The sequence below is a fragment of the Toxotes jaculatrix genome, chromosome 9, assembly GCF_017976425.1.
Source record: "Toxotes jaculatrix isolate fToxJac2 chromosome 9, fToxJac2.pri, whole genome shotgun sequence".
NCBI classification, from domain to species: Eukaryota; Metazoa; Chordata; class Actinopteri; family Toxotidae; genus Toxotes; species Toxotes jaculatrix.
Window position 1 is genome coordinate 21,600,568 of NC_054402.1, and position 70,667 is coordinate 21,671,234.

Genomic DNA, 70,667 nt, shown 5'->3' on the forward strand with positions numbered 1-70,667 from the left:
TACGTGACTGTTAGCTGATGTTACCTCAGTAAAAGTCTGTAGGCTATCATTGTCAGTAAAATGTTATTTAACTATAAAAGTAAAAGTAGGCAATGTGTAGGCATCATTTAAATATTTTATTCAGCTGCATAGAACTATTTTTACTCATTTTATATACTGCAAGGTGTTTTGTGTAAATGCTAATAGTTTGTCTGTAGTTTATTTATTTTTATCTATATTAATTTACTCATGAAATACAAATCAAAAATCCTTATAACTCAAATGTCCTCACAACAACAGTAATCTGTTAAAAATGTCGTCTTCGTGTGAGCATACACACATGCACACACACTATTACTGGTAACGATCCTTTGCGGCACTACTAATGCAGGCTGTATCCTCAAAGGTCGGAAATATCACACCAACAATTACATCAGTTCCACAAAACACCCAGTTAATCACCACAATTAAAGCACAAATCAGCCAAATCACGACCTTACGAGAGACACTGGATTCTTTCATTGGCTATCTTAAATTCACATCACATGAATTAAAACAAAGAAGGAGCATTTACAAGTCTTCTTTGCTGAAAGTAGCCGTTGAACACAATAGAAATCACTCAGCCTATACAGATATGATATGCATCAGTGTTGGAAAAAAAGAGCTACAGGTCAGTGTGGTAGAAATACATGTTTTTCTGTATGGTCCAGTCATTATTTCATCTGCCAGCGTTGTTGATATATATATATATATATTATTGAATTAAATTTAACTTTGAACATAACATGAATATTACAACAGCAAACAGGCTAATGGGTTTATTCATGTGTGAAGCACAGACGTAGTCACTTGTAAATGAGAATATTATAGATATGGACAGACCCAGCAAGAGCACTGGTTGAGCTATCCCATGTTCTAACATGTAGTCTCTCTACTCTTCCATCTGTTGACACTTTCCTAGGAGCAGCCAGTAGGAACGTTGTTAATATGCTGAGCATCCCCCACATCCATGTGATGCTGAATCAGGCTGGTGTGTGATGGTGTATCTGAGAAGAGTGACAAGAGAGAATTAAAGAGCTTCACTGGATCTTTCAGCTGAGTATCTGACAGATAATTCAAGAGTCTTTATTGTCATTATGCGAGCATAACGAAATTTTGCAGAGAATCCCGGCTTAAAGGCACACATATAAATAACACAAATACTTAAAAAAGAACACTTATGAAAATATGAACACAAAGTAAATACTCCTCACATGTGCTTGCCATTAAAGGTGGAGGGGTCTTACTGAGGCTGCTTTTTTACGGGCCCAGATTTCTGTGCTACAGAAGTGGTTTGAGGGAACACTTGCCCGTTTTGTCTTCGTGCTTATGTCTCCTTAATGTGTGTCTCAGCCGGGTCAGTTTAGACTCACCTGGTCAATATAAGAGACGCGCATTGGGCGTCACCCTGCGGTGAACAGGAGGAACAACAACAGACTGAAAACGCGGAGCTGCAACGTTTGTCCCTCACGACTTCCTGTAGCAGGAACAGCTATCATGTCGGCCTGCTTGGTGGTAAGTTACCCTTCAAATTTCGACTAATTGCAACACTTAGCAGACTGATTAAATACTGATACTGCATGAAAATTTGACTTGCTCTTTAAATAGCAGGCTACGGGCTGTTACTGGGATGTTAGCCTGATAGCGTGTGCTGTCGTTAGTGTTTTGCTAAATGACTGACTCAGCGTGCTGAATGTAGCTGGTTAGCTAAAATATGAACAACTGTATAACGGTATATTAGTCGTCCCAGTAAAAAGGCCTTTGGGATTTTCATCACGTTTTAGTGTGGCATAAATATATACATGACCTAAGATACCGTTTAGCTCCTCTTTCAGGCCTTTTAACAACAGTATAACATTAGAGTCACTCTTTAAGCTTTAAGGTTTGACTAAATGTCTTTATTCCTCTGCCTGTGAGAAGGGCAGACCAGAGGGTTCAGACAAAAAAAAAAAAACGCTGTTTACATCAGCGCACGAATATTGTTTTACAGACATCTCGTGTCTTTTGTTTCCCATATTCTTTATTTAGACTTCATTTGACAGCAGGGACTGTTTCCTGTCTGTGTCTATGTCTGTTCAGTCTCTAAACAGATACTGCCAGCGGTCAGTCCGCCTCCTTGTTGCTGGGCGACCGTGCAGCTCCAGCTCGGTGTCTCCACGTCCTCTGCACAGGAGACTCCTCCTCTCCCTCACCCAGCGGTATTATGATGTAGAGATGCTCCTGAGCTGGTGGTCTCGGCTGAGCAGGAGGAGGACTGAGAAGAAGAACGCGTAAGAAATATTTTGATTGTCTTCAACCAATAGATGCAGCCACGCCAGAGCTGCTGCTGCTGGTAACTGCTGCTCATTAGACTCCAAATGAAACAGAGGGTTAATGAAATGAATAGCTGATCTTCTCAGGTGTGACTGACTGAGTCACTGAATTAAAAATCAGCATCCTAAAAGCAAAAGTCACCACCACTGAGTGCACCACAAACATGTTCATGTCAATTTTTATTTTAAGCTTTGAGCGTGTCTGTAGCAAATAAAATTATGGAATGGATTAGTATTGGTTATTGTGATATGCATACAGTTCTTTAGGCTTAGTGCTCTGAAACATGACAAGGTGCTTAAAGCCCATTCCAGATGCACCTTGTCAGGTTACCATAACTATTTTAACATCATTTACTTTTCCTTATTGTCCTCACAGTTACTACAGCTACACTCAGAGGTTTCATGGGCCCTACATAGCAGCAGCGTATTTTATCTTGAGTCTAAAGGGAGGATTTAGGTAAGTACCTTTCCTCTACATTGTTTGTACATACATGTGTACCCACACAGTAGATTGAGATTTTTTCTGTATTGGATTTTTTAATTACTCTTCATATCAGTGTACAGACTGCACTTAATAGGAAGTTATGTGACCACACAACTTATTTTATAACTTAATTATAAATTATCATGAGTAAGACGTCTACTGCTGTCTGAACCAGTTGTTTATAGGCTTAAAATTGTGTTTTCCTGTCTGAACAAAGTTCATGTAAGTTGACTGTGATCAAGCATTTTAGTCATGTTGGACTGCAAGTGATGCTTATTTTCATGATGATTGCGTATTAATTTCCTATTGAAAGAGTAATTAATTAATCAATAAATGTTTTTTTTTACATTTATGATATGTTGAAACCAGACTGGTGTTACATGAGCAAACTCACACAGGACTTCAATCAACCAAACTAAGACTCAGAGAGTCTGTGTAGCTGTTTAGTGTCATGCTTCCTTTGAACCAATCCTTTTCTTCTTTCTAACTTTTGGGAACTCAAGCCCCAGCAGAGGGAATGAGCGTATACCATCAGCTGCTCTTCTGACTTTTCATATTTGCATTTGACTTCAAATGACTTCAAATGCTCTTAACATAACCATTAGTTTTTTCCCTGGCAGTTATGAGTTTAACATAACATAAATTATTGAAATGCCGCCTTAGTGTTATAGTCATATCCTAAATGTGCTGCTGTGGTTCAGTTTTCATGTGATCGTCTGCGCCGTGTCCTCAGGTACGTTGGTCAGTCGGACTGGTTTCGTGCTGACCAGAGGGGCAAGTTCAGCTGGGGCTTCTTGAATCACAAAGACACACTCCTAGAGGAAGTAGACATGAGCTACACTGTCGTCAACTTCACAGGACTGGGGAACCTGGGTACTGAGCTCCAACTTGTTCAGTTTTTTTCTCCTCCTTTCTAAATCTCATTTCTTCTGCTGCAAGCTCATTTTCTCTTTCTTATCTTCCCTCAGAGGGGCAGCACTCTTTGAGGACTCTGTCATTACAAGGATGTCCTGAAGTGGACGATTGGTTCCTGGCCAGGCTCCATATGTTCCAGGACTCTCTGGAGGAACTGGACATCTCTCACTGTCCACGCATCACCACAGGGGGCCTGGCTGCTCTGAGGAATCTCAAGTAATTATCCACACATTCATGACATAGTCAAGTTATTGTTAACAAGAAAAACACCTCTGGTTTTGTTAAATAACTCCTTTTTGTGGTGTACTGTGTGTGTTCTGCAGGGGACTGCGGCGTCTGGACATATCGTCCCTCCCCAGGATTTCGAATCCAGGATTAGTCATCATCCTGCTGGAGGAAATGTTACCACAGTGCCAAATCACCGCTACTGGCTACGACTACAGCCTAAATCAGGAGGAGGGAGAGGAGAAGACAGAGCACATGCAAGGGCAGAGGTAGTGAATGGACAGGGACATGAATCAGAGGAATCAGGTGATACAGTCCAGAAAGAGAAGGAGTCCTCTGAAATAGCTGTGCCATCAGTTCACTGTAGTTTAGTAGAGAAGATGCCAGTGGGGCAAAGAGAGGCGGAGAACAGCTGACATAAAGAGAGGAGAGTTGATAAGTCTGACTTTTGCAGAAATACAGCAGTTAAGGCTTATTTTCAGTATTGCACCAAGCCAGTTTAGGTCGGTTACATTAAATAGGTTGAATTAAACAACTGACTTCAGACGTAAACAGTGGGATCAACCAGGTGTGGCCTCAGATTTGATTGAACAGTGACAACATAAAATTAGATATAAAAATGTGGAAAAGAAAAATTCAACATTTGTGGAACAAGAAAGGACTACCTCAAGTCTGTTGGATTATTTGTGTCCCAGGAATATTTTAGAAGTTAAGTGTTTTGTTTTCCCCAAGAATCAAGTTGTTGTCGAGTGTGCATATTTATGATGTACATCTAAATTTATTTAACATCATTTCTCTGTCACAAGCCAGTTGCACTTTGACTGCAAATGTGGTAATGATTTTATTTGTTGTTGGAATGTAGATATGATTGTAAATGTAAAAATAAAGATTCTAATGTTCACTATTATTATTGTTGTAAACTGCCTGTGATTCCATTTTGCAGGAGACAACAAAACAGACCATGTGGCCACACATCATAGTGGGACTGTGCGTATTTATAATCTTCACTGTCCAAGCTTGTGTGAGGAAACTAAAGCCCATAATCCATTGGGAGCCTTGTGCCTGCAGCAGTATTGGACCCCACAGTGGGCCGATGAAGACACCATTTGGACTGGGAGAGGACAGTGAATGAGGAGGAAGAAGTAACTGGTAGCTTTGTACGTAAAGATACAGTATATCCACACTGATTTTAATGGACAGGTTTAAAACGAATAGATCTCCTTTAACGAGCAACTTATACATTTAAGCGCATGTTGAGTGGCTTTGTCTGCTTTAAGGTTGGACACAAATGTCTCTTCATTTATCACGTTACCCATGTTTATTAATTGTGAGTTTGTTGAACATACAAATCTAAGTGACATTTAACAGAACACCATGGTAGATCTGCGGTAGGAACCATAAATGCTGTGGTAACTGGGTCACAGCAAACACGGAGCGTGTTTTTGACGGACAACAACAAGACGGGTCAGCTGAGTGCTAGCTGTGAAGTGGATACCTGCCTCAACTTTGTTAAATATTGGCTATACATTCACTGTCATTCGGACCCTTGTGGTTAAAGGGTCTCAGTAGACGGATAAATGTCTGAAGCATCAGGTAGGATGGTTTTCTGATGTGAAAACTGGCAACTTTGTGTTCCACGGCGCTAGTTAAGCTAGCTTTGTAGCTAACATGGCCGATTACACAAATAAGTACTTGTTCAGGAGCTTGTTTAACGGGGTATTTAATTTTGTTTTTGTAGAACTTCCTAAAAGTAAAGAAGAGGAGGAGGTTACACCTGAACCAGAGGTAAGAAAAACAGTTTATCTGCAGATGCGAGAGTGTAAGCTAGTGAATGCTAGCATTGCAGCTAACCCAGTCGAGGTTGTCGCTGCTCAGCTGGTTGTTAGCTTTGTAAAACTCAAAACAGAGTGATCTGTAACCGTCTGTCTTAGCAGGTGGTATTAACGCAGACCAGCGGGGTTCACTGTGCACTGATGCTGAATTTATTTTGTGTCCGTTGTTTATCTTTCGAAGGAACAATCCGACGACAGCAGTGAGGACGAGGCAGCAGGAGACACAGACAGTATGTGAACACAAGCATAGCACATCTGTAACATACGGTGCTGTCCGGTGTGAAGATATGAATATAAAATAATACTGTGGTACAGCTGTTGTGAAGTCTTTGTATTCTTTGATGTATTCAGGGCAAATCCAAAATCCTTACAGTATAATGTTGCTCTTTGGAGGCCAGATTAACATGTCCTGATTTATATGACTGAAGTTTCTTATTGATCATCTGTGCTGTTGATTATCCTCATCTGATTCTCCCCTGTGTTCTCAGTGGATTTCCTGCGTAACCTCTTCTCCAGCAACCTGGGCCTCGGCTCAGCAGACAAAGTTCTGGATGAGCTGACTCTCAACGGAGTGGCACAATACATGAAGAGCGGCAAATGTGAGTCTTTGCTTCAGTTCAGCCCATCCTTTAAGGCTGACCACTGACAAGTGATTTACATCTTACAAGTTAGTGCAGTTATTATTGATTTATTTTGAAAACTGCTCTGTATCCATACAGGTAAAAACATCATCTGCATGGTTGGAGCTGGAATATCCACATGTGAGTATCTCAGCTTTAGCATCACTGAGTGAAAGTATCATTAAATGTGTAATCATCATAGTTTATTTATATTTATACTATTTATCTCTTACAGTCATGTATTCATATATGTACCTGTATCACCATCTCTCTCCACAGCGGCTGGAATCCCTGATTTCCGTTCACCAGGAACGGGCCTGTATGCAAACCTGCAGAAATATAACCTCCCTTACCCAGAGGCCATCTTCCAGATAGATTACTTTAAGGTGTTTTAATGATTATTTTGCTAAAATTTGAAGCATGGCACAGTATATAACCCAAAATCCTTGGCAGTTTTTTTTATTTTTTTATTTTGAACTATTTTACATTTGAATATTAACACTAGAACATAATTATATCATGAAAAATCCAAAGTTTACCTAAGAAGTGAGAACTACTGAATTCCTGTTTTTCACAAGTTGTTACTTGGCTACAGTGGCTAGCTGCTCATAATGCCCTCCTAATGTTGTCTAATGGCAATTATTTTTCTTCATGACTGGGTATTACTTTTCCCGTCTTCACTGTACAATAAAATTCAATATTTCTCGCCGTCTTGTATCTCAGAAACATCCAGAACCGTTCTTCGCCTTAGCCAAGGAGCTCTACCCCGGACAGTTCAAGGTACAACACATACTTCCTGCTGCCAGTTGATTGCTGATGCTATTTAGAAAACCGTAAACTGCCTCAAACGTGTTTCTTCTTTCCTGTCGTTTGACTTATTTTGATGTTTAGCCGACAATTTGTCACTACTTCATGAAGATGCTGAAGGACAAGGGACTCCTGAGGCGCTGCTACACACAGGTAGGAAAAGTACTCAACTTTACATAAATTAAGTCACTTTTCCTATACTGACATTAATGTGTGTGTTCATTCAGAATATTGACACCCTGGAACGAGTGGCCGGGCTCGAAGGAGAAGATCTAATCGAAGCTCATGGAACGTTTTACACATCCCACTGTGTCAGCTTCTGTTGCCGCAAGGAATACAACCTGGACTGGATGAAAGGTGTCTTTTGCTTTTGTTTATCTGTACATGAAGAACAAGAGCCAAAGATTGTTGAGTTGTTTTTATGCCAATTGGGGATTTGAACTCTTTTTTTTTTTTCTGCCCTGTAGAAAAAATCTTTTCTGATGACATTCCCAGGTGTGACAAGTGCAGTAGTTTGGTCAAGCCAGGTTAGTTGATCTTTGTCTTTGTTTGTTTTGGCTTTTTTTCTTGTTCATTTTAGATCTTTAAGCATTTCTTGTTTATCCTATGTAATTTACATTCCCCTTCCTCAAAGATCACTGTTCTCTTTTTTTACTTAACAAACATGAATATTAGATAACTGTGTCATCATATATATCCGTATCTCTTTGGAACTCTGTGTTCTTTGCTTCTCCTCACCCAGATATCGTATTCTTTGGAGAGAATCTGCCCGTCCGGTTCTTCACTTCAATGAAGATGGTGAGCGCATGGTGGTTGTTCGAAAGTGTGCATGCACGTTTGGAGGGGTGTGATCTAACACCTCTGCAGAAATGAACTCTTTGCACCATCTTTATTCACCTTTTAGGACTTTCCTCGCTGTGATCTTCTCATCATCATGGGGACGTCTCTGCAGGTCCAACCATTTGCAAATCTAGTCAGCAGGTACAACAACTCAAGTTTCCTATTCCTGAAATGTGGTGCTGAACACAGACACTGCTGCAGTAATAATCTGGTGGTACACTGTAGCCCAACAGCCAGTGAGACTGTCCTGTATCATGAAAGATTATGGCTTGAGCCTTGTTTTGATAACCTGTCCCTTGATCCTCTGAAGAAAATGCTAAGGGTCTCCCATAACTTTGGAACTTATTATAGACTGTTCTGGTAAAGAGCTTCAGGTGAATTGCCAGAATTTTGTCTAAGTAATTGTTTGTTTGTCCCTTTTTCTGTGGTGTTGCCTCTTTTTCTGTTATTCAGGGTTTCGAAAAGTTGCCCCAGACTGCTCATCAACATGGAGAAGGCAGGGCAGGTGAGTAACCGCCCCTCCATCAGCTCTCTTCTGCCTTTTTTAATCCTTCTTCTCTCTTTTTGCTGTCATAGATATGTTTCTTGGATTCTCTGTGCAGCATTATTTGTGTGTTTCTCTGTGCAGGCTGATCCTCTCTTCGGTTTGCTTGGTTTTGGAGGAGGCATGGATTTTGACTCAGACAAGGCGTACAGGTGATACAGAGATGCTTCTTCTTCTCTCCAACTCTTTTACTATATTAGCTTTGTCCCTCTGTTGCAGTTTATATCGTATATTTGGGGGCGGCCGTGGCACAGCAAGTTAGGCGTGCGACTTTGGACCGCCCAGGGATCGGAGGGTCGCTGGTTCGATTCCTTGACCAAAAACAACGAATACACACAATGGATATGGGTGGTGGTTAAGGAGACGCGCCCCCCCCGACCTCTGCGACCATGGCCGTGGTGCCCCTGAGCAAGGCACCGATCTACCCCAGCTCCCTGGGCTCCTTCTACAGCGTCTCTAGTGCATGTGCATGCTTGTGTGTTTCGTTCACTTTGTGTGGGTAAAATTCAGAGAGCAATTTCCCCAAGAGGGATCAATAAAGTATAAACTTAACTTAAAAGCAGATCTGAGAGCAGAACTTAAAAGCAGATCTGAGCAAATGAATAAACTATAATTATCAATAATTATTGATTGATGATTATTTAAATATAAAATGTGCATTTATTGTGTTAAACTGCCATCATGCAGGTTCTGTTCTGTACCACCAGAGGGTGCCCAAGCATAATCCAAAATGATGAGTTAGTGGGAGACTTTGTTAGACTTTAATTTTTTTCCCACTAAACTTAATGTAATTGTGTAGTAATTTACATAGTTATTAGCCAGTCAGTGAGGTTTCAACAGCTTCGTAGTTGTAAAAGACAGAAAAAATTGAAATGGGTTTTGTATCCATATCAGTTGACACTGGGTGCTGTAATGCTGGTCTGTGCATCAGTGCTGGAAATCAACAAGAGGTGTGGAATCCTGTTCCAGGTTCTAATAGTGGCCTTTTTTCTTCCCCCCAGAGACGTAGCTCAGATAAGTACGTGTGATGATGGCTGTTTGGCTTTAGCTGACCTGCTGGGGTGGAAGGTAAGTTACACAGTCACATACACGCTCACGCACCGGGACACTTAATGTTTATTCTCATTGATTACAGTGTTCAAAAAGGTGAATGCTTTTGAGAGTGTCAGGGTCGCCTGTTTTTGACTTTCCTGTGTGATGTTGTGGTTTCAAGCCCACAGTGTAGAAGGACTTCTCGACAAACTCAAAGCACGAGCTGTTTTTCTCTGTCGTTTTCTATTGCGGCACCAACACGTCACCAGTCCTTCCTCTGTGTGTCCATGCATTGCTCATGTTAAATAAATTGTGGTTCCTCTTCTTCCCAGGCTGAGCTGGAGGAACTGGTGAAGCAGGAGCATGCCAGGATTGACAGTCAAGACAAAGAGGCGAAGGCCAGCGAAGCTACAGCCAAGGCGAGCTCTGCATCGGTGGCACCAGAACCCAAAAAGAAAGAGTAAAGAAAAGCTCAATTTTTATGAAAAGCTACCATAGTGATGTCACAGTTTGGAGTTGGCCCTTAAAGGAAGAGCATGACATTAAGGTTTCAGTTTGAAAGTGAGCTTAGATGGGTGTCTGTCATGCCCTGGGTTTTAATTAGATTCCTCCTCACATGACATCTGACATCCCTGTATTTAACACTTTTGTTTGTCAGTTATTTGCACTTTAATGACAATAATATACTTTTCTATTTTTTTTGCATTAGCTCAGATCTGTCTTAGATGTATATTTCTTTCTGAGGCTCTATGCATTTTACTGCAGTGTATCATTTCAGCACCACTTGTTAGTAGATGTGTAGGTGATTAATATTTCCAACTCCTCAGGCAGCGTGATCATGACTTGACCATGTTACACGAAAGCTGAAATAATGTCTCCAAAATAACTATTGAACACCTACGAGTGTTCAATAGGAGTGATTCGGGCTGAGCGCCTTTTTCACTGGTTCCACTTTATGCTTCCTCAAAAAATAACCAGCCTCTTGCATAGTTTTTCCTACAAACTAAAAGTGACTTCATATAAAGATTATATCTATCAAAAAAATGAACTTGTAACTGAGGTAGTTACAAATACTTCCACTGGTGATGTGGAACTTTTAAAATTTTAACTAACCGTGTTTTTCACGTTAACTCTGCTCCTGTTTGAACTGATTTCCGTCATTTCTTTTAACAGTGTTCTCAGACATTTATGGAGCAAATTAAGCTCTGTTAACATTATGAACCTGCAAATTCCACCTGATGCACAAAATATGCTCATAACTTTGGTCTCTCTGTTGTCAGAAACTCAGTTACTCCTTATTTGATTTTGCCTCTTGAAACCCTGGGGACAGATAAAGTGCTGTAGAGACACAAGAGGGATAAACAGACAGATTTCTAAAAGAGGGCATCATTTAATATAAGAAAGAGTTTCATAGAAAACTGTTAAGATACTTGTAAGATCATGAATTGTGGCATTAGGAAATGAAATGATACAGGAGTGGTCACAATAACATGAGCATCTGTACGATATTATGGAAACCATTACAAAGACCCTGCAATAAAGCTTACCTTTGTAAAGCTGATAAGTCGAGGAGTTGATTCAACTATGTGGTCGTTTTTAGGCTTTAATTAGTGGATGGCAGATCTTAATGTTTGTATCCTCTAGAAACTCATTGGACATTGGATTATAATAATCTACTCTGACATTTGCAAAACATACAGCCATATATTTTTGTACACATGTACCTCAGTCAGCCTTTAGCTGAATCTTTGTAGTTCATTGTTTTGCAATTAAAAAAAACACAAAACAACAAACAAAAAACATTTAATAATCATGATCAAAAAAGCTATGGAGAAAAGTCTGTAAAAAAAATTGCCATTTTAATTCATCACTGTGTGATTTGTGTTCACACAGCAGCCTGGAAACACATGCAAGCGATCCCACAACTGTTGTCACGTTTTGATTCACAAGTTACTCAAACTCTGACTGATGCATGGAAGTACCCAGTGTGTGGCCTTTTTTAAACCGTCTTAGCTACCGCACCACCATCTGAAGTATTGCTTTCAGAATTTATTCCACACACTTTTCCACCTACAACAGCTTCACAGTGGAAAGGATGAGTGACTTTGCCAAAATATGGTTTTGTGTTGTGTAAGTCCATCAGATGGTTGGCTGAGGTGGTAATAGCCTCTAATGAAACTTTTATCATATGTTATTTATTTTTTGCCCTGATTTTTCCTTTGATGTGCTAACACTGAAGATGAACTTTTCACAGCGTGGTTCGGGTTCTGACAAGTCATGTTTTCATGTTTTCCAGATTCTTCATCATCTTTAAGTTCATAGTCTATTACATAAATAAGATTTATTTTTTTTCTCATTCTACTTTAGTTTTAATGAGATCGTTGCATCAGATGAAATTAGTTGGTGTATAAATTTGATAAGAGTCTACAGCCACAACAAGCTCTGTGAGGCTGTACTATGTGAGCTTAATACCAGTGCTGGCATGTTAACTTAGTTACAACGACAAAGCTAGCAGGTTTAACGTTCACTGTGTTCACCTTCTTAGTTTAGCAGGTTGGCTTGCTAACATTTGCTAGTTAGGGATAAACACAACAAATAGGCGATGACAAGAGGAAAATCATTAGTTTAGCAAACTTTCACTATAAACCACAGTATCAGACAAAATCTCCAGATTTTGATGGAGACAATCCATTGACTAGCTTTAACGACATTAAAAACCACACTAAAAGCCACAGTCATCTCATACTGTCTTGCGAAATCACCAACTAACTTTTTCCAATTCATTTGACAGGACAAGAGTGATCATTCTGCAGACTATCACACTTGAGGTTATCAGTTGGTTTTGGGCTCTGTTTTGGTTTCACTTGTTCCAACTGTATTGGTCAGTGCCATTGTGCAGGTCATGATGTTGGTAGAAAGTATGACAGCATTTCATGGAAATGTTGACCAGCCAGCAACACCTCCAGCTGTGGTTTCCGTGAAGAGTCTCGGGCAGCCAGCAAACCAACCTGCATGTAGGTGAGATAAACTTGAAAAACCCCCTGTGCAGACATACTGCTGGACTCAAAGTGAGTGAGTGTGCAGCTATTTATGTATTTCTTCCCCAGCTACAAGATTAAATCTGTAACACTTGAGAACAGTTCATCTCAGAGCTGTGGCGAAGTGTTTTCAGGACCACTGTCTGTTCTCAGGTTTGAAGTTTTTACCATTCATCACTGCTGCAGAAAGAAAGAAAAACAGGCAGGTGTAGCACTTTGAGAGCAGACAGAGTCTCTTCACTGATCACACTATACACAGAGCTGAGGTAACCACATGCAGAGTTGTGGGAAGGGGAGGGCGATGAAGGAGCAGCCATGAAACATCAGTTCAACTGTTTCACAAGAAAACTGAAAGTGCATTAAATACCAGCAAGGGCAGGATGACAAGGAAGGCTGCCGTACAACCGTTACTTGAATTTTGAAATACTAAATACTCTGCACGTTACATCAAGAAATTTCTTGAGGATGTATCTCTGAGGAGCGTGAGAGCTTCCTATTTTTTTTTCTTTTCTTTTCTTATTTTGGCCTCTTAAGCAACTTTTGGCGCTGTGTGGAAAGGAAGAGCTCAAGACAGAAGATTGCAACATGTGGACAAATTTGCTAATAGTGTAGAGGAGAAGGGGCTCGTGAACTTACTGAAACAACCCAACACATGTAAGTATTAACCATTTTCATACATCAAAATGCTTTATCTAAAAATTCTGTTGATTTTTTTTAAGTTAATGCCCAAGAAAACAAATCTTACATGAAACTCAAAACCTCCAACTGAAAAATCATGATTGTAACCTTAATTTTGTTTCAGTCTTAGAGTATTAAGGGTTCAGCACTTTTATACTACACTGTTCCCAACTTTAAATAATATGTGACTTACCCACTGATCTGTTGTTTACGTGCAAGCATGCAGAAAGTTACACATGTGCATGAAAGTGTCCATATGTTTGTGTCCAGGGCAGTTTGCACTCCAGTTAATGGGACAACAGCCATCCCATGGAGGAGCAGCAGGAGGAAACTGTCGCTGCTGGAGCAGCTGAGAAGCTGTCAAGAGGCCTGGTGCCCCGGGGGACCCTGGGATAGAGAGGGGGCCCACGCTGCTATCTGTGGAACACCTGCTGGGGTGAGTTGTCCTCTTCAGGACAAAAAAAATCAATCAATTAGTCTTGTTGTCAATATGATGTTACCTTATATCTAAAGCCGCTTCAACTATTTTGACAAATTCTTGAAATAGGTCAGCGAGCGCAATTTTAAAATGTATCTTTAAACTTAAAAATTGTTGAGATAAATGTGCTAGTGAGTGGAATACAAATCTTGACCTCCAGTGTATTTGTTTCCACACGCTTGTGGGCAATCAGTGAATAAAGCCTCAGCCTCCATGCTGACTGTATTTTTACCATAATGCAGCGAGGTTGCAGATTTTGGATTTTCCTGAAATATACAGTATTATTATGACAAAAATGCCACATCATCATCACCAAAATTTCAGAGCACAATGGTCTTTATGTACAAAAGCAGTTGGACTTTTGTACAACAGCAGTTGGACATTTACTTCTATAAAATAAAAAATATTTTAAATTAAACTTTCCTTTTCTCTTTTTTGTGCAGAGTTGTGAGGCTTGAAAAAGAGGAGGTTTTTTTTAGTCTTTCTATTTTTCTCATCTCCCTGTCGGTCTTTTCTCAGATCCTCTCTTTTCCTTCCTCTCACTTTTTCTCTCACTTACATGTAATCCTATTTCCATCATCCTGTCAGCTCTAAGTTAGTTTGCTGCTCATGTTTTCCAAAAGTCTTTGCTTCGAGCAAAGCAAAGCTACTGTGGGAATGCCTGTGAGCTTCATTTTAAATTTTCTGTAACAACACAAGTGTTCTTAGCCAGTCTGGACACTGACAAGCACAAATATGTGACATGAAAGTTAGTTCCTTTTTCTCACCGTCATCTGATAATATACAAGTGGTTAACAAGTAGTTTTGGGGCTGAATGCAGAAGTAGTGTTGAATTACAGTGTGTCCATTACAAGGAAATGACCTAACAAAACGGACATGTCTGCTGCAAAGGGAGAACGTGAGTAGAACAGATAAATGTATAACAGGTTCATGTTTGCTTTTTGAAAGAGTGGCATACAAATAATTGCCCAGAAATGCAAAGCTCTTACGGGCAGCAGTAAGTCACTGACGCGTGAGTATTTGGAGCACTGGTGCGTTTGCTTTTTCTTTTTTTCTTTTTTGTTTTTTTTTCACAGAAACTCTCACTGGAAAGTTGAGACGTTTATTAATGAAAATGAAACCGTGATCTGAAGTGAAACTATGCGTCATGGAGATTGTATTCTGACTAGTTTTGTTCATTTTGTTCATTTCTGCCTGCCGTTATTAATCACAGCAGAATAATTTATTTGTGTATTATCTCAGCTGCCATACTGCGTGTCTGTGTGTTCAAAGTTTGGTGACTCGCAGTAAACCTGTCTCTATTTCTGTGCACACTAAGCATGAAAGCCACTTCCTCTGTGTGTGTATAAGTGTGCGTTGGCGTTTGAGAGCACCTCTGAATTCAGCTGTGGTGCCATTAGTTCACTGTGCTTGGGATTTCATGTGCATCGTTTTACCCAAGTAATTATTTCTCAACCAACAACTTTGTTCTGTTTTAGTCAGTTTCCAAAAAAGGTAATGTGATCAGACCTGTGGTCTCCACATTAGAACGTCTATGCCGTCAATGTGAACTTAGCAGTGTTAATAAAAAAAAAACCACAGTGACTGGTATTACAACCTGGTGTGTTAACATCTTCTGAAGATATTCAGACTGCTTAACTTTTGAAACCAAAAAAACACCCTTATTAAGAATTACTTTGCTTCTTTAGGACTTCGTCAGGGCTGTGTGAATGTGGTTTGATTAGACTTAACTGGCAGTGGCTGAGTAGCATATAAAAGCAAGCAAAGCACTGACTGTAATCGTCTTGATTCAAATGCTGCTCTGAACTCTGACTGGCACATGGAAATACGTGACATCACCTTTTTTTTTTTCCCCTGAACCTTGCCAAGTTTGTACCAGTGAAAACATCACAGACAAAACAGAAAAATGCAGTAATCTTATGTGTGAAATAACCAAATGGTTCTAAGTTTGGCAAAAAAAAAAGTTTGTGGAGCACCCAGTAGTTTCATAGCAACATGATCAGGAAAATAACTTTTTTTAGAATCTTTAAAATATTTTATTTCTTCTGTATTCAATCAGTAATTGTGTCAACAACACTGCATCAGTCAGGCCTCTACAAACGAGAGGCCACCCATGGACAACATTCAGCGCCAGTTGGAGTTTGGCAAAGTCTAAAGTTCTGAGAGCAAAGAGGCAAAAAATTTGACCCAACTGCAAAATTGATTTCTAATTACAACATTAGCCAAATGCTAATGCTAGTCTTCTAATAAGCTCACAATTCTAAAGGATTCAGGTATACTGTTTACCATGTTCACCATCTTAGTTTCGTATGATAGAATGCTGAGGTTTGATAGTTTGTGCTAAACACAAAGCACAGCGAAGGATGACGGAATTAGTTTTGCAGGTATTTGGTCATGAACCACATTATTGGACAAATTAAAAAGTTCAGCTTTGCTAAAAAGTAGGCACTGCTCATCTCTTGGCTTACAGTTATGGTCAACCATTGACAGTGTAAAGCTGTGGGGATGCTTTTATGGTGAACAGAGCTGAGATGAAGAACAAAGAAACTATTTTGCAGATGACACTCCACACCAGTGTCAGTGAGCGACTCTGAGTTTTCAGAAGAGACACAACGATTTTACTTCACAGCTGCTCTCCATCTGGTCACACAGAGTTTGAGAGAATCTGTCTGAAAGAAACTGACCAAAGTGTAAACATCAAGTTTCCTTCCAGAGCTTGGAAATGGTAGCTTGACACTGTCTGTCTATTAGAAAGCTCTTCTCACAGCTTTCAGCTGTATCACAAGGTTATGATAAGCACTTTGAACTGTCATGATGATAGATCATATCCTGTTGTGAAGAGTTGAGGAAGACTCAGAGCTGTCATCACTGCTATTTGCAAAAAAAAAAAAAACCCAACTGTATGGAAACGTGTAAAATAATATTTTAGTATTATTTCCTATTTATTTGGAAACGAAACAACTATGTGGGAACTATGTAAATGTAAAAACGTTCAGAGGTTCTGAGCTGCTTTAGGTCCACAGTCAGATGGTATTAACCAGCCTCCATAGAGTCATATCAGCTCTTTGGGGGAACAAACAACACTGTGTCACTTTATAAGTCCTTGGAAAATTACTGTTTACATGAATTTTAGTTTCTTCACATCAGCAACTTGACTTTATGACTAATTTTCAAGATCAGATCAATGCAGTCTGGACTAGAAATACTGACAAGGTACTAAGGTTTTTTTTTTCCACACGGTGTTTTAAATAGTCAGTGTTTTTCTTTTAATTTCCATCTTCTTGTTTGTCATTACTCACTGCCTCTCCTCTTTCTACCTTGTTGCCATGGAGTTACGGTATGTAGCCTGCCGCTGAGAGCATTTAAGAGAAAACGTCTTCCTGCTCAACAAGCTTCCGTAACACTTCCTCTACTGAAATGAGTCACTGTTGTGCGCGTGTCTCCCTCCAGAGTTTCCTGGTTGTGCGGGACTCTGCGACGTCTGAGCCCAGCCTGCTGTGTGTGTCTGCTGGAGGAGAGAATGAAACCATTGTGGATTACACTATCAAAAGCACAGGCACAGGTATGGACCGTGTGTGTGTGTGTGTGTGAGTGTGTGTGTGAGTGTGTGTGTGTGCATGAATCAGTCTCTTAGGTTCCCTATGCTATTTCATGACTCATTACTTCTGCCAAACATGACAGACTAAACCTAAGTCTGTCATGTCTGTCATAAACAGTTGCAGTAAGTCATATGTCAGGTATTTCTTTCTGCCTGCATTACAGACCTGGCACAGCTGTTACAGGTGAGAGCAGGTGATGCTCTCACACACACCTCTGGGGCTCTTTCAAACTGCTACCACTGATCAGCTCCACATCCATCCATGCTACTTTTACTACACTGCACATGCATGTGGCGTATCTAAGAATTGCAGACTGAAGAGACAGCTGATGCCTCTGACACGCTCAGCATTAGAAACCACATGGTATCAGAAAATAATGAAGACTTCATGGCTGCTGAAGCTAGTGTGATGAAACTGATGAAGCTGTCACACTGGCTTATCTTTAGAAGTTCCCCCGTTGATCTTTCTGGTTCAAGCTTCGTTTGTTTCCAAGAATGTGCTTTTTCATCATAGCCTTTCTGAATGAGACTAATTCTAACCACCACCGCTGTTTCTCTAGTGTTCCAGCTGTCAGGGTCTCGCCTTTCTTTCTCTGACTTGGCTCAACTGGTGCTCTTCTATTCTCTGACAAGGTAAGAACCTGCTCTGTCACTTTTTATGTTTTTATGTGCTGTAAGTTTAACTTCCTCTTAAACTTCTCTAACATTTCATTTCTTCTATCAAGGTGTTTGGACGAAGCATGGCGCCAGCACTGCTATGATCATCTATGCTATGATCATTTGTTAATTCTTTTAGTCTCTCAGACTAACCATGTTAACAGAAATGTTTAGTTTTGAATCTAGTTCAAAACCTGATCGGCAATTGATTCAACACTGACGGAATTGTGTCCATCTCGAGTTCTGTGTGAAAAAAATTGAGCCTCTGTTCTTTCTTTCTCTTTGTCAGGGATGTGTTGGCTGTTTGTCTGTTGATTCCTCAGTGGATCTACAGTGTAACTGACAGGAACAAAGATCGTCTCTCTCAACTTGAACCCAGTGAGTCCTTCTCCATATCTGTGTCTTATCTCATATTCTCTTACAGAGGAAGTGTCTCGAGAAGATGTGAAAAAAGAAAAGCACTTTTGAATCCCTAAACACTTTTTTTTTTTGATTTGAGGCTAGCCACCAAATATCCGTTAAACGGTTTTGGGAAACATGTCTTTAAACTGAACACTAACTTTTTTTTCACTCTAATACAGAAACTTGGCTCTGCTCACCACCTGATCAACAGACTGATGAAATGACCCACACGGAGCCAAGCACTGCCATGTGCTCCATACAGGTAGTATACTGTGTGAGTGTGTGAGTGTGTGAGTGTGTGAGTGAGTGAGTGAGTGAGTGAGTGAGTGAGTGAGTGAGTGAGTGAGTGAGTGAGTGAGTGAGTGAGTGAGTGAGTGAGTGAGTGAGAGATAAAGTACAGGGGATGATAAGATATGATTGTGCTTAAAAGGGAAACAACTTCCTCATTTGCATGTGTTTGCAAATGAAGTGATGTGTCTCAACAGCTTAAAGCTGCATGAAACAATATTTTTATATTAGCACTTGATCAGATGTTGATGTGTGATGTGTGATGTGAGAGGACATTGCTTGTAGTGACAGTCCCACAGAGAATTATCACTCTACTCTGCAGTTGGCAGCAGTTCTATGGTTTTGGTCAGCATACTCCACTATCAGTGTAGATTTCAGCCGCAGCAGGAAGCTGTTTACAGAGACAATGGTCTAATAAAGCATTTAGCAGTTAGAGTCATATTGCCAATACTACTGTTGCTCCATGTCTGCTGAAAATGTTTGCTAATGCACTCGCCACCTCTATGAGAAGGCAATATGATGTATGGTATATGTTGTATTTACACTATTAATCAATGATACTGCTTTAAAGCAGATGTTAGCAAGGACTTAAAGCTTCTTTGACACCTAAGCTGTCATGTTCAGTTTGTCACACCATCTTCTGTCTTCACTGTTTGTGTATGTGTGTGTTTGTTTCCTTAGCTGACTTCCACCAATGGGGCCCTGTGTGTCATCAATCCCCTCTACCTTCGTGAACATGGAGATGATTGGCTGACCCGCAGGACGAGTACTATGCAGTGCGCCACACAACCCTCAAATTACAAGCGAGAGCGACGCCTCAGCACCACTCGAACATGGGCAGGGGCGGGCATTCAAAGTAAACGGACCATCTCATTGGACCAGGAACCCTCTGCTGCCAGTATGGAGAGTCCTGGTGAGAACTCAGCTCACATACAAAGGTTCTCAGTTCTGCTCCCACTTTAGAAGGCCAGTTCACCCAAATTACTAAAAACCATACTTTCTCAATTCCCTGTCCTGATGCTTGACCATGCAGTTTAGATTTTACTTTCCCAGGTTTTGAGAAAACCACCTCCGTATGCAGAGGTTATGAGATATACTGCATGTAAAAATAATTTGAAAAACTCAACAGCAATGTGAATATGTCCAAGTTAACCAGGAACACCAACAGACCTTACTGTGATCATTTTATAAGAACTGTTTGACATTTTTGAGAAATACTCTTATTTGCTTTCTCGCTGAGAGTTACATGAGAAGATTGATATTACACTCTCGTATCTGTCCATTAAAGATAAGGCGGACACAGCCAGCCTGGTTGTTTCTTATTCTCTATAATGTATCGTGTTTTTTAAAGGTTTAGCTGAAGTCACTGCAATGTGTTGTTCACAATCTATGTCTCCTTGTCCAGGTCTAACCAGAGCCTGTTCAGCTGATTCACCTAATGTCCCTCCAACCCCAACACCAGCTACTCCAACAGGGGTGGTCTTCAGGAGGCCTAGCCGAGATTCTACGCACAGCCCCACAGACAGAACAAGCTTGGGGAGCCTGCCTCCATCTACTCCCACCACCCCCTTGGAGCTGAAGCGCAATAGCAGCCCCGTGCCTCAGTCTCCTCACAGGGTGTCCTGGATTGAAGATGGAGTCTGGCTACCCCCACCTAGGCCCTCCTCCTTGCTCCAGCCCCCGTCTCTCGAGCTTGACTCGCTGTCAATCAGCAGCATAGAGGAGGAGCAGGAGTTCCTAAGTCCGAGCCCTACACCCCACTACACGTCAACTCATCGTTTGGCTGACAAGGTCATACATCGGCTCTCTGCAGTGGGCCAGGCGCTCGGCGGGCTGGTGAGTCAGAAGAAAAGACTGACCAATCGTGTGCAAGAACTTAGCGAGCGGAAAGGCGCTGCGTTCGCTGAAGCTGTGAAGGGATTTGTGGAGATGACACTGAGGAGGGCAGCTGATCCAGATGGGGTCACAGGGTCAGAGTTTCTTCAGGAAGTGAGGTCATCATTTACATCACTGAGGGAGACACTGCTGGACTATCCAGAAATCCATGCATTGTTGGACAGCATTACTGATCTAAGTGACTCAGAGATAGGTGAGTTAGCAATAGACTAATACAAATGTACACTTCAGCAGTGTTTGTTAAAATAAATGACAGAACATGTGTTTTCTGTATCTTACACCTCAGTGGATCAGTGTCTAGTGCTCCTCTGACTTCTCTCATACCTTTTCACCCTCCTGTAGACTCGTTGGTGGAGCTCTCCCTCCACAAGGTGGCTCTGAAGCCTGTCTCCAACCACCTCTACTCCTACATTCACACCTCCCACATTAATGATGGCAGCTTGGAGCGTCTCCAGAGCAACCTGCGTGTGCTGGAAAAGAATGGGGTGGAGGAGCTGGGGGGGTCAGCAGGAGTTGGAGTTCCTGACTCTGTCAGCCTGGAGCGGATCCAGCAGAGGTGGACTTTAATGCACGAAGCCTACTCTCCAAACAAGAAGGTCCAGATCCTGCTCAAAGTCTGCAAGAGCATCTATCACAGCATGAGTGCCAATGCTAGCTCAGGTAAACTGGTGTTTTTATGATTATTACTTGTCTGGCCGTGTCTGTCTTGTCTCTGGCTATGGACTGGACTGGCACCTTGTTTGTCTCTTAATACCCCATCAAACTCACCTTCTCCTCTCCTTTCCTGCAGGTACAGTGTTTGGAGCAGATGATTTTCTGCCCTGCCTGACATGGGTGCTGCTCCGTAGCAACGTGGTCACCTTACAGCAAGACACGGACTACATGATGGAGCTGCTGGACCCCACACAGCTACAGGGAGAGGGTGAGGCAGGCACAGTCACATTCCCATGCTCATGCACACAAAGTTGTACCACAGACCACTGTTGGCTGTGGACATGTTGGCTGATTTGGAAGTTTCCATTTTCCGTCTCCAGAATAACTGAGTTAAAAGAGGTGGCACCACACAAACCAACTGTTATGTCGAGATTAGCTGGTACTAAATATTTACACCCAGCACTTGTCAGGTGTTAATGTCATGTAAATAACATTTCAGAAAAATAGCACAACATAGCTTGCCAAAGTTTCGCTAAATGACCAGATAACATCAGTTAACTAGCATATGACGTCTCCCTCCCATTCTAAATTAGCAGTATGAATATACCTACTCTGAAATACAAATAATTCTCCATCTCTGCACATATAAATAAAACAAAGTACTAAAGTATTGTCAGTTAATTTGAATATATTGTTTACCACCCTGAAGCTGTCATTTCTAGTTTTGCGTGACTTCCTGTTAACATAGTTTTGATTGGACAGTGCTGCTGTTTCCTAGCAACATCACTAAAGTCTTTACTTGCTAACATATTATACACTGTGTCCGAAGTCACAGTGTATAATATGTTATACACTGTGTCCGAAGTCACTCCCTTGTAATTCATTCATTACTTCCTATCTTCCTAATCTGATACTTCCCACTTATTCCAAACTGCATGAATACTATGAAAAAACTTCTTTATGTATGCAAATGTTAAACAAAGACACACCTACATTTCCAAGTTACTATATTGCCTAGGTTTTAAAGAACCAGATCAAGTAAATTGCTAGTTTGAAACTAGATAATAGTCACGTAAAACTTAGGAAGGACTTTATGCCCTAAACTTAGTGATGGATTACAAATAGCTGGTGCAACTCTGTACTGGTCTCCAAACAGAGGTGTAGGTTTGACTCCCAGATTTAGTGGACGATTTCCCTCTAAATATAGAGACTGTCATCACTGTTAAATTACAACCATAAGTCACAGACTGTCTCCCTTTCTGCATTCGCCACATCAACAGGTGGCTACTACCTTACAACTCTATACGCCTCCCTCTACTACATCAGCAGTTTCCGTCCACGACTGGCAGCTCGTCAGCTTAGCGTGGAAGCCCAAAACTCTCTTAACCAGTGGCATCGCAGGCGCACCCTGCACTGCAACCAGAATCGTCGCAGCAAGCATCGACGGACCATTCGCAGGCAGAGGGGGTCGCAGAACTGTGAGACAGAGACTGGGAGTAAAGAGGAAAGTGGAAAAGAAACTGATTCTGTTGATACTGAAGAGTCACAGCAGCAGATGGAAAGCAGCCAAGAGACTCTGCAGCCACTGAGAGAGGAGACAGGTACAGAACAAGGAGATAAGAACCAATCACAGACGTTTACTCCGGCATCAGACTGTCACCAGGAAGAGGTAATAAGGAGCAAACAGGAAGACAGACAGACTCTGTGTACAGCACAAGGAGAGAACCAGAGAGAATTGTAATGAGAGTTGGTGCTCCCCGAGGAGTCTCAGGATAAACCTGAAGGGTCATAAGATGATTCAAAAGCTAAAGCTATATTTTTCTTATGAAGTTTCTCAAATTTTAGCTTTATTTGTAGATTTTTTTTTTACCTCAGGGCCTAAAAACCTATCAAATGAAACATTCAGGGAAGCAAATATGACTCTGTCCTTAAACTGGCCTAAAAGAGTCCAGATTTAATGGTCAAAAGAGAAGAGTTTATACAAAGATTGACATGTCTGTTTGGGAACCATGCATCACAGCATTTCCCTCGGCTTACTTGAGTCATTTATATCTAATAACTCAACACGCTGACCAGTTAATTATAATTTGCCAGTCATCAGCCGTCAATCCACCTTTTCCTCAGAAATGTGGAAAACAAATAAGTTTAGAAGTTGTACTTGGCACTTGAGTTTTGTCACAGCTTATTGTTTAATTCATGTTTTATTAAGGTTTGGAGGCTATTAACTTTGGAATTCTTTATGTTGTTTAATTTAAACTAATGTCATTTTAAATGTGTAAATATATTAATATAAAAATAATAATCTGCAAAGAGAGTAAAGTAATGCAGTCAAAAGTCTTTTTTTGTTGTATGTCTGTTCCCGCTCTCTTCAAAACCATTTCCGGCAGCTTGCAGCTAAATAGCTCTTCTAAATATAGTCCCACTTTGTGCTTCTCCCGTATTTTACTACATAAAGTAGTTTAGCCACGAGCTTGCAAGTTAGGTCAATATTGGACTTAGATTTATCAGAGCAGAAATATGACTTCAAATAAATAATAATAACTATAATGAACTATATAAATACTTAGTAAGTAACTGCCTGCTATGGAATTAGCAGTAACATCTTTATAATGCTCTACAGTAGATTTACAGTAGATACAGAAGATACATCTTTTCTGTTTCTGTTCCTTATTTCGCGGCAAAAAATTCAAACTCATTTAAAGCAACTTAAAATCATCTTCACCTTCAGCCTTTTGCTACAATGGCTCTTTGTGAAGTTTGTTTTTCAGAGCTTCACCACGTCAGGAATTATACTGTTGCTGTTTGTTTGTTTGTTGCTGCTGAAATACAAAAGTGCTTCTCAACAACTTTACAAAGACATATCACCACATCAGCCTCACACAAAATCCCCAAACACAAACGTGTCCTCATGTTGGACCACCAGAGGGCAGCATTAAACCTCCTGTGAAGTTTACAGCTTTGACCATCTTCAAATTATTTATTTACAGTTTGCAGAATATACACAGGATGAGGTAAATAAGATAGGATAGAATCTATATTGGGGAACATATTAAACAGAAAAACAATAATGAAATCTGTGTTAGTTTATACAGTTTTCAAAAACACTGAGAAGAAATGTGCGTGCAACAACAATCGTCCAATACATGATACATGCATGCACACACGTATGCACAAACCAAAATACTGTGGCCACATTGTGGGTTTAGGTCTGCCTTGAAGAGGAAGTTGAAATTGAAGCAGTTACAGAAGTTAAAATGGCTGCAGAGGCTTAAGCCCTGGAAGAAGCTGAAGTGGCTGTTATAGCCGCTGAACTCGGAATTGAAGTTAAAGCACCAACAGGATATGGAAGATACAGATGAAGCTGCCCCCTTAATATTTTAGCTGCCACTTCCACAACAGTGCATGTTTACCTTTCTTTTCTATTTTAAAATGATCTTTGAATTGCACATCATGTATGAAAAAAGTATAAATAATGTTTGCATGGAGAGAAAATAAGCCAGGAGGAGTTGAGGATGAACCACTTAAAATAAATTTAGTGGCATCTGAAGCCACTGACGGAGTTAAGCTGAAGACATTTAAGCACTGGAAGGAATTTCAGCAGCAGTTGAAGATAAATTAAAATAATAAGCTCTTAAAGTAGTTGAAGTGGCAGTTGAAGTGTAAGCATAGGCAGTGACAGTGGAAAATTAAGCATTTTATCAAGCTGAGTTAGCAGTTGACATTTAGGCAGTAAGAGATGTTAAAATAGCAGCTGCCATTGAAGCACTTGCACAGATGTACTGAAAGCACTTTAAAAAAAATTGTCACAGCTTAGGCTGAAGGACCGAAGCATTAAAAACAGAGGAAGCGTCAGTATTTAAAGGAGCTGAAGTGGCTGTTGAAGTTGGCATAGTTAAAAAAAATAAAATAAAGGAGCTTTAGAGGTTAAAGCACAAGCATGACCATTTTTCCTATAATTTCCAATACATTTTTTTTTTATATTCATTCCATGTATTTATTTTTTGCAATTGCTCTGTACTTAACTGCCTGGAAATTCAAACATTACCAAAATAGTTAATGAATGCACATACATCAAGCATGTACACATGTAAATAGTTATACAGGGGGCCTCTTATGTAAATGTACACACACACACACAGCTTCATGTACACACACATATGGAACCGACTCATCGCTGCATTCTAAATGACCGAGCCAATCAAATTTGCCTAATGAGACATCTGGCATTCTGCCTGCATGTGGATGTCAAGCTCAGAAACAGCTGGCCCTTCACACACACACACACACACACACACATTCCCTTTCTCTTCTCACAATTTATTAGTGCTGTCAGATCTGGTGTAAGACTGAGAAAGAAACACAGTGCTACATGCTGGATCACACATTTCACACATACACACACACATGCACACAGCAAAATTTAGGAAATGTTGAGGATGGGGTTGTGGTCAAGATTGTACTGGTCAGTGAACACACTCTCCCACACAGTTCCTTCACACATGTGATATATTATGCATACATGAGTATGTGTAACGCACTCACCACGGCCATAAATTAGATATATGGCAGTGGTGGGGGCAGTAGAAGGGGGGTGTATAGAGCAGAGGAGAGGAGTGTGGGTGTGTGTTTGTGTGTATGTGAAATGAAGGGAGGGGGGGCACAGATGGCTGTGGCCTGAGGCATTCGAAGTACTGCAGCTAAACATGGAGACTGCCATACACACAGACACACACAAGGAGGATTAGGGGGGGCTGCTGACATTTACAAACACTTAAAACATCAACTGTACAGAAGGAGAACAAGGAGACAAAGAGCCGCACAAAGCACAAACATTCAGTGGCACTATTTCCTCAGTGTTCATATCAGAGGAGGAGAAAAGATATATATATATATATATATATATATATATATATATATATATATATATATATATATATATATATATATATATATATATCATGAAAATGTATATTGTACAATATGTATATTGTTTTAACATTTACTCTTAGTTCAAATTTGAGGCAATTGTGTTTGCTTGTATTTTTCCATTTCATTCTACTTTATATGTCTACATCGCTACACTTCGGAGTTTAATATTGTACTTTTTACTCCACTACAGTAATATGACAGTTGTTGCTGCTAACCACACATTTAAGCACAAAATGACACGTTTGTACTTTTTCTTCATTCAGTGCAGGACTTTTTCATGTTGCAGTATTGTTACTGTAAGTATACTCTTTAGGTAGGAAGTACATTAACTTCTGGTTGATTAACTGCAGAAAACACCATGAAAATTAGTATTAGTACAGTATATTATTAGAATTAAAATAGAAATGCAAACTGCCTCAGCTCTCAGGCCAAAGATGTAGAAGCTGAGAGTCAGTGCACTGCGAAAAAATTTAGAAATGGGCAACTATTAGCAATAACAATGAATATGCATTAGCATTATAATTTATTAAAATCTTCATCTCTGTTTTTCATTCACATTGTGCTTAAACTGCCCTAAAGATGCCTCGCTCTGCTTCCTTTTAAGCTCAGTAATCATCTTCAGTCAGTTTGGATGAAGTACGGAGTCTGGCTGCATCTTTACAGTCCTGCCCTGCCTTGTCCTCATCTGTCACTCGTCCCCTATAATACATGTAAGTGTCATTGTCTTTGCCGCAGTCTTTCAGTGGCTGTCACCGTCCAGCAGCTTGCCTCTGTCACGGCTCGTTCACACACCCACAATAAAACTTTCTCTTCTTCTCTTTACAGCCATCCTGGTGCTTTTTCATTCCATCTCTCTGTCATTCAATTCCTCCCTGCTCTTCCTCCTTTCCCCTGCTGCATTCCTCCACCCCCCCTTTACTCCCTCCCTCCCTTCCTCCCTCTCTCCCACTTGTCTGAACTCTGACAGGTGTGTAATTGAATGATTAATGACCACCAGAGTAACCCCCACTCCCACACATGCAGACACACACTTTATGTTAAAATGGAATTGTACATATTTATGCACACACATATTCATGCGCTGACACACACATAGGCACGCGCATTTTCACATTACACACGTGTATTCATTTTGCTTCAATGGCCCAAATGGTCAAATTCAAACCAGTAGGAGTCTTGAAATGATTGAAACATTATAAGGTGTGCAGCAATACACTCAATATATTTGAAAACATCCTGCACGTGAGGGCCAACACTTCACATACACTGCTGTGGCGCTCATTCGAAATAAAAATCACACTGTTGTCATTTTAAGAAAATGTCTCAACTTGTGAATTTTACAGAATTCATCTCCCACAAAAAATGTGTTATTTGCATAAATCATTTCCTCAAACTTCAGTGAAATCCTCGTGCCTCTGATTTGTGAAGTTCTGAGGCTAAACGAGCTGCTGCAGCACTCACATTCTCCACCTCCGTACGCTGCTAGCTTCATATTCTTTTCAATGCACAAACACTGAAACACATAAATACAATCAAACACGTCCTCCCTCCCTTCTCCTCTCCATTTGTCAACATAAAGGCAGATTTCATGCAGTGTAATTCCCACCATTTACTGGAGCCTGTGATGGTGAGAGACAGGGCAGCCAATCGCAAGCAGAGGGTTTGACCATGAATCATATTGTGTGAGTGAGGCCTGTACTCTGATGTATAAATAAAGTATGTGTTGTTGATTTTTCGCCTTAGATCCCTTACCTGGGTGTCGATGTGGCAGGACTGTACATTTTAGGATCATTGTTTTCAAATAGCTGGAGAGAAAAAAAAAATCTTTCAAGAGCAGAGATATTCATATATTATGAATGGAGTCCACTGTTATACAACAGATCAACATGTGCAGAAGCTGTAGGAAGAGAAAGCACCAATATTAATATTTTAAAGCTAAAAAAAAAATTCTGATCTGTTTTTCTATATAAATGCATAATATAAAAAAAATGTTAATGTATTTCCCAATAGTGTACTGGGAAATACACGTTCTTGCTGAGAGTTAGATGATTAGATCCCTACCACTCTCTCATTTATGTACAGTTAATATAAAGATACAGCAGGCAGTCGGTTAGCTTAGCTTAGCATAAAGACTGAAAATGGGGAAACAACTAGCCTGGATCTTTCCAAAGCAAAAAGGATTCCATCAACTAGCACCTGTAATGAACACATGATATCTTATTTGTCTAATTAAAAACCAAAGTCTAAAAAATGGCATGTTGTGGATTTACAGGAGGCTGCTGGACTATTTCTTGCCACATGGTGACAACAAGACTCAATCAAACAAACCAAATCAAATGAAACCATAGCCTCTGATGTTTGCTCAAGCACTTAGTAATAGTTTAACATTTTGGGGAATAAACTGATTTGATTTTGAGATTTACCATTCTCTGATCTGTCCGAGGAGGTGAAAGAGTAAAAGTGAGGGGCTCATCCTGAACCACATGGCTGAGGAGTGAGTGTGTGGATGGACAAAGAGAAATGAAAAGTGGAGGGGTGCTGAGGTCAAGACCTGGCTGCCAGGGACAACAGCCATTTCCTGTTGACCTCTGTCTGAACTCTGGCCCCTGACCCCCCTCCTGCCCCAGGCTGAATGGGGGCAGAGTGAGGGGGGGTATTCAGTGTTTGTTGTGTGTTTGGGGTGCTGTGTGTGGGCATGGCAAAAGGTGGAATTATGCATGGATGTTTGATGGATAAAGGGATGTAGAGCAGAAGAGAGGTGAAGGTTATGAATGGGACTTGTTCATCAGGAAGTGCGAGGTGAAAAGTTAGAAGTGACAGCGCAGAAGTTGTTTAAGTTCTAAGTGTTTGTACTTTTTGACATATTATCCTTAATTTAGATGACGAACAAGTAGGAAAGAAGAATGTGAGGACTGGAAGACATCTTCAAAGGCCTCAAGGAGCTCTGGTCTGAGCCATAAAACATTAAAAAAAACATCAGACTGCTTTCCTCTCTGATAATCCAGCTTGTGTGACAAATTACTGCGGCTGCAGCCTCTGTTGGAGTTACACAGATAGTCAGAGGAGGGGCCGCAGTGACGTGACTTATGATTGGAAAAAAGGAGAAAGATTACACTATTTTTCAAGAAAAGGTCCTGAGACAGGGAAGGTGGTTTATCATAAGTGTTTGGAAATCTCTCGAAGGCGTCCTGGATTATTGTAAATCAAGAACACACAAGTGTTTTGGGCTGTTTTTCTAAATTCGGGCCTCATGTTTTTGACTGAGTTGTATTTGGGAAGTCACGAGAAAGAAGAGGAGAGCTTGAATTATGCATGTTTAACACCATGTGTTTCCCTCATTTTTATTTGATTGTGTTTGTGTTTAATTTGTGTTTATTTGTTTATTTGATTGTGTGCTGTGTTTCTGAAAAACAGGAAACTATTTTCTTGTTTGGCAAAAAATTGCAAATGTGCAAAATGAGCAACATTTTGAGCTGTTTCAGTCTAACACAAACCAAGACATCGGCTGTGTCCAAATGACATTATGAAATACTATACAGTATAAAGTCCATACTAATCTGTGAGAGCACAAGTTTACACTTTGGTCATCCATGGTGATCCAGGATGGGAACCTCTATCTCCATAAAGGCAAGATGATTCAGGCATTTTCACAAGTTTGGAACAAACTTGTGAAAATGCCTGAACAGAAGCTGACTATAGAAATATCTTTATTTTGTATTGTTTATTTAGTTAATTTAGTTAATAATAATAATAATTAAAAAAAAAACGTGTTAGAGCGTAATATTCAAACCTAAATTACAAACATGTTGTCTCATGAAAACTATAGATATTTATGTGCAACCAAGAGTCCAGTTATTTTTGGTTAGCTTCATTATCATTATTATATCATTATTCATAGGCAGATGTAATGTTTCCCAGTGATCAGAAAAGACATTCTTTAGTACATGATTTATGTGAGATTGAAGATAAAGTCCGTGTTGTGTTTAGCTGCTCCTTACATGATGATTTATGCACTTTTTAGTAAAATAAATTAAAAAAAATAAAAATACAACTAACTTGCCAACTCCGATGATGTAGTAAGAGTACAAGAAATGAGTGTACTGACATACTAAGTTTTTATTAACCTCCCAGTACCTCTGTTCATCTAAACATGACTGAGGCTGTTTTCTGAAACATAACTTTGACTCAACTGGCCAAAGGTGGAGTCACACCACACACACACACACACAAACAAACCACCATGACCAAGTCTTAGAAAAAAACATTTTAATACTTTAACGGTATTTCCCATCATCGTTCAGAAATGTATCAGCGGTCCAAGCAGAGTGGAGAGGGAGCTGAATGTTTAAAGAGTCCTTTGGCTGCAGCTCCCCTCACACACCGCTGTGACAGACAAACATGTACTTGAAATGCTTACAGAAGTTTGTGTGTGTATGTCAGTGTATGTCTGTGTGTAGAAATGGCTTTCGGTGTAGTGTGTCTTGCCGTTTGTTTGTGTGTGTATGTATGCTGTGTATTTGCATGTGTGTCGGAAAGATCCTAAGGTAACGGACACCTGATGGCATCTTAAGGAGGTCAGTGGTACGAGAGCGAGGCAGACTGGAAGTCATTCATAGTGTTTAGCTTCATGCTGAAGGAAGAGCACTAACGTTTCAACAAGCTCGTGAAGCTGCATCCGCCTGGAGTGGCACACATAAATAGAAAAATAGAATAAGAAAAAACTCAAATCAGCTTTAAATTAAGTGTGTGGCGGTGTGTGTGTGTGTGTGTCTGTGTGTGTGTGTGTGTGTGTGTGTATCTTTGACAGTCAACGTGTGCAGGAAGACAGGGAGGAGTGAAGAAGGCGTGTTCACAGGATCGAATCCCACCCAGTAATGTCCATGTGCTGTTGTAAAAAGTCTGGGGATAAATATTCAGCTGTCTCTCTGATCCAGTCGAGCGTCTTCCTGTGATTCGGCAGGCATGATGGGAAGTGTAGTTTAAAGCATGTGTCTCACCCACAGGACACAGTGGAAACATTTGGAGAGGAGGAAGCACTTCTACTCTGAAAGAGGTATGGCTTAAACCTGTGGGTCCAGACTCTGTGTGTGTGTGTGTAATGTAATGTTTATGTCTACTTATATGTGTGTGTGTGTGTGTGTGTGTGTGTGTGTGTGTGTGTGTGTGTGTGTGTGTGTGTGCGTGTGTGTGTGTGTGCGTGTGTGTGTGTGTGTGTGTGTGTTAGCGAGTGGAACAGCTACATTGAGGTCAGTGTCTTTCAGTGGGGAATGTAAACTTTCAGAGCAATGTGTCTTTTTTCTTTAAATAGTGTACTGTGTGTGTCATTACACATCCACAGCCACACACACACACACACACACTCACATACATACATATCTCATGGCACACACTCACATACACACACATACAGTCATTTTTCTTCACACACACACACCCCGACTCCCCCTGCAGCTAGTGTGCGTGTATGTCCAGTCCCTGCGCGAGGAGCGGCTCTGCGGGATGTGTGTGTGGTGGCGGGTGGAGCAGCATGGCAGGGTGGGGGTGTGGGCCTGGGTATGGGTGGAGGGAAGGTCCTGGGTGGGGAGGGTAGCCTGGCTGGGACAGGAGAGCACTGGAATAGTCACCCTGCAGAGAAGACATCCCCTGGAGACCTGGTGGGGCAAAAACACAGGAACAGGTTTTTATTGTAATTAAGATGGAATCATTTTTAAGATTTGGCTCCATTAATATGGAGAAATACAGAGAAGATACAGAAGATGAATTTTTGAGAATATTTTGCACTTTTTGTTTCAGAGTGCGTGTGTGTGCAGTATTTCCCCACAGGCTACCGTACCTGCTGTTCGAAGACCGAGGTGGGCCTGTCCGTCAAGCCCGTAGCCCCCGAGAGCTGCTCCCTCCGGGCTGTAGGGACCACCCTGACCTGTGAGACAACACACTATCAGACACAAATATACAACAGACACACACTCTACAGTATATACGCAGAGCAGCTGACTGACTTATAAACACTGACCTGAGCGATTTGACTGGTCAATCATCGGCTGAACTATTCTCCTCCTGGCGTTGATGAACCTTTACAGGGAAGAGAGACATAAAGAAAGCATGTGTCCAGAGAGAGGAGAGAGAGAGGGAGAGAGGGAGAGAGGGAGAGAGATGGACAAGGCCACCCATTAATGGAGAAAAAGGCTGAGCGGGAGACCACTAACCTTCTCCCTTTTACAACCACTTAACCCTTTCAGAGGGCACAGTAAATCAGCGTTAGGGGAGAGAAGGTATTGATCGCCCCTGTGATAATTGATTGATCTGCATTGATTGGGTCACTCTGTGTGTGAGCACAAATAAAAACATGCAAATGATCAGATTACAAAATATACTGTTTCGGCTGTAATACACACTCTGTATTTTCTAAGTTGTGTGTTTGTGTATCTATAACTGAGGTACAGAAAACTGATCATCATGAAAGAACTAATTGATCAGCAGCATGGATGTACCCTGCACATGTATGTTCATACGCATGCGTTTTGCCTGTGCAGATATATGCCTATGGAGTGAATAGGGAGTTTGGGAGCTGTTAATCATCTGATTATTGGATATTGATTTGCTCTTCTGTTTTATGAACATGGAGTAAGTAGATTTTACGACTCTGCAGCTTCAGAGAAAAATGCTTAGTAGGACATTTCTTCCTTGGTTACAAGCTTCTATCTAATAAAGTAGATTATAGTCTTCTCTGAAAGTCTTGTAAAAGTGCTACCTTTCATTTAATTAACATTTATTCACACAAAATGTCCACAATAAAGAGTAACTAAGAAAAAATGTGACTTCAGTGAGTTGTAAAATATGGATACGGTTCATTTCTGCCTCAGACTATGAATCCAATATGTTATTGACATAACGGCCATGTTGTCAAATTGAAAGTTGACGCTTTCCATTTAAACAAGACAGTTTAACTCCTTATTGATAAGCCATATAGGGCTAGAATTAGTGTATTGATTCGGTGTGCACTGACCAGTTGTTGACCTGTAAGATGGTCAGTCCCGTGTCCTGCGACAGCTGCTTCTTCTGCTCCTCAGATGGGTACGGGTGCTGGGAAAGGACACACACAGCTAGGGTTAAAGAAATTAAAAAAAACACACAACCAGACTTTGGGGTGTGATGTTTGTGGCTTTCTTGCAGAGGCTTAACTAAATGCACGTGGATCAACAGGAGAATCATCTTGAGGCTACTTGAGGCTGAAATCTAGAATAAAACAATGCGTGTGATCTCTCGGTGTGAATACTGATGACCTTCCATCTGAATTCACATCTACACTCACAGTTTCAACCTCAGCAACCCCTCACCCTCTCTCTGTACTTCTCTCTCTCTTTCTCTCTCTCACACACACATATTGTAATAATTGGAGTAGAGCAACATTTGACCTGCCTCATTTAATAGCTAATTACCAATCTAACCACCTCATCAACAATTACTCACTCCATTTCTATCACTTCCACAATTATTCAATGGCGAGCATATTCACATAATCACTTAATCCCCCGATTTTTCATTAAATTTAATTGACCTCCATTATACACTCGCTTCACCTCTCTGTCAGTGACGTTTGAACTCACACTAAATCCTCTCTTTCTGTAATTATCCTCTCATCCAGAGCTTTACACAAGCTTTCTTTGTTTTCTTACAGCTCTGCAGGATGGTATTTAATTACTGGCAAAATTCTATATTCTATAGCTGTTCATGTGTAATTATTAATTTGGACGTGATAAGAGCATGAAGAAGCTGACTCTCACCGTCAGGTGCTGGAAGAGCCACGCTCTCATGATGTTTGTGGCCACTTTAGGGAAGATCCCTCTCTTCTTGTTGTTCCTCCTGTCTCTGTCAGACTCGTCCTCCTCTCCTGTGCTGGGCGAGGCCACTCCTCCATCCAGACCATCGCCTGCAGGGAGACCATGGAAACAATGTACGTTAGTGACTGTGTATGTGTATATGTATGTGTATGTACGTCTGTAAGGGTCCATCAGAGTGATGTTTTTGCTGATATTCTGTATCAGTATTCACACATTTCTTTCATTACATTTGACCATTTGAAAACCAAAAAAGACAATTTCCGCATTCCCAAACCAATGCACACTTAGCAACAACTACTGTAATGATGATCAGCTCTGCAACAAATATCAAACCTAGTGTACAGTGTTCATCATATCAAAGTAGGACTCCACCCAGCAATTATTTCCATTACAGTCATTTAGAGTGTTACAGTCCATGGTGCATGTGTAATAGGCTGTGAGTGATTGTTGTTGCAGAAGTGGCAATTATATTGTGTTAATGCACACCTTCGTCTCCCTGCCTGCATCTGTGCTCTGCAGTGTTTTCTCTCACACACAGTGTTTCCAGTTTGTGTGCATGTACCTGTGTCGCTACAGTTGTCTGCTGTGCTGTGTGAAGGCAGGCCACAGGTGCCTGGTGTTCCCAGAGGAGTAGAGGCACATTCATCTGGCTCCCGAAGCCATGATGCATTCTGTAGGGAGACAGTAAGAGAGAGTGAGGGAGAGAGGAGGTTGGAGGTGGGGCAGATGGAGAGGAGTGAGAACAACGCATCATGAAGCATGTGGGTACTATTCAGACATCCAGTGCATGCAGCTGGACAGGTGAACGGTGGAGTCTCTACTACAGTGCATAATGTTTGGCATTCAGTGTCTCACCTGCTCTGACAGACTGGTGCAGGATCCAGTGAAGTCCTCCATGTCAGACTTGGAGCCGCCCTCCCGCTCATCCAGGACCAGGTCTGTGGGCATTTTGCCCTTCAGACAGGTGATGTAGCGATGGCAGAAGTTATCACACAGGTCATGCACCTGAGGAGACAGGTTTACATCCATCAGTGCAAACTGTTAACACCACTTTCTAATCAGTACATAAACAGCTCATAGCAGTGCGGTGAACATTAAAGAAGGAGTTCACATTTTTTCGAGTCTGTTCACGTCAATATTCATGTTCATATGTATATTAAAATAGTTTTAGATTCCCCACTTTTTGAACTGTTGTTTATTCATCTTATGAGTATTTGATTATGGTGCCGTTTAGCAATTGGCATGTAATTCCTGGATATGAGACTTTCCCACAAGCCCATGAACACACGGTACCCATACTGAAAAAGTCCATGAAAATATAAGAATGACCAATAAAGAAAGAAAACACTGTGCTTCCACCAACCTTCTCTAACTCCAGTAAATGAAAGCGAAGAACCTGTATGGCCTGGATCATCTGTGTAGAGGAGAATGCAGATGAATTGTCGATACATAATCCACAATACATACGTGAAGATGTGTTTCATATTTTAGTGTAATGTCAGTGTGCATCATACCAAGTTGTCCAGCTCAGGATTGGAGGAAAATATGGGTTTCTCTGAACGAATCTGCAACACAAGTTACACACAACACAACTAATTATTACAAATCTGAAAACAGGCTTTAATTGGTATCTGTCCTGTGATTGGCTGTCTTAGCTGCCACTTGCCTGCTTAGCAAACGCAGCGATGTCATCGTTGAAGGATTCGGAGGAGCAGACGTCGCTGTGATTGGTCATGCCGTGGAGGTGGGAGGTGGCTGAGAGGGAGGCGGAGTCTCGAGGGGAGCAGGTGGCCAGCTCACACTTCTCAAACACTAAGGCCAGCAGTGGAAACAGTGGGTGACTGCAGGCACACACACACACAGATAGAGACATACATACAGACAGTTAACATACTATACTGTACATAAACACAGTAACAGTTGACACAGTGTACACATGATACATTCACAGAAGGTGTTACAGGAAACTTTATACCTCAGTATTTATGAAACAGACAGCTGTAAACACTTCACATGTTTTCTCATATTCAGACATATACAAATATATTGCACTTTTTTTTGCCATATCCTGCACTTGCTGCTTTTGCACTTCTGGTTAGATGCTAACTGCATTTCGTTACCCTGTCCCTGTACATGTGTAATGACAATAAAGTTGAATCTAATCTAATCTAATCTAATCTAATATACTGTATGTTAATCTGCTAAAAGTGCATGTGTAGTTTAAACTGTTTTTTAGCGACTGACAGACAAAAACAAATCACTGTATCCACCACATCTAGGGTTTCAAACAAACATACACACACACATACTCACCCATAGATCTGGTCTTTGTGGTGCTTGAGGGAGTCAGGGATGGTGGGTCCGTATTGTGGGGGATGAACCGGCCTGACATCATCCCCGTACCCCCCCAACGACATGCCCTCCGACCCTGAGTAGTGCACCAGCTCTTCATACTAAAACACAATTAGATGGAAAGACAGAAAACATGAGACACGTTCGACATCTGTGCCTGTCTGACATCAAATCTTATTGTGATTTTATTATGTGGCTGAGCTGTCAGGGGGGCTTCAGCGGCACAGCTTACTGGACTAATGCTCAGTTAGGAGATCTGATGGGGTTTTACTCTAGAGCAGAGCTTGAGTCTGAACTGCTGTAGATATCTTGTTGTGCCATTTACTGTAATATTAGAATTTACTGTTGCATGGTGTGTATGTATATAGTTGTGTATTTGGGCTGCAGCTAACATTATTTTCATTACTGAATAATCAGATAATTATTGTTGCAGATAAATTTTCTGTTGATTCAGTAATCAATCAATTTGCTAATTGTGTGAATATACGTGTGTATTTGTAGATTTTAGTGACAGTAGTGTTGTAGTAGGAAAACAATAATCATTCCAATCACTCTAGTAATTCATTGTTGTAAGCTAAACAAACACCAACGTTAACACAAATAACGAGTCAGAAAAGAATAAACCTCTTTTTACATAAGTCATTCATGGACCAACACTACAGTTTTGTGTACTGTACAATCCACTTGTGCGTGTGTGCAGATCCCAGTTTCCTCATGAGAAAACCTTGGTGATTTGACGTTTGAAGTATTACATGCTGCTGAAAATTCTGCCACTCTCAGGATTATGAAACCCAGATGAAACCCTTTCTAAAGCGCTTGGATAACCTCAAAAATGCAGAGCAGTCACAAAGAAAAAGCAGCTTTTCTTGGTTCTTGAAATGTCTAGTGCCTGCTGCTTAGAAGAAAAGCAGAGGACAGGATGACAAAAGAAGGAGGTGAGTGAGATTCTCAGTGAAAGACAGTGAGCCCATAGCTGCTAACATGGTCTTCTCCCTCCTAAAGTCAGACTAGACAGGAGCCGTGCTGAGACGTCCCTCACAGCCCGCTGTGACAGCCTCACAGGGGCCTGTTCCCACACACACTCTAACACAGGATGGATCAGACACACATATGGCCTCGCTCGCAGACACAATGGCACACATGCACAGATACATCAGGAGACAAACATAACACACAGCAGAGCTTACACACATAGCATCATGAATATACATGCTCCCTCCCTGCCCTGTCTCTCTCTCTCTGTGTGTGTGTGTGTGTGTGTGTGTGTGTGTGTGTGTGTGTGTGTGTGTGTGTGTGTGTGTGTGTGTGTGTGTGTGTGTGTGTGTGTGTGTGTGTGTGTGTGTTACGGAGCTAATTTGTGCTTCACTGCAGCTTCTGTCTCTGAGGCGACGTTGCTCAGGTCAGCAGATCTGCTTCTGTTTCTCTTTCTGCTGGATTAAAAGGGACTCCCGCTGCAGTCCCGCAGGGCCACAGGGATCACAGACAGACAGCACCTGCTAGGTGGCCTGGCCCTGGACACCTTTCACTTCTGTGTTATTTTAACCAAGCCATAAAAGTTATGATCCGCATAGCCTAGCTTTTTCTGTGGACACTATTCCCCAGGTAGGCAACAACCGCAAGAGGTTATGATTTACTCCAGAAGCATGTGACTGGAGGACAGTAATTCACTTAGGTTTGTTTTTTTTTTTAGATTTGAAGTTGTTTAAACATTGAAACCACATTCCTGTTTATTAGTTACACTTGTTTACATCATCAGGACTCACATAACACACACACACCAAGATTTTTATTTTTTGTCCACTTTGAGATGATTTTTCTTTATGGAGTGTATAAATATCTTAACTGTAAGTGGTGAGACAGAAACAGTGAAACCCAACATAAAAGCAATAATTCTTATATATTCTGTCTATATTGACCTCTTGGAATGAAATAAAATATAAATTAACTTCCCTCGTGAAAACCCCTCTGCAGGACCCCTGGAGGTCTCTGGTCCCCACTTTTAAGAACCACTGTCCTAAATGGCTTATCAAATTATTGTATGTCAGAGTCCCATATGGTCATCGGGATCACAGAAAGCACCTGCTCTGAGGCCCTGGCCCGGGACACCTTCTAGTTTTTATGGAGGCTGGCTATTAACACAACCACCGCTATCGGATTGCGCGTCTCTCTTTACGCACGGCCCCTATCGAGTTTCTGTGCGTCAAGCGGATCAAAGCGCACAAGTCAAGATGACAAATTCCGAGAATTTTCACTTTTTTAAAAGTCACGGAGGTGGTCAACAGGCTTCAGATGGCAGGACAACAACTTTTAATTGTGTTATTTCAGAAAAGTTACTATAGGCCTAACAGGCGAGTTTAGCTTACTTCTGCTGGGAAGACAAATCCACGGGGCCACAAACTTATCATGAGCTGTAGGAATAACATCGTTTAACTTTGTAGAACTGGATTTTTGTTAGGCTGAAACTAAATTGTGTAAAACAAATAGTAAACCGTGGAGACGAAATTAGGTCAACCGCTTCTTATTATGTTTCAGACAGTGTAAAAAGTCTCACTCAATTATTAAACCTCCAAAACAATGAATTAAGAATGACGGGTCTTTTTAACTGTGTGAACGTCTGAATTATAATATAGTGCATGTGTATTGTCTTCGAAATTCTGCTCCCTTTTTCTACATCCAAATCGTTTTGCAGAAAACAAGCTAATCACATCGAATTCGTTAGTTTTTTCAGTGCATCAATTCAATAAAAGGGTGAATTTGTTTGAGGATCATTTCACGTCAAGAAACGGTTAAAGTGTCCAACGTGAACTCTGATGAATTTGCCGTAAGTTTTGTCGTTTGTATGCTCTTTAACAAACAAGACATTCGCACTAAAGGGATGCAAAGTATTTATAGAAATTCTGAGTTTTTAACGAGTAAGTGTGGATTTGTTAAAACTGCCTAAAGTTTTAAATTTGTTAGGCTGCAGACAGATTTAGAAAAAATCACATCAATATTTTTAAGCAGTTGAAAACTAAAAAAAAAAAAAAAAAACGGACCTGTTGCAGGTTGAAGCTGGAGCTCCGCCTCTGAAGGGCCACAAAACAACTGAAACTTTTTATTTTTTAAACTCGCAAAATCCGGTTCCACATCCAAACATACATTATCCCACCAATCTCAGTTTGATTTAATTGAAATTTTGCATCAGAGAACTGGCTTTAGTTTGTCATAGACCGTCACTACTATTCAAAATAAAATATAAGGACATACTGGGACAGTGAAAATATATTATTCATTCCTTGCTTTTAGGAGACAGTAATCCCTCTACATGAATAAAAGACCAATATATACACAGTATAGAGTATACAGTACATAGTATAAGTAAATTAATATTATTGTTTCTTCAATCTGATTTGGAATATCTTTATTTAAATTCTGTTTTTAAGGTAGAGTTGGTTGTGTGTGTGTGTGTGTGTGTGTGTGTGTGTGTGTGTGTGTGTACCGTTCCTCTGCCCCTCTCCTTCTGCTCTGTTTTCATACAGCAGGGATTTTCTGTCTACACATTGAACAACTCTAATTGCTCTCCTCCACTCAGGTCTCAGTCCTGCTGCCCGCCAGCCTCTGCCTGTCTCTCCACCACCACCACCACCATGCCTCTGAATCACTGTAGCAAAAAAACTGACCTACTTACCGAGTTGAAGAGCTGCATCTCCTCTCCTCTGCCTCTTAATGACCTACACTTAAGCTACTCTCTAACCCATATATGCCATTACAACGCCTCACTGCGATTACACAACAATAAATCCATGTTATTTAAAAGAGAGGATGAAATATTGGATCCAAATCTATAGTTCCTTATGGGGTGTATGGGCTGACATCTACATTGCCAGTTATACATAACCTCCGCTGAACTGATTCCACCTTGTGAATTAGGGATTACGACTGGTCGAGGGGGTGGGTTTAAAAGTTGTTTCTCACTGTTTCTGCGCAGCACCATGAAGGCGCTTTCAGGTAAATATTTGGTGGCATATAAAGATGATTTCTGAATAGTTTTTATGTTACTTTAAAAGGGCTGAGATGCGTTCTGCTGGCACGCTTTCCTGTTGTTTTTCCCTAAACATCCAGCCCATGCCAGCACAGTCCACTAGTCTGTTTCCACCGGGCCTTCTCTTTTTGTGTGTGTGTGTGGCGGCTAAACCCGACCAGAGACTGGGCAGTGCAAAGAGGATTCCCAACCATATGCTCCCATTATGATGCTTTTCTAATTACCCCTTTTCCTCTTCTAATATAAATCAGTCTCAGCCAGGCTCTGGTCTGAACCATTGTTCAAGAAAAAAAGAGAAAGAAAAAACAAAAAACAAAAAAACAGCAGACCTACCCTCTTCTCCATGCGACTCGACAGCCAGTCCTACACCGGAGATGATGATGCGCTGCTCGGCTAGTCCAGCGAGCTTTGCTCCCTTCCTGTGTCCCTGGGGTCCTGGAAATAAAAGTGCACGTGTTTTTTTTTTATGTGCATTAGCAGTTAAGTAGTAAACATGGTTAACATCAAGCATAAACGACCTCTGATGTTTCAACAAAAACATCAGGCTGTGGATAGAAAACACTCAAGACCTGTTCCTTGTGTGTGTGTGTGTGTGTGTTTACTCCGAGCCCATCGCGTTTTATATTACAACATAATGATGGGACTGTTTGATTTTATGGACGTCTGATGTCCTGATACCCTATTGTCAATGTAAGCTTAATGCTTTAGAGGTAATAAACGCTCTAATAAAGCTCGCAGCCTATTAAATGCTATAGTAAATGCTATTTCCTGATGATGTTGAGTAATACACGGCTCCAGTAAATGGTGTAAAATGTCCCCACCGAGACGTAAATATTCGCCGTATCCAGTCCAGTCCTGTCCGGCCCGGGTCCGATGTAGTCCAGAAACCCTGGCGAAAGGGAGCAGCGGCTTCCTGCAGCGTCTCGCCTCCGACTGGTGCGCCTCTCGCTCCGGCTCGCAGAGCTTCGGGATGCTCGGTGCTATGGAAGACAGATAGAAAGCGTCCCTTCCTTTTTGGCTCCTTGTGCTCGCTGTCCGCGCAGCACACGGCGACAGGCTGGAAAATGTCACGACTGGGAATGAGCGATGGTGTTTTGCAGACTCAAGAGGAGCGAAGAAGAAGAAGGAGGAGGAGGAGGGGAAGGAGGAGAGGAGGAGGAGGAGGAGGAATGGTGATGGTGGTGGTAGTGGTGGCGGTGTGTGGGGAGGTTTCGGAGGGTCAAAACGCGACGGGGTCTCTTGGCCCCCCTCCCTCCCTCCCTCCCTCTCTCCATCCCTCCTCCTCCCTCTTCCTCCTTTACTCCTCCTCCTCCTTATCACAAACACAAACGCCGGTGAAGAAGAAGAAGAAGACCTCCTCGGTCGTTTTATCTCGGCTCTCCTCTGAGCCGAGATATCACCCCTCCATCATCCAACCATCCTTCCCTCCGTCCTCCTCATCTTCGCTGCAGCTGCGCTTTAATCATAACTGAAGCTCAGAATAATCGTGATAACTCACTCACTCCGGTGGGATGAAGCATGTTCAACACGAATCTCTTAAACTCTGGACCGTCAATTAAAGTGATAAGAATATGTTCGGTATTCAAATCCCCCACACACCAAGCGTCTGCAGCTGCCAAGCATCTAATTCTGAAGTGAATTTGCTCCAAAGTCTTTATAGTATGATTACAAAGGCAGCACATTTTGAAAACTATCAGCAAGAGAGTTAAAACTAAAATTAAAATACATTTAGACGGTTGTTTTGCCTGCAGTAGATTTCATTTTAAGGGCTGTTTTAGTAATAAATACATAAATAAAAAGTTTTCCCTCTTGCCGGACCATAAATAAGTCTGAAGCGTGCTTGATGACAAGAAATTTACCGACTGATAATAGCTTTCAAAGTGTTTTATTGTCTCTGTCTATTCTCGGTCAGCCTTTTGACACAGCCCAAATGTCCCCCTTTGGCCTTCTTTTTGTTGATTGAGAAGAGTGAGAAAACAAAGCCATTATCGTGAGAAAGTTTAATTTTAACTAGAGAGAGAGAAAGAAAAAAAACCTTTCACATGCTGCTGGAATAGCTAAACTCCCAGTCTTGTGTTGTAAATGACACCTGAGTAACATAATAATTATTCACAACGCTCCTCTTCCCCCGGCCCCGCTGTGAGGGGCCAACAGGCGGCTGCACTTCAATCACCGGCGGCTTGGCGGGGAACAGCAGGCCGGGGCAGGCGTCTCCGTGGGCGGCATGGAGTTTGACCGTGGGGCCGCCCGTGAGGGCCCCGCACTGTCCTTGCAGCTCAGGGTCTTTCAACTCTGCAGGGTGCTGGTTTCCAACAGGGGGTGATCACAGCGCTCAACCCCCTCCTACACTGAGCCGGTGATTCAGCCATGAAGTGGTGTCAATGGGCTGGAAACGGCGACCCCAGGCTTGTTTTCACTTTGTTAACAGGTTGAATGAAAAGGATTAACATTTAAGTGTGTATCATCTGACAAATTCATGTTCCCAGGGACTGATTTCCTTTTTATCTCTTGGTGCAAAAACATTTACAGTTCACACACAGGCTAAACTTTAATGTTAGGTAATGAAAGTGACTCCTTTCTCCTGGTTTCTCTTCAGGACATTTCAACTTGTTGCTTGAGTTGGACCACAAATCTCCATCCTCTGTAACATTTATCCAACACACTGTTATCTAAACTTGTAGATTACAGTCATTTACATCACAAACACTAAAGGATCTGTCGTTTTTATCACCGTGTGTCTGAGGGGCAACACCTACTCTCAACGCCGTTTATGACAACATGTTTTGACACAGTTAAGTGTTAAGTTTATACAGAAAGGTAACTTAATTGCATTGACTGTTCCTAAAGAGGACACACAGATGTCCTAAAATAACTTGTCCTTAGAAAGATAGAACAATATCTGATCATAATACACCACACATGAAGGTGGAATTAAAGCAAACATAATGTGGAATATGATCAAGAGTAAAAACATTTAAAGAGCCTCATTGGCTCTTAAGAGAGAGTGTTGTTCTATTATGGGAATCAGAAAAAACACACTTAAACAGTGTCCTTAAAACAAATGATTTAAATCCTATTTGTTGTTTTATTTAAACCCTAATATTTTGTTTAGAGTCCCCAGAGGACACGGGCCCCATTTAACAGCTTAAAAGCACTCCTAACTTTGTTTTATCAGCTTAATACTCCATGACTTTTCCTTCTTTTGCTTATCAATATAATTTTGAAGTGCTGAAAATTATGCATTACTTCTGTTATAAAACACGGTTAAATACAATCAATTTTCATAATGATCTATGTCTGTAATTTGTTTTGGCAGTTCTATTAACACAACACTACCCCTCTCAAATCCCAAATCCCAAGTCTATCTGGATTTCAGTTATCAAGGTTTTATAACAGCGCAGAGGTCAAACAGGGGGTCACACCTCTCTTGGGTATAATTGACCCCAAACATAGGTAATCCACCATTCACCATATAGCTGATCATGCACTGATTTCACTATCTTTAGATGACTTTTAAACAAATTCCTGATTTGTTTTGTCTTGTTAAAGAAATAATAGATACATTTGCTCATGCATAGCTTGTATGGACATGAAATTTTCCTTTATTTGTTGTAATAGAAAGCTTCATGGTTATATCTGTATTTTTCCACTTTCATCAGATGTGTCAGCACAGTTTGTGTCTCAGGTCGCTGCATACTATTTTTAATGAGGTCAGAAGAAAAGAGAAGAAATATTTCAAGGGGGAAAAAAAAGTTGATTTTGTAGTTACTACAATTGTTGTTTTGGCACATACAGAAGTGGGAGCTGTGGGATGAATTAAGCCAGTGAAACATAAAACTTCAGTTGTTTTTTCTAGAGTAAAAATGCATTAAATTCAGATTATTTTAGAAGATTTTCTTGCAGACATCCTAACATGGTGTTTGGACTAGTAGTAGCAATAGTTTACCAATGTCAACATCTAAAATCTGTGAGTGTGAGTGAGTGTCTGTTATTTTCAGCATTTTTCAGCATCACACCACTGGTGTGCTCTCAAGGTGTACACATTTACATACTGTTTTGTTGAAAGCACCACTACGTGTGTGGTGGTTGGTTAAAATATGGTATAAATGTTAACTGAAGGATCACATGATTTCCTCCTGTTGCAGCTCTCCTGTAAGAAACAGTCTGCTCTCCTGCACCACAGAGTCAGAGGCAGGTTCACTGTGGGACCATTCTGCATGTCAAGGCTGCTGCAGTTATTTGTCACTCCCTGTCGAAGCTCAAGCGCTCCCTCCTCTGCACCCACCAAGGCCTGTTGAGTGCATGCATGTGTGTACTGTATGTGCTCATGGCTTTGTGTGCTTGCTTGAGTGTGTGTTCGTGGGTCAGTGTCAAGGTGCTCCTCTTCTAAGCTTCAATGCAGGTGATGGCCCAAGGCTAGAAAACAGGAAACAACAAGCGAAGAGTGAAAATGTGCTTATGAGAGAGTGTGTGGAACTGTGAATGTTTATCTGCGACACTGCATGTGCCTTGTGTCTTTGCATCCTCCTGTATGACACTACAGTTAGAGTTAGCCACTGTACTCTCATTAAGTTCTGACTAAACTGCAAACAGAAAAAGTCAGACTTTACTCTTCTGCAAAGGATTCTTGTCCTCTGCAGTTTTTACCCGACATAATACAGTTGCTGCAAACAGAAATATGACATTTCCAACATTGTTCAAATGGTAATCCATCATCTGCGAGGTGAAAAACAACCTACAGTAATTACTGCTGCCTTTACCTTGCCATAAAAAGTCGAGTTTACGCGACTTTACCAGAAAGAGATGGAGGTTAGACTCGAGGGCCACCCAGCCTTGTTGACTCCCGTGACTCCGCCATTAAGAAAATATGGCTGCTGTGACCTCTGGCAACTGCTCACAGCCACCCAAAACATCAGAGAGCTGTGACCCTCCGTCGCCTGCACGAGAGAGAGGGAGCGAAGTGATGGAGGGAAGTAAAAGGAGAAAGAAAGGATGAGGGAAAGAAACCGAGGGGTAGAAGTGAGGGGTGGTCAGGAGGGGTGCAGAGTGCATTTTTATGAGCCTGTGCCTCTCCAGTTTCTGGGTCGTCTGGCTGCATAGACATAAATTTTCTCCCCCCTCCCCCCCATCTCTCCTGTTTTCTTCTGGCACACTCGCCCAGCAAATCCACCCTTATCGACCTGCTCTTGCAGCCTGTTTGCAAACTTTGCCTCCAGTTTCGCTTGTTCTCCTCCACCTGGGTCATTCCTCTTCATATATATCCCCACTGTTTCTACCTGTTTGGGCATGGGCTCTCACTTCAGCTCTCCACATCTTTCCCTCCCTCCTTCCCTCTGCCTTCCCCTCTCCATCTCTTTTTGTTTATAGTAAGCCAACACTACGTTTCTCCCTTCTGTTATTTTCTTCCTCTCCTTCTCCATCACTCCCCTCCCTCCCCTTCTCCCCCTTATAGATGGAGATTAACTGGGGAGTGCAGCGCCATCCGTCCTCGTGACTGTTTGTTGTTAAGGAGATGGATGGAGGCTCCCTCTGCCAGCCCCACGCAGCCACAATTACACCAGCCGCCATGATGGATGGAGGGGAGGGAAAGGAGGGGAGATGGAGAGAGGGAGATACAGAGAGGGGCATCTATCACGCCCCTTAATCTACCTGTCACTGCAGAGGCTTGAATTGGGGGGAAGGGGTGTGGGGAGTGTGTCGGCTTTACCTTGACTGCTGGTCAAAGGTTTATTTCTTTTCTTTAAACCAAATTTGTTTCTTCATTTTGTTTAGGGTTTTTTTTTTTAGAATTGGGCCTGTGAGGACTAGACTCATTAAATGTCCTGATCTTTCCAATTGATTTCCCAGAGTTTATTGGATTCTGTTGAAGGTACTCTATGGTGTCTGCGTGTGTGTGTGTGTTTGACAGGCATCAACAGGTAATAAGATGCAGTTACTGTTGGCCTTTGCAGAAATGCACACTTTGCATGAAGTCTAATTTTTTTTTTGCGTAGACCCCACTAAGGCACATACACACTATCAAACACCATATAAACATGCAAACAACTGACTAGCGCTCACAAACCTCCACACTAAGCTGTTAATCATCATCTGTAGTTATTGCCTCTACCCACATACACTCACCTATGCAGAATCTTCAGTTCATCCTGATACCTGTTGAAGGTATCGGAGCAGTGACCTATCACTGAGTAAATCTACATACATTACCTGTAATGCCTCTCCATTTTTCCCACAATGCTACAGAAATATTATGGAAAGTAATCTGCGGTTGCCTACCCTCTACACCCCCCCTCCTCCTCCTCCTCCTCCTCCTCCTATCCCCATCTCACTCCTCCATCTCCTCATCTGTCCAGAGGAGTGAGAGATGGGATGGAGGGATTAATACTCTTCCGCCCAAGCCAGCCCTGGGAATGATAGATGGACAGATGCAGGAAGGGAGCGGAGGTGGAGAGAGGGAGAGATTAAAGGGGACAAGTCTGAGGGTTCATAAATCCAAAGTGGGAGACCTGGTCCGCATCACACACTAATAAGATCTGCAAGAAATCCATGATGAGGGAGAGAGAGAGAGCCAGAGAGCCAGAGAGAGAGAGAGAGAGAGAGAGAGAGAGAGAGAGAGAGAGAGAGAGAGAGAGAGGTGAGTGAAGAGGAGAGAGAGAGATGGGAGCAGTGTAATAGCATTAGATGTAATCTAATCATGGCAATAAGATGTGAATGGATGAGAGTGAGCATGGTGATTATGCAGAAGAGGGATGGCGGTGTGTTGATGAAGCTTTGAAGCGTGAGGACAGGCCTTGTTATTGGACAACAGATCAACAGGGTTATAGTTCTCGCTGGGGAGGTTTCTGCTGCAAAGGCTCCATGAAAACACTGCTCAGGATACTTTTTTTTCTCTGATTTTGTCGCTCTAACTGAAACCAAATGAAAGGAATGGTGACAGTGCATCAGCCGTGGCTGTAAAATGCCTCAGTTTGATGTAAATTTGAATCAGGAACAAAATGTGAGGATTGAATTGATCTATTCTGCGTGTATCAGCCACATTGCACATGCACCTGTGCACTCATTCGTGTGTGTGTGTGCACGTGTGTGTGGTGGGTCTTGTGATGCTAAGAACCAACTAAAAGTGTATAAAGTGCAGTTGTGCAGCTGTGATCTGACTCGGATCAGATAGAGTGCTCCCTCACCTCCCCTCCTCTCCTCCATGACCCTGCCGCCACCCTCCCTCCCAACGTCCCCAACCTCCCCTCCATCCACCAGGCCACATTTTTCATGGCCCTGCTGTCAGAGGGCCGTGATTGGTTGGCCCAGCAGACAGATAGCCGATAGGTTCTGATTAATAGTTGAGGCCCAAGAACTTCCTCATTGATCAACAGGACAGGCTGCGGGAGGAGGAGGGTGAGGAGGAGGAATGGAGGAGAGAGAAAAAGCATGCACTGTCGCTCTGCAAGTGCTGGCTGATAACCCTGATAGTGGCTTTTGGAGTGTGTGCGCGGGTGTGTGTGTGTCTATTTGTGGGTGTGCTTGTTTACAATAGCAGAGAGATGAGGGGTTGTTAGAAACAAGGTGAAATGGAGGCACTGCTGTGAAAAAGTGCTTCAGGTTCACTTGCTTTCTTTCCATCTGCCCCCCCCCCCCCCCCCCCCCCCTCTCTCTCTCTGTGCTGAAGAAGTGTTTGATAGCATCTGTGAGTTTTCCATGAATAAGAAAGCACCTCTGTTATCAAACAAAACACATACACACACGGCCTATTTGGCCAACAGCAAATGTCTCAGAGGCCTCCATGTAATTGTGTGAATGTGTGTGGTTCATCAGCTATCCACTACAGAAATTTCTGTTCTATTCATTCTGTGTTTAACTGAAGGGTGTTGTAATCTATTTTACACTATATATATATTGTTGCCCAGATACATTTGCAGTTTGTATGTGTTACAGTATCTAGGTATGTGAGTGTGTGTGTGTGTGTGTGTGTGTGTGTGTGTGTGTGTGTGTGTGTGTGTGTGTGTGTGTATTTGTGTTTGTTGTGTGTTTGTGTGTCCCCTCCCTCCTGCTGCTCTGTCCTGCCTCCAGTTGATTGATGATCTCCCTCTCCCACAGGGTCAGTGGGGTCATGACCTCCCACTTTTGACCCCCCTACTGAGAGGGTCACACACACACACACACACACACACACACACACACACACACACACACACACACACACACACACACACACATACAGGGACCAGCCCATACAGAAACAGATGGCCTAAGGACAACTGGTGCTTCCTCACCTTTCTCTCACAAACACTCTCCTTTTCTTCAGGCAATGGTGTCACATAAATAAATCTGTGCTAAATCTTTTCTGCCTTTTATCACAACAGGTAAATGTCACTGTGGCAAACTTCTCTGAGTTTTGATTCCCTGTGTTTTGCAGAGAATGAAGATCAAGAAACGACAACATGCAGCAACATTACACCCTAGTGGTATGACAAGGTTAAGACAACTGATGAATACAATAAAAAATAAACCACAGCCAAACCATAAGATTACATTTTACTGGCCACACACAAAAGCCAAAAAAGTAGGACACAGCCATCAAATTGTTATCATTATAACATATCCATATATTTCAAATCTAAGAAAACTAAGAAATTCAATATGAAGCTCAAAGTAAAGATAGCAAGGGAAGGAATCTGTTTTAGCACACAAACAATTCTTTAAAAAAAATAAAACCAAACAGACAGAGGGTGAGGAGAGTGAGGAGAGTGAGGAGCTGAAAAACAGGAGACAGGAAATGGAGGATGAAGCAGAGCAGGCAGGCACACCACCTTATTAACTGCTTCTTATCACCTCCAGGGGACAGTGATAAGAGTCTGATCAGGTTATAATGTGACCTGATCAGACTCGTCTTTTCTCCATCTTCTCCTGGGCGGCCGTCTTCAGCCAACTGGCCACATGGTTCTCAATCGCCTGAGAGATGGAAAGAAGAAAAAATAATGTGTTAAAGATCACTGGAACATACACACTTTCATTTTAAAGACCAACTAAAAAATTGTACCACACTTAGGACCACACTGTTATAAATAATGTGGTTTTAAAGGCTGGTAGTGATGTGGGATAACAATTTTTGTTTTCCAGTAAGCAAACCAATATATCAGGACTCTGTGATCCTGATGTTTGTCGTACAGATGAATGAATGAAGTGTATGTACCTCTCTGGCCTTCTTCAGTGAGCAGCGGTCTGTGACTCTTCTACTCATCATATCAGCACAGTGAGCAGTGTCTTCAATAAAAACTGTCTGAACCTCTTCTTTTTCCTCGTTCTTGTCCCAGACCACTGACAGCTCCTGCCATGGATCAATTCCACCTGTGGAAATGATGATATAAATTTTTCGACAAGTCAATGAAACCCTGCAAGACACTGTTTTGCATTTGTTGTTATTTTGTTGAAATGGTATGATATTTTCTTGTAAACCCGTCTCACCATTGACATAAAGGACCCTGTGTGTGCGAGGGTTGTCTCCTCCATAGTAAGTGTTTGTGAAGGCAATGCGTGCAGGCAGAGAATGCTGGGAAATGCCAAACAGCATGGGACAAAGCTGAGTATCAGCTTGCAGGGTCATCATCCCAGAGAACGGACAAGTGGCATCCTCACAAGTCTGGTCTAAACACACACACACACAAAGAGGGCTTCAACACATAGAAGCAATGATGCTGACTGTATTTGTGTTGCTGTGTGTGTGTGTGTGTGTGTGTTGTACAGAAGCCAAATTCAGTGCAGGTCTGGTAGGTCCACTGCCTTTCTGATCTCCTGCCTGAGTGGAGGGACGTGTCCATCAGATCCTTCACTGTTTTATCATGGGAGATGTCCAGACAGGGCTCCTCACTGGTGGAGCGGTAAATCTGTAGAAGCCACACACATACACACCAGAAAAACTTGCGCAAATAAATAAAAGAAAACATGCTGCCCAGAGTCCCTGGTCACTGATGACAAATTCACAAATATAGTCCAATAGTGACACCTGGTGGTTTTAAATGGTGCATAGACAGTGAATGGGATCATCTTTACATTGCCTGTTACTGACTGGTTCATACCTGTGCTAGTTTGACAAGGCGGTTGTAAGGCTCCATCTCTCCTTCATATGCCTCGCTCTTATTGGTCATGAGACCACACAGCTCATGAATAGACATGAGGACGCCTTCTTCATTGTACTGCACGGATCCCATAAAGATGTCAGCCAGGCTTTGTATTAGCTCAAGCTGAAGTAGAGATATATGGCAAACGTGATGAGATGTTACTTTCCATTTGGAAACATTTAGTCTGCATCATAACTGAAGTAAAACAAACAAACAAAATAACAAAACAGCTAAATGATAGCTAAATGTCACTGATGAATATTTAGCCAAAAGTAATAAATGAACAGTACAAGTAGCCAAAAGTAATGACTGAAAGCTACAAGTAGATTAATGAAATAGCTAAAGGTAACAGATAAATAATCAAAACAATTAGCTAAAAGTAATGAATATACAGTTCAAACAGTTAGCTGGAAATTATGGCTAAATGCTTGAAATGTCTTGGTTCAGCTGCCAGTGGTACAAATGCAAACTTGGATTAAGACTAAGATTAAACAATGAAAGTTCAATTGCGTGGAAAAAAATGTTGTAACATTAAACACTTTCAGCGCATTTAAATGGTTGGTATTCAAAAGATCATGTTTGAAGTCCTAAAAAAGTTCCAGATCTTCCAGGACTCTGACTTTTCCTTTGAAAAGAGTTGGATTATTTTGACACTTACAGCAGCCAGACGGACAGAACTGAGACACTGGAGGATGACACTCCCATCTTATCATGAATAATGGCATACTCTCTACTGAATAAGCTTGATCAGTACATGTGCATAGGGCCTTTTTGTCAATGGGCCGTCTGTGACTCAGTTAACTTTGTAATCCAGTGCTATCAGTGGACTGATGTGTCAGTGGAATGGTCTGTGTTTTATTTCTTTTTAAAGTTTTATTTTTATTTCACTTTTTTTAAGAGTGAGTATATTTAGTTTTGATGATTCATCAATTAAATGAATCCATTCTTATCTGTGTTGTTTCTGTGTTCAAAGGACCAGGGTGAAGGATTTACTGGCATCTAGTGGTGATGTTGCAGATTGCGACCAACTGAATGCCCCTCCCTCCCTAAGGAGGCCTGCAGGTAGGGTAAAACCATGAGTCCCTCTCTAGAGACAGTGTGGTTTGTCTGTTTTGGGCTACTGAAGAAACATGGGAGTGCAATATGGTGGGCTTCATGGAAGAGGACATGCTCCCTATGTAGATATGAAGGGCTCATTCTAAGCTAATGGAAACACAACAGTTCTTATTTTCAGGTGATTATACAGTTATGAAAACATAATTATGAATTATGAACATTACATTCCATTTCTGCCAATAGATCCCCCTAAATCCTAAACACTGGTCTTTTAAGCTTTCTTTGTTAAGCCTCACAACCACCAACTTGTTCTCCTAAATCATCTCATAAAAACCAAACCCATCACCTGATCATCAGGATCCTTGGGGATCTGACAGCAGCCAAAGTCCACAGCCACCTGGCTGACATTACCGCTCATCAAGGCTGCTTCCACAGCAGCAAAGGCTTCTCGCACAACAGACAGACACTGCAGGAAGAGGATGACGATGAATTTAACACAAGATCTGGACAGGAATGTAACGGCTGTTGGATGATACACAGACAGGTGGCTGTCTTCACACCTTTTCTGAGCCACCAACTGCTTTGTTCTTTAGACTCAAGCCAACAATCTGAAACAGAAAGCGACAGATGTGACAGTGAGAATGTGGTTATTTAAAGGAGGCCTGTATCACTACGCTAATTAGTGATAAATAGTAATTCAGTTTATGTCACATTCAGGGCTGTAGGTACAATGGAGAACACTATGGTCATGGTCTTGATAATATTTCTGGGAATTTGGGAGGTTTAGTGACCTGAGAAGAGATTTACATTCTATGCATACAAAACAAAGATTAATCACCATGAAAATAAAACAATGGGATTTATAATTCTCCTCTTCAATTACATGTAGAGAATGATTAGAATCAGCATTTAGACCATCATGTTGGGAATAAACAGCTTTTTTTTCTTTTCTTTTTTTTAGCACTGGCAGGCATTTGGACTCATGACTTCAGTATTTTAAAAATCCAGGCTACAGTCCTGGTGCTAATGTGTTAAAATTGTGACTGTGGATTGTGTCAGTTTACATTGTTGTAGGCGGAGAAGTCCAGCTTCGCCTTTACAGGAGCAGAAGAGGCCACAGCTCCATATACCAAATGGGGATACTGCAGTAGGGTGCAAGAGGAAGAGAGAGACAGAGAAATAACACAAGAGTGAAAACAAATGAATATACAGGTCATTGTATTCATATAATGTCTTAAGTGTTTTTTAGTATATTTTCTAACCTGTGTGGCATATGCAGAATATATAACATGTTCTGTTTTAGTAGATTGTATAGATGTTTAAAAAAAAATGAAAACATACATTTGTGATGAGCATGACACTGAATCAACTGTCTCATGTTTGAAATTTTACTCTTAGGATTACGGCAGTGACCATAAATCACAGCCAGATGGCCTGTTATGAGTTAGTCACATCTTCCTTTTTTTTTAGTTTGAGGAGTTGGAAGTATGTAAATGGTAGACTGATAGGTGGTTGTGAATTCACCAAATGATAGGAAAAAAGCTTCAGCACTCTGTTATCTCTCTTAGGGTGTGAACAAAAGAGTGGCTATTATGACAGTGAGGATCCAGTCCTGCACCTTTCCTCTGAACCAGGCAGACAGAGCTCCAGAGTAGGAGCCTCCAAAACAGATCCAGGTGTTCCTGTGGCTCAGACTGAAGTTTTGGCTGATGTACTGGTGGAATACAGCCAAATCAGCAAGTCTGGATCAAAGAGAAAAGAACAGAGAAGTTCAGCGATTTTTTTTACCTTTCACTTGACCAAAACATGGACATGTACTTATAGATACATGCAAAGACATACAGACAAATATAATTGAAAAGACAGGAAGGCAGAGGACGGTGTGACAGATTCACATGTTTAATAAGGTTTGTACCTGTCCTGCTTTTGCCTTGAATGGCCTTGTTTTTGAATGACTTTCCTGGAAATGTTTCCCAGGACAGAAATGTTCCAGTTTTTATTTGATCTATTTTTAATAGTAGCTTATATGTCTGTCACATAACACACACACACACACACACACACACACACACACACACACACACACACACACACACACACACACACACACACACACACTCAGAAAAGAGACACATGCACATACATATGCAATGAAGAACAGGAAGCCAGGAAAAAAGCAGGGTGCAAGACACACATTAGCAACCATACATGTAAAGACACACACACACACACACACACACACAAAACAGCAGGGAGCCAACACTAACGCCTGCTGGCTGCTGAGGTCTGCCAGGTTCTCTGTTTTTAGGCCGTCAGGGTTGATGCTGTCACCATAGAAACGATGCTCCACAGCCAATAGCAGAGCCCTGTGTTTGTCAGCCATATCAACATGGTGACCTGGGAAAACATGGTCAAAGTAGATAAGACTCAGGGGGGTACTGACATTTGATTTTTGTTTTTATGCCTCCGCACTGGCGATAGCCAAGGCTACATCTGCTACAAAGTGGCACCCAGCGGTACTTCTAACTCACACCCACATCCTTTTGACCTAACCTTACCAAAACTCACGTTGTGCTGTAAATAGGCCTTTTTAATTTGGCAGTTTACTTAACAAAGTCCCTCTTCAACACAAAGTTGATACCCCGTTATTTCTAGACTTATTTGTAGTCCTCGCATATTTGTCCCAGTATAGTTATTTAGTAAGTATTTCATTGGCATTCCTATGTTTTAAATAATTACACTGTAATTTGCAGGTTGTAATCTAAAGTTTTACCCAATATTCAAATTTAAATGTTAGAAAAAAATGGACAGAATGGGAAGACAGATGGTGGGTACTGACAAAACTCAGTGAAGGGCAGGAAAGATAAAGTCAGAATGAAAAATATGCTTGTAAACAAGTGTCTCCTTACTCACCTTACTAACACACAATATGATGCTTCACTTATGCTGCAACACTTTTGTTTCCAAATCTTTACCTGTGTGTTGGCCAGGTCAGCAGCTGATTCAGGAACTTTCTGTATTTTATCCATTTGACTAAGTGTGTATCATACAGGTGAGGACATGCTGCATTCTACTGTACCTGCCAGAACATCAAACTCAAAGATGGGCCCCTCTCCTCCAATGAAGAGGAACACTGGACCATCAGGACGCTGCCAGTACGCCTCATTCACAAAGAACCTCTGGAAGAAGGACAGACAGACAGAAACGGATAAAGACAAATGCAAAAAGAAAAAAAGGTTTTATTCAGGTTCACTCAGAGGCAGTGCACATTCATGGCCTTAGTGAGAGTAATTCTTTGTTTATGCTGCAGTGGACAAAATTTGCACATTGGCAGCTTCAAATGGCAGTGGGAGCTAAATGAAGCTGAACATTTCAATTCATGTTGTCAGGAAACATCATCTTGTCAGTAGAGTTGGGGAGGTGAAAAGCTTCAGTCAGCCTTAATGTCTCTGTATGAGGAGCTCACTCTGTGCTGAGTATGAGCTACTATTGTAGCTCATTGTATTGTATCTGTAGGACAAACTTAAAGCAGCACAGTTCACTGGGACAGGCAACTCTTTTGATCTTTTTTTTTTTTGTTATGTTTTGAGCAGACAAGGCAACTGTTTTATCATCTTCACAGCATCAGAGATCCACTGAAAGATCCTCTGAAATAATGTACGATGGAGTCTTTTTTGATGCTTTAAATAAAATTTTCCTTTCATGCAGGTTATGAGATCACAGAAACTTGTTCAAATGTAAATTCTCTTTTATTATCACCATAGCTTTTCAAAGTCAAGTGTACAATTGCTTTTCATGTCTCAAAGTACAGCACTGATTGATTTTTCTCTACCTGAGGGAAGGTGCTGACGTGCTTTCGGTTGAAGTGGTCCAGAGGCTGGTGGATCCGTCCCTCCTTCACATGTCTGAGAGGCTGATGACCACTGACCGTGTGCATCAGGAGCTGCTGCTTAGCTTTCTGCAGTTGAAGATCACGCACACGTTCCTTAATCTTCCTCAGAACTCGTCCTGACATTCAGAAAGAAACACAGTGGCAGGGAAAAGACAGAAGAACAACTGTGCACAGTCATGGAAATGATAGAGATCTTGATGGTTTATATTACCAAAAATCATATTTTTCACTGAGTGAGGGGTCTAGCTGTATCTGAGGAACACCACACTCAGCAGTCCTACTGACCTGCTGACCTTCAGCTTGATCCAACTTCACACAGCTTCCTGTGTGTCTCTGTATGCCGTTTGACTGATAAAAGCAGCTGAACCAAATCTGCTTATATTTCCAGTAGGGGTTGATGTTCATGTCACTGATAGAATAGATGACAAAAATACTTAAAACTCTACAAAATCTATGATCTATTTTAGGACCAGTCTACACCCAACAATAGTGTTTCTAGGGAATCGTCATTACCACCAATATGCTTTGTTTTTTTTCTTTTGGCTCAACTTTGACAACTACAAACAAAACCAGACTTGCAAGCAAGTATAACAGTATCCAACCAACCAAAAGCAGCTCCTACCCAGAGGTGCACCAAACCGAGGTGATCAATTATTTTATGAATGAAAGCATAAAAATAGTCTTCCTGAAATGATGAGCAAACAGCTAACTTCTAATATTATTTTTTTAAGTAATAAGTCTTGTTACATATATCAGTGAATTGCTTTTTCAAATGTGAACATTAACAAGTTCTCTTGTTATCAACTTCAGGACAAAATGGATGTAATCCAGCATAAATCAAGGAGTAAACCCACATGTTAGATGGAACGTTTGTAAACTCACCAGCGTCAACATAGTTCAAGAGGAGTAGAAGGATAAGAAAGCGGGCTGATGACAAAAACATCTTTACCAACAGATCAGGATACTTTAATGTATATCCAATCAGCAGGACTCAGGAGGATCTCTGCCACTCATCAGCGCCTTATATAGTCCCTGAAGGAGGCAGCAGTGATGAGGTGATCCCTGAAAAATGACTGTGAAAACTGTAATATGACCTGTGCATTATTGTGATCTACATCTGACATATCATGAGAACATGAGTGTGTGTGTGTGTGTGCGTGTGCGTGCGTGCGTGCGTGTGTGTGTGTGTGTGCGTGTGTGTGTGTGTGTGTGTGTGTGTGTGTGTGTGTGTGTGTGTGTGTGTGCGCGCGCGCGTGCCCGCGTGCCCGCGCGCGCATCTATTAACTGCTCAGCAAAACAGGGCATCGGCTTGGTGATGTAATGAGATCTCTCTGCCTTGTAATGTCTTTTCTGGAGTGGTTGAGTTACAGGAGCAGTTTTCGACTTTCCTCTTCTCATGCTGCATCAGTGTCTATAAGTAGTAAGAGGCACACACAGGCTTAATTCCAGCAGTTTTGTATTTTGCCAAAATGTCCTAATGTTACAAAAGAGAAGCTCAGAGAGATGCTCGGACTAAAAGCTTAAAATGTAATGGTCTATTCTGATCTTTTGGTAAAATGTACTGTAAAAATATACGTGTGAATATTTAATACAAATTGTTCCATTTTTGTTAACCGCGACCAATTTTTCTATAAAATTTTGAGACAAACAATTGTAATGACACAAATGTAAATACTATGAAATAAGACCAATTTAATTCATATCTCAGTAGTAAGACATTTTGGTAAATGTTGAACTTCTTGCTGAGATTTGGTTGAGCAGATTAATGCCGTTGTTGTGTCTGAATGCCAATTATAGCTTAACTAATTACCTATAACTATAACTAACCTATAACTAACTATAAGTGTAGTCAGACAGAAAATTGGGTGGTGACTTTACACTGCAGAAATAGTAAGACTTCAGAGATCACGACTAAAGGACTGAAAAAAAACTTTAGAAGAGAGTGTGAAGGTGAGTTTGATAGAAATGAAATTAAGTTACAATGATTGAAGTATCCACACTGCCACAGTTGCACTTTTTAAAATTACTTTATTGATCCCTCCTGGGGAAATGACTCTGCATTTTACCCACACCAAGTGAACGAAACACACACACAATCATGCACATGCGCTAGAGACGCTGGGGCAGCGCTGGGGTGGATCACTGCCTTGCTCAGGGGCACCACAGCCATGGTCGCAGATGCAGGGGAGGCGCGTTTCCTTCACCACCACTGTACCCGTTTTTTTGCGCTTGGTCAAGGGATCGAACCCATGACCCTCCGATCTCCGATCTCCGATCCCTTCTCTGCATTGACTCTTGTAAAATTCAGAACAGAATTTAAAATCCTCCCACTCCTACTACAACACCCTTAATGGTCGGGCACCACCATGTCTTAAACTAACACGCAAGCCACATTATTTTCAAATGTGATAATATCTCACTGCAGTCTACATGTGGTTTCTGCTGCCCCAGTCAGCTACTGCACGTTTAGAGTTGCATCATTTGATTTTTTTTGGGTCACCAATAGAGCATGCCAAAAAACAAAAATGCCAGAACCCCTGAATGGAATAATATTGTTTACATTCAAATCAGTTCCTAGGTAAAAGTTTAAATCAGCACAAAACTGATCTGTTTTTAATAATTACTTGTGCACATACTAAATAAATGTGAATTTTAAAATTGCTGACATTAACTGTGTAAAATCTTCTAATCTCACTACAAAGGTTACTGAAAGCTTCTGTGTCACAATCAATTTCCATAAAACTAACCATGTCACAATATAATTATGTGTATAAAAAGCTTTTGTAACCAGATTTGCTTAACCACTCCATATATTACCGAGAAACTGAATGAATACACTATTGCAATTGTGCAAAACGTGAAGACTATAAATGTTGCTGTATTTGTTTTGTAACAAAAACCACATTTCCTGAGCTAAGTGTGTGTTTCCTGTTATATTTTTATCAAGCTCAAGTGACATTCTGAACGTGCGCTGAGTTCATTGCGATTAAGAACAGAGGGGAAAACCGATGTCAATTGAGCTTGACTGCAACGTTTGAAAAAGGACAGAGAAATCTCGCTTTTCCCCTCAGATAGATAGGACCAGCACCATGGTAAAGCTGGTTTATGCTGTTCTGTTTGGCTGCGTTATGGTAGTAGGTCTGCCTCTTAATGCTGTGTCACTGTGGATTCTGTTGCACCGCCACAACCTCAAATCACCCAATGTTGTCTTCATGGTTAACCTGGCAATCTCAGACCTGCTGCTCGTCATCTCCTTGCCACTGAGGGTCTACGTTTATGCCACAGGTACGTGGCCACTGAGTACTACGGCATGCACCTTGGTCACAATTCTCTTCCGCAGCAACATCCGCTCCAGCTTCATCTTCATCACCTTCATCAGCGTGGACCGGCTGCTGGCTGTGGTTTATCCCCTGAAGTCACGCCATCTTCGAACCTCGTCCAACGCCTGGAGAGCTGTTGCGCTCATTTGGATGTTTATTTTGGTGTCGAACATCCCAGAGGGACTGGCCTCTTCAAGAATTCCATGCAACAACAGTGAGCCTACGTGTTTTGAATTTTGCCGGCATCCTCGTCGACCACCAGTTTATTTTCAGACTGTGTTGGTGTTCGCCATGCTGGCGGTCAATGTTGCGTGCACTGCGCTGGTGACTTGGACTCTTCGCAGGAATCTGAATGAGTCTGTAAGGGTCCATAACAAGGTGAATGTCATGATGATTTTTGTCATGAACTTGGTTATGTTTGCCATATGTTTCTTACCTCTGTCAGTTGGTATACTTATAATTACAGATCATTCGATTACACCTTTGATATGGCTTGCAATAATGAACTGCTGTCTGGATCCAGTGTTGTATTACTTTTCTTTGGGTGCCTTCTGGAAGAAAGAAGAGGATGTAGATCTTGCAAGAGAACAATAGACAAAGGACATACCATTTTCTTATTTTCATGAGATGCCACCAGAGATGGGTTCATATTTTGCTCTATATAGTATTATAATAAACAGTATATAGATCCAGTGCCAGAGGTGGTTAGCTTAGCTTATTGTGAAGACTGGAAACAGGGGGATGTAGCTAGCTATATACGAATAGTTCAGCATTTTGGGAATGACATTTAGTTGTTTTTGTTCTGATTAGTACTCTTGTGTCTGTGCTTCTTACACAAGAGTCAGGAAGTGGATTGCAAGCTTACCACAATGACTCTGGCTCTGTTTGAAGTAAAAATAAAAAGAGGCCAAGAAATGGTCTCATAGCATTCTCAAGACATTTTACTTTGTATACCAATAATAAAATGAAGCTACAATGTGACAGATTTGTGTGTTTGCATGTTTAACACCCAAGATGGTTTTCCAGCAGAGAAAAGAAACCCTTATTGTAGCAACATCCTTTACTTATCGTGTGTTTTAACTGTTTGGTCTAATAACGCTGCTTGACTCTCTTATGATGCGACTCAGGCTTTTGTCTTTTTTTATGGTGTCTCAGCAGTGGAGACTGCAGACCTCCAGTCCTAAGCCCTACCAGATTGAAGGACATCTGTGAGGATCTAGATTACCTCATCTACAGAGTTGAAATGATCCAAAAGTCAGCAGTGCTAATGTGGTTAGACACTGAGGATTGGCAAAATAGCCTTATTCTGACTGACTTTATATTAACCTCATATTACAATTACATCATTATTAATAATTAATAATCATTAAAGGACCAGAGTGAAGGAATTAGTGGCATTTAGATAACATGATTCACAGTTTCAGATGATAGAACATTAATGAAAACATAATTATGAACATTATACTGTATTTCTGCCAGTAAATCCCCCTAAATCATACACACTCTGTCATTTAAAGGGTACCATAAAATGTCAAATGAGGATGAGTGGAACAAACAATTTTTATTAGGGCCAGAGCACGAAATTCGTGCGAAGCCCTATTGTAACTGAAGGGATTATTATTATTCTCCTCTTTTATTTTTCTTCCACTGTTTGTCGGCTAATATTATTGAATATATAATAATAATATTGAATATTGAACAAACTTTACAGCCTGGATGACCTTCAAACTCTCAACTGATTTATATGCTCATTTGATGATACAGTCATAGCGCCCCCTGCTGGGAGGGACCCATGTCTATTCTGTTGCTGCATACTGCTGTGCTTCTCTGGGGAGAAGAGTAGGAGAGAGGAGAGGACATAATCTGATACATTTGAAATGTTTTGTCATGGTTCAGAAAACATTGATGAGTAAAAGTTTTCAAAAGCTTTCATCAAAATAACATGGTGTGTGGGCGGAGTAACATCAAAAAGTTGACCCTTCGCCAAAACAAAAGAAATGGATGTATTAGAGGGTGTTTCTCCCTCATACTTAATCTACTTAAGTACTTAACATTTTGAGGCCGTTTGAAAATATTACTTTTTTTGGCCGATTTTGACGCCTTACTATACTATGACGTTTTTCGGCACTTTTTGAGGCCATACTAAAGTATGACATTTTTTTGGCCAAAAAAAACGCCATACTATACTATGACGTTTTTTATGACATTTTGAGGCCAAAAAAAATTTTGACTTTTTTTTTGGCCGATTTTGACGCCATACTATACTATGACGTTTTTTATGACATTTTGAGGCCAGAAAAAATTGTGACTTTTTTTGGCCGATTTTGACGGCATACTATACTATGACGTTTTTTGGCACTTTTTAAGGCCATACTAAAGTATGACTTTTTTTGGCCGATTTAGACGCCATACTATACTATGACGTTTTTTATGACATTTTGAGGCCAAAAAAATTTTGACTTTTTTTGCTCGAAAAAAAGGCCATACTATACTATGACGTTTTTTATGAATTTTTGAGGCCAAAAAAAATGTTGACTTTTTTTGCCCGAAAAAAACGCCATACTATACTATGACGTTTTTTATGACATTTTGAGGCCAAAAATTTTTTTGACTTTTTTTGCCCGAAAAAAAAAACGCCATACTATACTATGACGTTTTTTATGACATTTTGAGGCCAAAAAATTTTTTTGACTTTTTTTGCCTGAAAAAAACGCCATACTATACTATGACGTTTTTTATGACATTTTGAGGCCAAAACAAATTTGGATTTTTTTTGCCCGAAAAAAACGCCATACTATACTATGACATTTTTTATGACATTTTGAAGCCAGAAAAAATTTGGACTTTTTTTGCCCAAAAAAAACGCCATACTATACTATGACGTTTTTTATGACATTTTAGGGCCAAAAAAAATGTTGACTTTTTTTGGCCGATTTTGACGCCATACTATACTATGACGTTTTTTATGACATTTTGAGGCCAAAAAAGTTTTGACTTTTTTTGCCCGAAAAAAACGCCATACTATACTATGACGTTTTTTATGACATTTTGAGGCCAAAAAATTTTTTGACTTTTTTTGCCCGAAAAAAACGCCATACTATACTATGACGTTTTTTTATGACATTTTGAGGCCAAAAAAATTTTTGACTTTTTTTTGGCCGATTTTGACGCCATACTATACTATGACGTTTTTTTTGACATTTTGAGGCCAGAAAAAATTGTGACTTTTTTTGGCCGATTTTGACGGCATACTATACTATGACGTTTTTTGGCACTTTTTAAGGCCATACTAAAGTATGACTTTTTTTGTCCGATTTTGACGCCATACTATACTATGACGTTTTTTATGAATTTTTGAGGCCAAAAAAAATGTTGACGTTTTTTGCCCGAAAAAAAACGCCATACTATACTATGACGTTTTTTATGAATTTTTGAGGCCCAAAAAATTAGGAGTTTTTTTGGACTTTTTTTGGATTTTGAGGCCAAAAAAAATGTTGACTTTTTTTGCCTGAAAAAAACGCCATACTATACTATGACGTTTTTTATGAATTTTTGAGGCCAAAAAATTTTTGGACTTTTTTTGCCCGAAAAAAACGCCATACTATATTATGACGTTTTTTATGACATTTTGAGGCCAAAAAATTTTTGGACTTTTTTTGCCCGAAAAAAACGCCATACTATACTATGACGTTTTTTATGACATTTTGAGGCCAAAAAAAGTTTTGACTTTTTTTGCCCGAAAAAAACACCATACTATACTATGACGTTTTTTATGACATTTTGAGGCCAAAAAATTTTTTGACTTTTTTTGCCCGAAAAAAACGCCATACTACACTATGACGTTTTTTTTATGACATTTTGAGGCCAAAAAATTTTTTGACTTTTTTTTGGCCGATTTTGACGCCATACTACACTATGACGTTTTTTTTGACATTTTGAGGCCAGAAAAAATTGTGACTTTTTTTGGCCGATTTTGACGGCATACTATACTATGACCTTTTTTGGCACTTTTTAAGGCCATACTAAAGTATGACTTTTTTTGTCCGATTTTGACGCCTTACTATACTATGACGTTTTTTATGAATTTTTGAGGCCAAAAAAAATTAGGAGTTTTTTTGGACTTTTTTTGGATTTTGAGGCCAAAAAAAATGTTGACTTTTTTTGCCCGAAAAAAACGCCATACTATACTATGACGTTTTTTATGACATTTTGAGGCCACAAAAAAAGTTGACTTTTTTTGCCCGAAAAAAACGCCATACTATACTATGACATTTTTTATGACATTTTGAGGCCAAAAAATTTTTGGACTTTTTTTGCCCGAAAAAAACGCCATACTATACTATGACGTTTTTTATGAATTTTTGAGGCCAAAAAAAATGTTTACTTTTTTTGCCCGAAAAAAACGCCATACTATACTATGACGTTTTTTATGACATTTTGAGGCCAAAAAAAAAGTTGACTTTTTTTGCCCGAAAAAAACGCCATACTATACTATGACGTTTTTTATGACATTTTGAGGCCAAAAAAAAAGTTGACTTTTTTTGCCCGAAAAAAACGCCATACTATACTATGACGTTTTTTATGAATTTTTGAGGCCAAAAAAAATGTTGACTTTTTTTGCCCGAAAAAAACGCCATACTATACTATGACGTTTTTTATGAATTTTTGAGGCCAAAAAAAATGTTGACTTTTTTGCCCGAAAAAAACGCCATACTATACTATGACGTTTTTTATGACATTTTGAGGCCACAAAAAAAGTTGACTTTTTTTGCCCGAAAAAAACGCCATACTATACTATGACGTTTTTTATGAATTTTTGAGGCCAAAAAAAATGTTGACTTTTTTTGCCCGAAAAAAACGCCATACTATACTATGACGTTTTTTATGAATTTTTGAGGCCAAAAAAAATGTTTACTTTTTTTGCCCGAAAAAAACGCCATACTATACTATGACGTTTTTTATGACATTTTGAGGCCAAAAAAAAAGTTGACTTTTTTTGCCCGAAAAAAACGCCATACTATACTATGACGTTTTTTATGACATTTTGAGGCCAAAAAAAAAGTTGACTTTTTTTGCCCGAAAAAAACGCCATACTATACTATGACGTTTTTTATGAATTTTTGAGGCCAAAAAAAATGTTGACTTTTTTTGCCCGAAAAAAACGCCATACTATACTATGACGTTTTTTATGAATTTTTGAGGCCAAAAAAAATGTTGACTTTTTTGCCCGAAAAAAACGCCATACTATACTATGACGTTTTTTATGACATTTTGAGGCCACAAAAAAAGTTGACTTTTTTTGCCCGAAAAAAACGCCATACTATACTATGACGTTTTTTATGAATTTTTGAGGCCAAAAAAAATGTTGACTTTTTTTGCCCGAAAAAAACGCCATACTATACTATGACGTTTTTTATGAAATTTTGAGGCCAAAAAAAATGTTGACTTTTTTTGCCCGAAAAAAACGCCATACTATACTATGACGTTTTTTATGACATTTTGAGTCCAAAAAATTTTTTGACTTTTTTTGCCCGAAAAAAACGCCATACTATACTATGACGTTTTTTATGACATTTTGAGACCAAAAAATTTTTGGACTTTTTTTGCCCGAAAAAAACGCCATACTATACTATGACGTTTTTTATGAATTTTTGAGGCCAAAAAAAATGTTGACTTTTTTTGCCCGAAAAAATCGCCATACTATACTATGACGTTTTTTATGGATTTTTGAGGCCAAAAAATTTTTGGACTTTTTTTGCCCGAAAAAAACGCCATACTATACTATGACGTTTTTTATGAATTTTTGAGGCCAAAAAAAATGTTGACTTTTTTTGCCCGAAAAAAACGCCATACTATACTATGACGTTTTTTATGACATTTTGAGGCCAAAAAATTTTTGGACTTTTTTTGCCCGAAAAAAACGCCATACTATACTATGACGTTTTTTATGAATTTTTGAGGCCAAAAAAAATGTTGACTTTTTTTGCCCGAAAAAAACGCCATACTATACTATGACGTTTTTTATGAATTTTTGAGGCCAAAAAAAATGTTGACTTTTTTTGCCCGAAAAAAACGCCATACTATACTATGACGTTTTTTATGAAATTTTGAGGCCAAAAAATTTTTGGACTTTTTTTGCCCGAAAAAACGCCATACTATACTATGACGTTTTTTATGAAATTTTGAGACCAAAAAATTTTTGGACTTTTTTTGCCCGAAAAAAACGCCATACTATACTATGACGTTTTTTATGGATTTTTGAGGCCAAAAAATTTTTGGACTTTTTTTGCCCGAAAAAAACGTCATACTATACTATGACGTTTTTTATGAATTTTTGAGGCCAAAAAAAATGTTGACTTTTTTTGCCCGAAAAAAACGCCATACTATACTATGACGTTTTTTATGACATTTTGAGGCCAAAAAATTTTTGGACTTTTTTTGCCCGAAAAAAACGCCATACTATACTATGACATTTTTTATGAATTTTTGAGGTCAAAAAAAATGTTGACTTTTTTTGCCCGAAAAAAACGCCATACTATACTATGACGTTTTTTATGAATTTTTGAGGCCAAAAAAAATGTTGACTTTTTTTGCCCGAAAAAAACGCCATACTATACTATGACGTTTTTTATGAATTTTTGAGGCCAAAAAAAATGTTGACTTTTTTTGCCCGAAAAAAACGCCATACTATACTATGACGTTTTTTATGACATTTTGAGGCCACAAAAAAAGTTGACTTTTTTTACCCGAAAAAAACGCCATACTATACTATGACGTTTTTTATGACATTGTGAGGCCAAAAAATTTTTGGACTTTTTTTGCCCGAAAAAAACGCCATACTATACTATGACGTTTTTTATGAATTTTTGAGGCCAAAAAATTTTTGGACTTTTTTTGCCCGAAAAAAACGCCATACTATACTATGACGTTTTTTATGACATTTTGAGGCCAAAAAATTTTTGGACTTTTTTTGCCCGAAAAAAACGGCATACTATACTATGACGTTTTTTATGAATTTTTGAGGCCAAAAAAAATGTTGACTTTTTTTGCCCGAAAAAATCGCCATACTATACTATGACGTTTTTTATGACATTTTGAGGCCAAAAAATTTTTGGACTTTTTTTGCCCGAAAAAAACGCCATACTATACTATGACTTTTTTTATGAATTTTTGAGGCCAAAAAATTTTTTGACTTTTTTTGCCCGAAAAAAACGCCATACTATACTATGACGTTTTTTATTAATTTTTGAGGCCAAAAAATTTTTGGACTTTTTTTGCCCGAAAAAAACGCCATACTATACTATGGCGTTTTTTATGAATTTTTGAGGCCAAAAAAAAAGTTGACTTTTTTTGCCCGAAAAAAACGCCATACTATACTATGACGTTTTTTATGAATTTTTGAGGCCAAAAAAAATGTTGACTTTTTTTGCCCGAAAAAAACGCCATACTATACTATGACGTTTTTTATGAATTTTTGAGGCCAAAAAAATGTTGACTTTTTTTGCCCGAAAAAATCGCCATACTATACTATGACGTTTTTTATGAATTTTTGAGGCCAAAAATTTTTTTGACTTTTTTTGCCCGAATAAAACGCCATACTATACTATGACGTTTTTTATGAATTTTTGAGGCCAAAAAAAATGTTGACTTTTTTTGCCCGAAAAAAACGCCATACTATACTATGACGTTTTTTATGAATTTTTGAGGCCAAAAAAAATGTTGACTTTTTTTGCCCGAAAAAAACGCCATACTATACTATGACGTTTTTTATGAATTTTTGAGGCCAAAAAAATGTTGACTTTTTTTGCCCGAAAAAATCGCCATACTATACTATGACGTTTTTTATGAATTTTTGAGGCCAAAAATTTTTTTGACTTTTTTTGCCCGAATAAAACGCCATACTATACTATGACGTTTTTTATGAATTTTTGAGGCCAAAAAAAATGTTGACTTTTTTTGCCCGAAAAAAACGCCATACTATACTATGACGTTTTTTATGAAATTTTGAGGCCAAAAAAAATGTTGACTTTTTTTGCCCGAAAAAAACGCCATACTATACTATGACGTTTTTTATGAATTTTTGAGGCCAAAAAAAAGTTGACTTTTTTTGCCCGAAAAAAACGCCATACTATACTATGACGTTTTTTATGACATTTTGAGGCCAAAAAAAAGTTGACTTTTTTTGCCCGAAAAAAACGCCATACTATACTATGACGTTTTTTATGACATTTTGAGGCCAAAAAAAATGTTGACTTTTTTTGCCCGAAAAAAACGCCATACTATACTATGACGTTTTTTATGAATTTTTGAGGCCAAAAAAAATGTTGACTTTTTTTGCCCGAAAAAAACGCCATACTATACTATGACGTTTTTTATGAATTTTTGAGGCCAAAAAAAATGTTGACTTTTTTTGCCCGAAAAAAACGCCATACTATACTATGACATTTTTTATGACATTTTGAGGCCAGAAAAAATTTGGACTTTTTTTGCCCAAAAAAAACGCCATACTATACTATGACGTTTTTTATGACATTTTAGGGCCAAAAAAAATGTTGACTTTTTTTGGCCGATTTTGACGCCATACTATACTATGACGTTTTTTATGACATTTTGAGGCCAAAAAAGTTTTGACTTTTTTTGCCCGAAAAAAACGCCATACTATACTATGACGTTTTTTATGACATTTTGAGGCCAAAAAATTTTTTGACTTTTTTTGCCCGAAAAAAACGCCATACTATACTATGACGTTTTTTTATGACATTTTGAGGCCAAAAAAATTTTTGACTTTTTTTTGGCCGATTTTGACGCCATACTATACTATGACGTTTTTTTTGACATTTTGAGGCCAGAAAAAATTGTGACTTTTTTTGGCCGATTTTGACGGCATACTATACTATGACGTTTTTTGGCACTTTTTAAGGCCATACTAAAGTATGACTTTTTTTGTCCGATTTTGACGCCATACTATACTATGACGTTTTTTATGAATTTTTGAGGCCAAAAAAAATGTTGACTTTTTTTGCCCGAAAAAAAAACGCCATACTATACTATGACGTTTTTTATGACATTTTGAGGCCAAAAAATTTTTGGACTTTTTTTGCCCGAAAAAAACGCCATACTATACTATGACGTTTTTTATGAATTTTTGAGGCCAAAAAATTTTTTGACTTTTTTTGCCCGAAAAAAACGCCATACTATACTATGACGTTTTTTATTAATTTTTGAGGCCAAAAAATTTTTGGACTTTTTTTGCCCGAAAAAAACGCCATACTATACTATGACGTTTTTTATGAATTTTTGAGGCCAAAAAAAATGTTGACTTTTTTTGCCCGAAAAAAACGCCATACTATACTATGACGTTTTTTATGACATTTTGAGGCCACAAAAAAAGTTGACTTTTTTTACCCGAAAAAAACGCCATACTATACTATGACGTTTTTTATGACATTGTGAGGCCAAAAAATTTTTGGACTTTTTTTGCCCGAAAAAAACGCCATACTATACTATGACGTTTTTTATGAATTTTTGAGGCCAAAAAATTTTTGGACTTTTTTTGCCCGAAAAAAACGCCATACTATACTATGACGTTTTTTATGAAATTTTGAGGCCAAAAAATTTTTGGACTTTTTTTGCCCGAAAAAACGCCATACTATACTATGACGTTTTTTATGACATTTTGAGGCCAAAAAATTTTTGGACTTTTTTTGCCCGAAAAAAACGCCATACTATACTATGACGTTTTTTATGACATTTTGAGGCCAAAAAATTTTTGGACTTTTTTTGCCCGAAAAAAACGGCATACTATACTATGACGTTTTTTATGAATTTTTGAGGCCAAAAAAAATGTTGACTTTTTTGCCCGAAAAAAACGCCATACTATACTATGACGTTTTTTATGAATTTTTGAGGCCAAAAAAATGTTGACTTTTTTTGCCCGAAAAAATCGCCATACTATACTATGACGTTTTTTATGAATTTTTGAGGCCAAAAATTTTTTTGACTTTTTTTGCCCGAATAAAACGCCATACTATACTATGACGTTTTTTATGAATTTTTGAGGCCAAAAAAAATGTTGACTTTTTTTGCCCGAAAAAAACGCCATACTATACTATGACGTTTTTTATGAATTTTTGAGGCCAAAAAAAATGTTGACTTTTTTTGCCCGAAAAAAACGCCATACTATACTATGACATTTTTTATGACATTTTGAGGCCAGAAAAAATTTGGACTTTTTTTGCCCAAAAAAAACGCCATACTATACTATGACGTTTTTTATGACATTTTAGGGCCAAAAAAAATGTTGACTTTTTTTGGCCGATTTTGACGCCATACTATACTATGACGTTTTTTATGACATTTTGAGGCCAGAAAAAATTGTGACTTTTTTTGGCCGATTTTGACGGCATACTATACTATGACGTTTTTTGGCACTTTTTAAGGCCATACTAAAGTATGACTTTTTTTGGCCGATTTTGACGCCATACTATACTATGACGTTTTTTATGACATTTTGAGGCCAAAAAAATTTTGACTTTTTTTGCCCGAAAAAAAGGCCATACTATACTATGACGTTTTTTATGAATTTTTGAGGCCAAAAAAAATGTTGACTTTTTTTGCCCGAAAAAAACGCCATACTATACTATGACGTTTTTTATGACATTTTGAGGCCAAAAAAAATGTTGACTTTTTTTGCCCGAAAAAAAAAACGCCATACTATACTATGACGTTTTTTATGACATTTTGAGGCCAAAAAATTTTTTTGACTTTTTTGCCTGAAAAAAACGCCATACTATACTATGACGTTTTTTATGAATTTTTGAGACCAAAAAATTTTTGGACTTTTTTTACCCGAAAAAAACGCCATACTATACTATGACGTTTTTTATGAATTTTTGAGGCCAAAAAAAATGTTGACTTTTTTTGCCCGAAAAAATCGCCATACTATACTATGACGTTTTTTATGACATTTTGAGGCCAAAAAATTTTTGGACTTTTTTTGCCCGAAAAAAACGCCATACTATACTATGACGTTTTTTATGAATTTTTGAGGCCAAAAAAAATGTTGACTTTTTTTGCCCGAAAAAAACGCCATACTATACTATGACGTTTTTTATGACATTTTGAGGCCAAAAAAAAAGTTGACTTTTTTTGCCCGAAAAAAACGCCATACTATACTATGACGTTTTTTATGACATTGTGAGGCCAAAAAAAATGTTGACTTTTTTTGCCCGAAAAAAACGCCATACTATACTATGACGTTTTTTATGACATTTTGAGGCCAAAAAATTTTTGGACTTTTTTTGCCCGAAAAAAACGCCATACTATACTATGACGTTTTTTATGAATTTTTGAGGTCAAAAAAAATGTTGACTTTTTTTGCCCGAAAAAAACGCCATACTATACTATGACGTTTTTTATGAATTTTTGAGGCCAAAAAAAATGTTGACTTTTTTTGCCCGAAAAAAACGCCATACTATACTATGACGTTTTTTATGAATTTTTGAGGCCAAAAAAAATGTTGACTTTTTTTGCCCGAAAAAAACGCCATACTATACTATGACGTTTTTTATGACATTTTGAGGCCACAAATAAAGTTGACTTTTTTTGCCCGAAAAAAACGCCATACTATACTATGACGTTTTTTATGACATTGTGAGGCCAAAAAATTTTTGGACTTTTTTTGCCCGAAAAAAACGGCATACTATACTATGACGTTTTTTATGACATTTTTGAGGCCAAAAAAAATGTTGACTTTTTTTGCCCGAAAAAAACGCCATACTATACTATGACGTTTTTTATGACATTTTGAGGCCAAAAAATTTTTGG

General features: G+C 39.8%; 6 protein-coding genes across 6 annotated transcripts; 4 read left to right on the top strand and 2 right to left on the bottom strand.

The window, feature by feature from the left end:
• The first annotated feature begins 1,500 nt into the window (after positions 1-1,500).
• dmac2 (distal membrane arm assembly component 2) lies at positions 1,501-4,858 on the top strand. The gene is made up of 6 exons (XM_041046574.1): positions 1,501-1,533; positions 2,098-2,288; positions 2,707-2,787; positions 3,548-3,687; positions 3,783-3,945; positions 4,053-4,858. The coding sequence occupies exons 1-6, from the start codon at positions 1,516-1,518 to the stop codon at positions 4,225-4,227; spliced, it is 768 nt and encodes a 255-aa protein (XP_040902508.1). The 5' UTR covers positions 1,501-1,515; the 3' UTR covers positions 4,228-4,858.
• Positions 4,859-5,396: 538 nt separating this feature from the next.
• sirt2 (sirtuin 2 (silent mating type information regulation 2, homolog) 2 (S. cerevisiae)) lies at positions 5,397-10,099 on the top strand. The gene is made up of 16 exons (XM_041047168.1): positions 5,397-5,547; positions 5,693-5,739; positions 5,968-6,016; positions 6,275-6,385; positions 6,506-6,547; positions 6,686-6,792; positions 7,130-7,186; positions 7,298-7,366; positions 7,441-7,570; positions 7,681-7,740; positions 7,956-8,011; positions 8,118-8,194; positions 8,507-8,558; positions 8,682-8,749; positions 9,599-9,665; positions 9,962-10,099. Exons 1-16 carry the CDS (start codon positions 5,532-5,534, stop codon positions 10,091-10,093), a joined length of 1,140 nt encoding a protein of 379 aa, XP_040903102.1. The 5' UTR covers positions 5,397-5,531; the 3' UTR covers positions 10,094-10,099.
• Positions 10,100-12,816: 2,717 nt separating this feature from the next.
• Positions 12,817-23,649, top strand: rinl (Ras and Rab interactor-like). Its single transcript, XM_041047201.1, has 11 exons — positions 12,817-13,321; positions 13,616-13,781; positions 17,274-17,385; positions 17,982-18,054; positions 18,368-18,456; positions 18,660-18,742; positions 19,450-19,681; positions 20,174-20,857; positions 21,007-21,324; positions 21,455-21,586; positions 22,599-23,649. Coding segments are annotated over exons 1-11 (2,352 nt in total). The 5' UTR covers positions 12,817-13,319; the 3' UTR covers positions 23,060-23,649.
• Positions 23,650-31,698: 8,049 nt separating this feature from the next.
• Positions 31,699-40,897, bottom strand: meis3 (myeloid ecotropic viral integration site 3). Its single transcript, XM_041046360.1, has 12 exons — positions 40,795-40,897; positions 36,402-36,541; positions 35,755-35,929; positions 35,603-35,653; positions 35,452-35,502; positions 34,944-35,093; positions 34,651-34,759; positions 34,032-34,177; positions 33,254-33,330; positions 32,261-32,319; positions 32,081-32,167; positions 31,699-31,898 (listed from the first exon to the last, which is right to left on the bottom strand). The coding sequence occupies exons 1-12, from the start codon at positions 40,804-40,806 to the stop codon at positions 31,699-31,701; spliced, it is 1,257 nt and encodes a 418-aa protein (XP_040902294.1). The 5' UTR covers positions 40,807-40,897.
• An 8,411-nt stretch (positions 40,898-49,308) lies between these two features.
• LOC121187645 (thymus-specific serine protease) lies at positions 49,309-56,497 on the bottom strand. Its single transcript, XM_041046991.1, has 13 exons — positions 56,404-56,497; positions 55,462-55,637; positions 54,709-54,808; positions 53,897-54,026; positions 53,248-53,371; positions 52,694-52,771; positions 52,190-52,237; positions 51,976-52,095; positions 50,532-50,696; positions 50,198-50,339; positions 49,921-50,100; positions 49,649-49,803; positions 49,309-49,407 (listed from the first exon to the last, which is right to left on the bottom strand). Exons 1-13 carry the CDS (start codon positions 56,462-56,464, stop codon positions 49,336-49,338), a joined length of 1,551 nt encoding a protein of 516 aa, XP_040902925.1. The 5' UTR covers positions 56,465-56,497; the 3' UTR covers positions 49,309-49,335.
• A 2,017-nt stretch (positions 56,498-58,514) lies between these two features.
• Positions 58,515-59,446, top strand: LOC121187496 (lysophosphatidic acid receptor 6-like). Its single transcript, XM_041046758.1, has 2 exons — positions 58,515-59,219; positions 59,308-59,446. Exons 1-2 carry the CDS (start codon positions 58,611-58,613, stop codon positions 59,326-59,328), a joined length of 630 nt encoding a protein of 209 aa, XP_040902692.1. The 5' UTR covers positions 58,515-58,610; the 3' UTR covers positions 59,329-59,446.
• Positions 59,447-70,667: the final 11,221 nt, after the last annotated feature.

What these genes read in the sequence shown, in the direction of transcription:
- meis3 (XM_041046360.1), bottom strand. An exon ending in ATCCTGAGCTGGACAACTTG is followed by an intron (nt 35,503 to 35,602) that starts GTATGATGCACA and finishes TCCTCTACACAG; the next exon opens with ATGATCCAGGCCATACAGGT. An exon ending in GCACCAGTCTGTCAGAGCAG is followed by an intron (nt 34,760 to 34,943) that starts GTGAGACACTGA and finishes GTCTCCCTACAG; the next exon opens with AATGCATCATGGCTTCGGGA.
- rinl (XM_041047201.1), top strand. An exon ending in TCTGTGGAACACCTGCTGGG is followed by an intron (nt 13,782 to 17,273) that starts GTGAGTTGTCCT and finishes GTCTCCCTCCAG; the next exon opens with AGTTTCCTGGTTGTGCGGGA. An exon ending in TGCCAGTATGGAGAGTCCTG is followed by an intron (nt 19,682 to 20,173) that starts GTGAGAACTCAG and finishes CTCCTTGTCCAG; the next exon opens with GTCTAACCAGAGCCTGTTCA.
- sirt2 (XM_041047168.1), top strand. An exon ending in TGGAGCTGGAATATCCACAT is followed by an intron (nt 6,548 to 6,685) that starts GTGAGTATCTCA and finishes CTCTCTCCACAG; the next exon opens with CGGCTGGAATCCCTGATTTC. An exon ending in TCTACCCCGGACAGTTCAAG is followed by an intron (nt 7,187 to 7,297) that starts GTACAACACATA and finishes TTTGATGTTTAG; the next exon opens with CCGACAATTTGTCACTACTT.
- LOC121187496 (XM_041046758.1), top strand. Translation starts at nt 58,611, where the DNA reads ATGGTAAAGCTGGTTTATGCTGTTCTGTTTGGCTGCGTTATGGTAGTA. An exon ending in CTGTAAGGGTCCATAACAAG is followed by an intron (nt 59,220 to 59,307) that starts GTGAATGTCATG and finishes TTATAATTACAG; the next exon opens with ATCATTCGATTACACCTTTG.
- LOC121187645 (XM_041046991.1), bottom strand. Translation starts at nt 56,464, where the DNA reads ATGTTTTTGTCATCAGCCCGCTTTCTTATCCTTCTACTCCTCTTGAAC. An exon ending in CTGCCTGGTTCAGAGGAAAG is followed by an intron (nt 52,772 to 53,247) that starts GTGCAGGACTGG and finishes ACCCTACTGCAG; the next exon opens with TATCCCCATTTGGTATATGG. An exon ending in GCCTTGTCAAACTAGCACAG is followed by an intron (nt 50,340 to 50,531) that starts GTATGAACCAGT and finishes TGGCTTCTACAG; the next exon opens with ATTTACCGCTCCACCAGTGA.
- dmac2 (XM_041046574.1), top strand. An exon ending in CACAGGACTGGGGAACCTGG is followed by an intron (nt 3,688 to 3,782) that starts GTACTGAGCTCC and finishes ATCTTCCCTCAG; the next exon opens with AGGGGCAGCACTCTTTGAGG. An exon ending in GCTGCTCTGAGGAATCTCAA is followed by an intron (nt 3,946 to 4,052) that starts GTAATTATCCAC and finishes TGTGTTCTGCAG; the next exon opens with GGGACTGCGGCGTCTGGACA.